Genomic DNA, 72,089 nt, shown 5'->3' with positions numbered 1-72,089 from the left:
AAGATCACCCCAAGATCATGCCGAATCCGGTGGATACGCTCTTGTTGTGGACCCAATCATGAAAGGGCCACAAACTCGAGTAAAGTTCAGCAAGGTGTTGATAGATAACGGCAGCAGCATAAACATCATGTACAAGCATACCATGCATACGCTGGGCATAACAGAAAACATGCTTCAGCCAACACGTACAACGTTCCACGGAATCGTTCCGGGCTTGTCCTGTGCCCCGATAGGAAAAGTTCGGGTGGACGTAGCATTCGGAGGACGTGATAATTGCCGGGTTGAAAATGTTGAGTTTGAGGTGGTGGATCTAGACAGTCCTTACCATGCGTTGTTGGGAAGACCAGCATTGGCGGCTTTCATGGCTACCACTCATATGGCTTACCTCAAGATGAAGATGCCGGCACCTCGTGGACCCTTAACTGTGGTGGGGAACTATAAAGTCTCACTGGAAACTGCATCTGCCGGATCAAACTTAGCGGAATCGCTGGTGATCGCGGAGGAAAACAAAAGGATGCAAACAGCAGGTTGCGCTAGCTCAGTCCTCACAGTTGAGCTTAGCGGCAATGAGTGGAAACTTGGGCTCACCGGCATTCAAGCCGACAAATGAAACAAAGGACATTGTGCTGGATCCGGCTTACCCAGAGCGCACCGTTCGCATCGGTGCCGGACTCGATCAAGCATAGGAAAGCGCGCTCGTCAGCTTCCTCCGTGAGAATCGGAATATCTTTGCCTGGTCAACTGATGATTTGGTAGGTGTTCCGAGGGAGCTGGCTGAGCACTCTTTAAACGTCCGGAAGGATGCCAAGCCGGTGCGACAACCCTTGCGCCGGTTCGCTGAAGATAGAAGGAAAATCATAGGAGAAGAGGTAACCAAACTGCTTGTTGCCGGATTCATTGTGGAGGTCACGCACACAGAGTGGCTGGCCAATCCGGTAATGGTCGAGAAGAAAAAAGATGAGAACCTGGAGGCAAAAGCTCCGAAGGTATGGCGCATGTGCATCGACTACACCAACCTAAACAAGGCTTGCCCAAGAGACCCTTTTCCTTTGCCACGGATCGATCAAGTGATTGATTCAACTGCTGGGTGTGAGTTGTTGTCCTTCCTGGACGCCTATTCCGGTTTCCACCAAATTTCCTTGAAAAAGTAAGATCAAATAAAAACTGCGTTCATTACCCCGCAAGGGGCTTATTGCTATGTCACTATGCCTTTTGGTTTGCGCAACGCTGGTGCAACGTACCAGCGCTGTATGCAAAAATGCTTGTTCGATCAAATTGGAAAGAATGTGCAAGTCTATGTAGACGACATTGTGATAAAAACTAAGGTAAAGAACACCTTAATCGATGACATCCGGCAAACATTCGATAACCTAAGACGGTTCCGGATGAAACTTAATCCGGCAAAATGCACCTTCGGTGTCCCTGCCGGCAAGCTGCTCGGTTTCCTGGTGTCAAGCCGGGGCATAGAAGTCAATCCGGTAAAAATCCGGGCAATAGAAAGAATGACTATCCCACGAGAGCTAAAAGATGTGCAAAAATTTACCGGAAGCTTGGCATCGCTAAGCCGGTTCGTAAGCAGGTTGGGAGAAAAAGCTCTGCCACTCTATGCTCTGATGAAAAAATCCGACAAGTTCGTCTGGACCCCTCAGGCGGACGCAGCGTTTAAAGAACTGAAAACAATGCTGGCCACAGCACCTATACTGGCTTCACCTCTAGAGAGAGAGCCTATGCTATTATACATAGCGGCAACAAACCGGGTTGTGAGCGTAGTGGTTGTGGTCGAAAGAGAAGAGGAAGGAAAAACCGTCCAGAGGCCGGTATACTACCTGAGCGAAGTGCTCTCCCTCTCAAAACAAAACTACCCTCATTTCCAGAAGATGACTTATGGCGTGTACATGGCCGCCACAAAACTCAAGCATTACTTTGAAGAACATCCTATGAAGGTGGTGAGTGAAGCACCAATCTCCGATATCATGTACAACAAGGACGCTAGCGGAAGGATTGCAAAATGGGCAATCCAGATATCACCATATGTACCAGCATACGAAAGAAGGGATGCCATAAAGTCACAGGCTTTGGCTGACTTCCTCGTCGATTGGGCGGAGATGCAATACAAACCGCCAGATCAGAGGATAGAGTACTGGAAAATGCACTTTGATTGGTCCAAACTCAAAGAGGGCCTAGGTGCTGGTGTGGTGCTTACCTCGCCAAAAGGGGATCACCTCCGGTATGTTTTGCAAGTGCATTTCAGGGCATCGAATAATGTCGCTGAATATGAGGCCCTGATCCATGGATTAAAGGTCGCAAAAGAAATCGGTGCACACCGGATCATTTGCTATGGAGATTCAGATCTTGTGGTACAACAGTGTTCCGGGGATTGGGATGCAAAAGATGCCAACATGGCCTCGTACCGGTTTCACGTGCAAAAGATTGCCGGTTTCTTCGAAGGGTGTGAGTTTCACCATGTGCCGCACGCAGAAAATGAAGCCGCGGATGCTTTGTCCAAGATGGGCTCATCCAGGCAAGAAATTCCTCCCGGAATAGCTTTAGCTCACTTAAGAGCACCATCGATCAAACCAAGCCCGGAATCAGAATCAATTTTTGTACCGGAATCGCATGTAGTACCCATGGATATTGATGAAGGAAACCCGGGGACTGCTCCGGCAAACTCGGGGACTGCTCCGGTAAGCTCGGGGACTGCTGTACCCATACCGGAAGAAATGATGCTGGTAGATAGCATGGAGATAGATGCACCGGTGTTTTTGGTTCGAGAGACACCATCGTGGGTTAAACCTATTAAGGAATTCCTGATCAACGGCACCTTGCCGAATGACGAAAATGAATCAAGGAGGATACAAAGAAGGTCCAAAGCATATACATTCATCAATGGCGAGGTGTACAAGAGAAGCGTTACCAGTGTCCTTCAAAGATGTGTGGAACCGGAAGAAGGGAAAGAAATGCTTGAGGAGATTCACCAAGGAGAATGTGGGCATCATGCTTCATCAAGGGCACTGGTAGCAAAAGTATTCCGGCATGGGTTTTATTGGCCCACTGCTTTGGAAAACGCTGAGGATTTGGTAAGAAAATGCAACGGGTGCCAGAGGTACGCCAAGCAAAATCATACCCCAGCGTCTGGTTTGAAGACAATACCATTAACATTGCCGTTTGCCGTTTGGTGCCTCGATATGGTCGGCCCATTCAAAACTGCAAGAAGCAGCATGACTCACATCTTGGTCATGGTGGATAAATTCACCAAATGGTTAGAAGTGAAACCTATCGCGAAGTGTGATGGGTATACAGCGGTAAAGTTCTTAAAAGATGTCATTTTGCGATATGGATACCCGCACAACATCATCACTGACAATGGAACCAACTTTGCTCAAGGTGAGTTCAAAAGGTTCTGTGAGGACAACAACATCCGGTTGGATTTGTGCTCAGTGGCACACCCACAAGGCAAGGGCCAAGTGGAAAGGATGAATGCTTTGGTACTTTCCGGTATCAAACCAAGACTCATTGATGCTGTGGAAAAATCACCGGGATGTTGGCTCGATGAGCTACCATCAGTACTGTGGAGTATAAGAACCACTCCAAACCGGTCTACCGGATACACTCCGTTCTTCATGGTTTATGGAGCAGAAGCAGTCATACCAACTGACATCATTCATGATTCACCAAGGGTACAGCTCTATACTGAGCAAGAGGTCAAAGAGGCCAGAGAGAATGATGTCGACTTGCTAGAAGAAGCAAGAGAGCTAGCTTTGGCAAGAACAGCCATTTACCAGCAAAACCTCAGACGTTATCATAGCCGGAAGGTTAACCCGAGAGTTTTCCGGGAAGGAGATCTCGTGCTACGCCTAGTGCAGCGCACTGAAGGCCGGCATAAGCTTTTGCCACCATGGGAAGGTCCCTTCATTGTAAGCAAGGTGCTTCACAATGATGCATACTACTTGATTGATGCACAAGAGTGGAAAAAAGGAAAGGCGGACAGGTCCGGAGAGGAGAGCAAGCGTCCATGGAACGTAGCTCTGTTGCGTCCTTTCTACTCTTGAAGTTGTGGTGTAAGAAGTTCCTTTTTGTACCTTACATGCTATGAATAAAAGATGTCGGAACCTTGAATGAATCTCGGGGACTACCCCAACTTAAGTTGCATGTAACTTGTTTATTTTTTCAGTTTACCGGTTGCTTATTGAATGTTTTTTCTTTCCGGTTTAGTAGTGTGCTAAATCCTACCGGAGTCTTCGACTTTGCTGCTGTCCGCAACCCGGCTTCATGGCAAGCAAGATAAACCGGTAGGAGATAAGCACATGAATTGCGAAGAGGGAGAGCAGGAAAGAACAATCCGGAAAATTTGACTAACCCCGGTTGAACCGGTTTTTTGCAAAATTTCGAAGTTGTTTCTAAGTTCGAGAAAATGCTTGTTTGGTGAAAGAACCTTGTGCTCATACGCCAAAGAATGCCCAGAGAAGGCAGGCAGAGCCAAGGCAAAAGAACCAAGTGTGCATCGAATTGGATGCGGAAGCAATTTGGAAATCTTTGCAGTGCAGGATAAAAGCAAACCCAGAAGCAAATATGCTAAGACAAACTTAAGATAATTAGCAACCGGTATAACTTACCGGCATAAAATGTTGTACGGCAACCACAAGCGGACTTAAGGTTTTACATCATAAGCCCCGGCATACCGGGGCAGAATTTAACAGGACATTGTTTTAAAGCACGCAGGACTAGACAGCATGACAAGGGTAAATCTTAAGGCAGGTAATCAGGCAGCGGGGGCTTCAGGAGGGGCGTCGCCAGCACCAGCGTCGTCCAGAGGCTCCTCCTCGGCTTCATCCTCCTCCTCATCAAGATAATCTTTGACGTCAGGAGGGGGAGGGATGAAGGTGCGCATGTCGGCGTACTCCGCGATGTGGTACGCACAATCCTGCCGCTTAGCGGTGAGAATCGGGTCCAGATCGGTTTCCGCGCCTTCGCGCACTCCGGTAAGGGCGTCCAGGTTCAGCTCCGGGTACCAGGAGCAAGCGACGCGGAGGGCAGAGTCTGCTCCAGCACGGGCAGCAGAGCACTGCCACTCGCGGATCCTCTTGCCGGCGCCCTTGAGACGATCGCTGATGAGGGAGAAAGTGTCCGGCACCTCCTCGCCAGGCCATAGAGTCCTGAAGAGCTGGGTAGCTACATCAGGAATGTCAGATAAGTTGCGATCTATCGCGCGCATGTGAGACACCCGCGCGTTCAGCGCGACCAGATGGTCATAGGGCGTCCATGGCACGGCAAGATTCGCTTGGCCCTGGGCGGTGCGGCGCTCATCAACCTTCTTGACGACATATTTCTGAGAGTCCGGAAAGAGGCCTGTGTAAAGAAAGAAAAAGGATAAGGAAAAGAATCCGGAAGAGAAGGAGACCGGAAGGAAACATAACGAAAAGAAAATGGGGTTGGAAGAAAAAAGGCTCGTATGCAGTAATCAAAGAATGCAAAAGGAAAGGACTTACGGTAGGCAAGTGTATCAGTTTGCAGGATCAGCTGGTTGCACTCCTTATGCTCCCCCTCCAGCCGCGCAGCTTTCTCCTCGGCACCCTTCCGGGCCTTGGCCAGCTCCTCCAGCTCAGCTCGCAATACCACGGTGGCATTGCTGGCATCTTCCAGAGCCTCATCCATCTTGGCCGCTGCATCAGCTTCAGCGGCTTTGAGGGCCTTGGCATGGTCAAGCCCCAGCTGGATGAGCTGGGACTTGAGGTCCTGGTAGCTGGTTTTCTGGGCGCTCAGCTCTTCCTGATGCCGCCGGATGAGCTGGTCCTTCTCCCCTGCAACCCGGAAAAGAAGATGTTAACAAGATTGTGCTGGTAAAGATGCAAAGAAAACCAAGTTAACAAAAGAAGGGAAAGAGTTGTACGTTGGGCGGCAGCGAGCTGCTCCTTGAGAGCCTCGATGGAAGCTTCCGGGATCACTGTTAAGCAAAGATTATAAGTGTTAGAAGGAAAAAAGGTTTCCGGTAAAAAGATGCCGGTGGTACAAAATTACCTTGGCACTTGTCGTGTGCCTCAGCGAGGTCCCGGTGTTCCCATAGGAGCTCCTCAAAGAGGGCCTTCCGAGCGTCAGCCGTGAGCTGCTCAAGAAAAAGAGCTAAGTTAAGTTTTGCGGTAAGAACAGAGTTCTTAACCCGAAACTCGGGGACTGGCAGTGCCGGTTTCGCGCGTTTCTAAGTTAAGTTTTGCACTAAGAACAAGATTTCTTAACCTGAAACTCGGGGACTGGCAGTGCCGGTTTCGCGCTAAGTTTTTAAGTTAAAGTTTTGTGCTAAAAGCTGCGCTCTCACCACAAAACTCGGGGACTGGGAAGATAGACAAGAGAGAAACCGGCATGAAACTAAAGAAAAAATCCGGAAGCAAGGAAACCGGTAAAAGTTGAAAAGAGTCAGTAAAGCGTACCATCAAGTTGTTCGTGGCATCGTACCACGCGCTGTCGAGCTCCTTCACGGCGCTGCGAAGCCGCATGAAGTGCTCCTCGGAAGACCGATCCCCAACAGGGTCAGGCGCCGGCAGCCTATCCTTGCCCAAACCGCGGGTCGCCGGAGTCATGTCCGCGGCGTTCCACTTTTGGGCGTAGGGCAGAAGATGCCCCAGGTCCCGGTCTTTGCGCTGGAACTCAGTAATACGGCCAAGGAGGCCGGTGGCCTTCGCGGCGGTGTCCTTGGCGGCCTTGGCGACGTGCAGCACCAGGGGCTGCTGGCCGCCGGAAGGGGCGCTGGAGGCCGTCGCCTTCCCCTTGATCAGCTTGGAGGTCTTGGGCGGCGGCGCAGTTGGAGCAGCCCTGGAGGGCTTGGTGCGAGGAGCATCTGGAGGTGGCATGAGAATGGTTCGTGGAGAAGGGGAGCGCTAGGCGCGTCACCCAGGTTGGAGCCTTCCGGCGCGGAAGATTCCGGCGCGGAAGTTGTCGTCTTTTCAAGGACGGGAGGAGCCGAAGGCGGAGGCTCCGCCCGCCCGGCAGCTTCTTCTTCTTCGGCGCCGATGTTGCTGGCACCGGTGTCTTGGTTCTCGGGGAGAAAGGAAAGATCCTCCTCCGTGCGGTGATCTGATGATGAAGGGGCCACACGCCCCGAATTTGTTGTGCCCCCCGAAAGGGAGGCAGAGGTGTTGCCGGCACCAGATGGTGCCGGGCTTGAGCGAGGAGGAGGGGTTGAGGTCCTTGCGGAACCTTCAGAGCCCGATGGCCTTGGGCCAAGCTTGAGCGCAGGGCTGAGAAAAAGAAAGAAAGATAGTTGGAGAAAAGCAACCGGAAAAAGAACTTGGCAAAAAGAGGTAAGCAAGAAAATGAAAAACTTACCCGGGAGCAGTCGGCATCTGCTTGCGCCCGTAGCGGCGCACGCCCACTTGCTTCTCCCCCAAGGGCTCAGTCCGGAAGCGCTTGGAGGGAGGGGCCTGGCTGGGACCGGCATCAGACGCCGGTAGCTTGTTCTTTTGGCCTTGGGCCATGAGTTTGTCCACAAACTCATGGCCGGCCTCAGCGCGCAGGGGCGGCGCGTGCTCGTGGATCTGCAAGTTGAACATAGCTAAGAGAAAATTCGCAAGAAAACAATAACGGTAAAGCACAAGAAACCGGAAAAGAAAATACCTCAAGCATGGTCAGGTCATCGGAGGACCCGGTTGGCTCCGGCGGAGACCGGCCAAGGCGCGCAGCCGGAGTCTTGCCCATCTTCAGATCCTTCCAAAAGATGTAAGGATCTGGGTCGAAGGAATCAAGGGCGCGCTTCACGCAGATCCCGCGTCGCTCTGCTTGGATGAGGGGGAAGCGGTCCTTGGCCTGAAACACGAAAAAAGAGGGTTAACAAGAGCAGAAAGTTACCGGCAAAAACAACCCCAATTGCGTAATCTCTTACTTCTTGGGTCGGAGGATTAGTAGTGCTGAGGGGAAGCAGGCCCCATTCCCATTCAAACGGCATAGCAGTTTGGCAAATCTGCTTAGCCTTGCGAACAACGTCCTTCTTGCTAAGGGGACGGCCTGTGATCTTGGTAGGATCGCCAGCGCCGTACATCTCGCTCATCCTATGCACACGGCGCTTCAGAGGAAGCACCCGGCGCGAAATAAAGGTGCGGATGATATCATCCGAGCAGATGTTGGTCTCCTTCTTCAAAGAGGCCAAGAAGCGTACCACCCGGTTGGTTTCGGCATGATCCGTCTTCGGGTTGTAGCTCCAATTGGTTCTACTAGGAGGCCCATCTTGGAACGGAGGAAGATCAATAAGATTGGCGCGGCCGTCGTTCTTCACATAGAAAAAGGTTCCTTGCCAAGCGCGGCAGGACTCGAGGCCAAAGAAACTTAAGGAAAGTGCTCCCTTGGCGGGAGCCAACGATGCAAGATCCGCACTCCACAGGCGGCTTGGGCTTGGGGATTTCCTTGCCCTGGACAGAATTAATCCGCAGACAAAAGAAGCGGGCAAACATCTCACGAGTGGGACGAATGCCGATGTAGGCCTCCATGAAGGTGGCATAGCAAGAAAGGTAGAAAATGGCATTGCCAGGAAGGTGGTGAGGTTGGAGTTTGTAAAAATCTAAGAACTCCCGGAAAAAAGGAGAGGCAGGAAGGCCGAAGCCACGCTCAAAATGAGCAAGAAAAACAACATGTTCACCGGGCTCGGGGTCCGGTTCGATTTCGTCACCGGGAATCCGGCAGATTACTCCTTCCGGAATCCTGCGGGACCGGTATAACCAATCGATCTCATATTCAGTGACATTGGAGCCCATCCAGGCTCCGCGGGTGATTGGGGAAGGCTCCGCGCCGGATGATTGGCTGGAGCTACTAGATGCTTCGCCAGAGCTACTCGCTTCAAGGTGGCTACCGGATGCTTGGCTAAAGCTACCGGATTCTAAGTGGCCACCGGACTCTTGGCGGCTACCGGATTCCTGCTGGTTGCCGGAATCGGTGTCCATCGGATCTGAAGCCGTGGATTCGCCGGGAGATTGTCTACGACGCTTAACGGAAAGGGAAGAAGAAGATGCGGAGGAAGATTCCTCGTCAGACATTGGATGGGTAGGCGAAAAAACAGAAATCCCACACTTGAACCCCGCGTGAAGATCTACGAGTAAGAAGAAAACCAAAGAAAAAGAGGAAATAAGAACACCGTAGACCCAAGATCTGAAAAGCAAGCAGATGGCGAGCAAAGTAAGATTGCTACCAACCTTGAGCGGCGCAGTCGCTGAGGAAGACGTTCGCCGGCGAAGGAGCGGACCTGCGGTCGCCGACGAGCACCGTCGACGGCGAGGCGAAGAAGGTCACGAAGAAGCAAGAATGCAGCGCGCTCAAAGAAGATGCTGCAGAAGATTCCCGCACGACGAGGTCCGGCGGAAGCACGGCGTAAGTTCGCCGGGCGACGGAGCTCGAGCGAGCGACGGCGGACGGAGAGCGGCGAAGGCGCAGAGGCGAGGAGCACTGTGCGCGAAGGTTGGGGAATGCGAGAAGAGGAAGAAGAAGAGGCAGTTGTCCTTATAAAGGAGAGAGGAGGTGGGCCGAAAACCGCTGGGCCGCGGCGGTTCGCCTCGCAGCCCGCGACGGTTCGCACCATGGGCCGCCATGTGGCGAAGATGTACACGCGAGAAAATGGGAGGCCATACGGGAGCGCACACAGGATCCCAAGTGGCTAGTGGGATCCGCAGTGGTGCATTTAATGACAGCGCGGGAGTCGAAGCGAAGTGACAACTGACACTGGCGCGACAGTTAACAGTGCGCATGTCACTGACAGGCGCGGGGCCCAAAATATTCTCGACTTCGCCGAGGAAAGAGTAAATGCGAATGATGCCGGAAAAAAGAGATGCCGGAAAAGGCCTTGCAAAGAGAGAAAAGACAAAAAAGGGCAAAGATGCCGGATCCAAGCTCAGGCCGGAGAGATTAAACCGGTATCCTAAAAAGATGAAAACCTGGCATGGTCTGTAGGATAGAATCCGCCAGACTATACCAGCTTCGGGGACTAATGTTGGGGGGATAACCCCCAGTATGCCAAAGGCATGCCAAACCGGATGGTTTGAGCCATCGAGATACCGGTTTAGTATTCTTACCGGTAACAAAGGTAGGAGTTTGGGCTAAGTGAAGCCAAGCCGGCATCCCCAAGGGGGTATGCCAGAACCCGGTAAAGAAGATACCGGAGTGAAGGGCCTGTCGGCAGGACTGGTCAAAGATTCTCTTCAGAGCAAGAAGACAAGGATGAGCTAAGCAAAGTGGCTTTAATCAGAGCCCTGGCGCCAAAGAGAGAGGTGACGCTGAAAGAAGCCGGAGGACGTCAGCGTTCCTGATTAAAGAGGACCCCAGCGTCATCTACGATTAAAGTAGCTTTGTAAAGTAGTTTGTCCAGTCAAAGATGCCATTAGGGTTTCTTGCACTGTAAGCCGCCCTCTCCCCTATATAAGGAGAGGGGGCAGCCCTCCTTACGGGCACGCACGAAGTAGCGACGCACGAAGTAGCAAGGCACGAAGCACAAACCTGTAACCTGTGAGAATCAATGAAGAATGTGATCTAGAAGCGAGTTCTTCCTTGTGTCTTTCTTCTTCAACCTCTGGCCTTGGCCAAGTTCTTGAGGAAACCATCCGGAAGTTCGTCCCATCTGATCGCAAACCCTCCCCCGAATCCTCTAGCGTCCATTCGGCCCCAATCTAAGCCATCCTATGGCATCTGTCTGTTCACCATGACGACACCTCAGGAGCTTCCGGGGGAGCACCACCTTCTTCCGGATTAGCCGCATCCTCCTCGGCATCCTCATCCTCCTCGTCCTCGAGGACTTCTCCTTCGTCGTCGGAAATTGCATTGGCGAACTCGGCAATGCGGTAGGTGCGGTCCTGATGCTTGGAGACGCGAACCAGATCCTTGTCGGCAGGAGAGTCGCCACGGAGGGCGTGGAAGGCGTCCAGGTCCAGTTTGTCGTACCAGGAGCAGGCGATGCGCAACGCTGCATCCGCTCCGGCACAAGCCGCTGAACAACTCCACTCGCGGATCCTCCGGCCCGCGTCCTACAGGCGGTCGGCGACAAGCGAGACGTTGTCAGGCACCGGCTCCCCAGGCCACAGCACCTTGAGGACTTGGATGGCAGCATCCGGAAGGTCGGCAAGATGTCGGTCCACGGAGCGCATGTGCTGGATCCGGGCGGAGAGCGCGACCAGATAGTCGTAGCCGTCCCAGGGCGCATCCGAACTTGGCAAACTTTGCTTGGCCCTGTGCTCCGTGACCTTGGCAACCACGTGCGTCTGGGAGTCCGGGAAGATCCCTACAAAGAAAAGAGAATAAAGAGCAACCGGTGTAAGAACATACCGGTATCAACTAAAAGCTTCTAAGCAAGAGAAAAAAGGAAGAATCGTTTACTGCAGGCGAGGGCGTCGATCTGCATCACCATCCGATCATATTCGGTTTGATCGGCGGTGAGTTGGGCGATCCGGTCCTGCGCAGCCTTCCGCGCGGCCGTCTCCTCCTCCAGCTCCTTCCGCAGCACAGCAGTGGAGTCCGTGTACTCCTTCAGAGTTTCGTCCAGTTTAGCCTCTGTTGTGGCTTTGGCCTCCTTGAGCTCCCGCGCGTGCCGGAGTTCAGCCTGCATGGCCTGCTCCTTCACATCGCGGTGCGCGGTGGTGAGCTGCTCCTTTTCAGCTGAAATCCGGAAGGGTTTTGTTAACAAAGAGATGTCCAGTATGATAAAAAATGCAAAACAAATGAAAAGAAGAGATGGTACCTTTAAGAGCGGCGAGCTCGGCGGAGAGATCCTCGAAGGAGACTTCCAGAAGAGCGGAAATGCAAAAAGTTAGGAGCTAAAAAAGAAAAGCAACGGTAAAAAGAAGCCGGAGGAGCAAGGACTAACCTTGGCACTTGCTGTGGGCCTCGGACAGCTCCCGATGCTCCCACAGCAGCTCCTCAAAGAGCTGCTTCCGGGTGTCCAGCGTGCTCTGTTCAAGTTAAGAAAGATTTCGGTAAAAAAAAAAAGATGCCGGCAAGAAGGAAAAAAGTTTCACGCTAAGTGCTGCGCCCTAAACCCGAAACTCGGGGACTGGCCATTCCGGTTTTTTATGTTTCTACCAAAGTTTCGCGCTAAGTGCTGCACCCTCAACCCAAAACTCGGGGACAGGCTATGCCGGTTTTTTGGTGTTTCTAACAAAGTTTCGCGCTAAGAACTCCGTTCTCAACCCGAAACTCGGGGACTGGGAGGATATACATAATCTTCAAATTTTGGAAAGAAAACCGGCAAGGATGTAAAAGAGTTTGAGGTTGTGCGGCTTACCGTCACGTTGGTGCTGGCGTCGTGCCAAGCGTTGTCGAACTCTTTGGCCCCGCGCTGACAAGGGATTAACTTGTCAATGCCTACGGGTTGTAGACTAGGGTTTAATTGGAAGTAGAGGGCAAGTAGATCTCGAAGGTTTCAGCCGAAAAGTACTCGACGATTATGAAAACTAGGGTTTGAGAGATAATGATTCGATGCTTTCTTTGTCCCTCGACTCCCCCTTATATAGGAGGTGGAGTCGAGGGACTCGTATTGTACAAGTTACAGAGTCCGGGAGGGTTTACAATTCATCCCGCAAGATTACAAACATCATCTCTATTACAATTCTGACTTTCCTTAATATCAACTTGGGCTTCCGAATCTTCATATTCTTCGGGTCGTGGGCCTTCAGTAAACCCAGGGTACTATCTTCGGCAGGCCCATTGGGGATGCCTATGTCAGTAGCCCCCAAGATTTTGCTTGAATCGTAGAGTCAGGGAAAATCTCCACTGTTTATTTTTACTCGACAACTTTAAAACTTCTCTATATTTCTTCTTATGAATTTCTATATTGTACAGGGATAATGGTAATTGGGGCTAGTTCATCTGACGGATCAGGTACTAGTTAACTGCTCTAGTGGCAATCCGCAAAAACCTACTTCAAGATCACTTCCCTGGACATGATCTCGGGATACTGGTGTAAACTTCGACAGGTGCCGCTTAAGGTCTTACCATTCTGTCGAGTCCCAGTCATATTTATCGGGTACCTAACGCGTCCGTTAGGATTTTTCTTCATATCTGTTGATACGGATAAAAGTAGCAAACCGACGTCAGAGACGACGCCACGCCACACAGAACGGATCTGGGGTCTTACCTTCGCAAAGTTTTGCGGCATTCAGAAATTGTTCGGAACTTTGGCGTTCTGAGAATATATTGTCGAGTACTTATTCGGCTGTTGGAATGGCACATTTTATTGAGTCAACGGATGACTTATATTGCTCTCCCGATGGGAGTATATATAGAGTTATGTATATAACTCGAAATATGCTCACTTTTTCTTCTTCTTTTTCTCCATCTCTCTTTCTTCTCTTTCTTCTCTCTTTTTTTTATAATTTCATCGGGCACGCGAACAACATTCTCGATGGGAGTAGCCCCCGAGGCTACAACCAAGGACTTGTACTTGGGTGTAGACTCCACGCCTTATGTCGCTATATTTTCTCCTGTCACATATTTTGTCAAAATCTCTCGGGTGCGCGAACAGTGCTCCCGATGGGAGTAGCCCCCGAGGCTATGAGCAAATACTTGTATTTGATCATAGGCTCTCGCCACTTCTATTTTGTCTTTCTCAAATTTTTCATTTTTCCAAAGTAGCCCCCGAGCATTTGATCAAAAACTTGTATTTGATCGAAGGCTCTCGAATATCTTTTGCCATCGCCATCTTTATAAAGCTATCGAATTTTTCTCTTGCTAAAATGATGTTATTGCTGACGATAGCCACGATTGCAATTTCCTGAAATCGCGAGAAATCCTCTCCCACTGCCTTGCGGGCCCAAATTACGCATCAGATTGACACGTCGTGCAAGTGGGGGACACACGTCCTCCGCTTTTCCTGGCGCACGCACTGTAACTTCTCCAGGATTAAATTACTTTTTTACCCCCGTTCCATGTGGTCATCATCTGCCGCACACTTTTTCCATCCAACGGTACGCCGTTTGGCCGCACCTCTATATAAGATCTCCTTCTTCTTCCTCGAACACTTCCGCTCGCATCGTTCTCCTGCTCTCCTCTGCAAAATCTCCTCCTGTGCCCCACAAATCCCTGAGCTCATCTTCTCCCAAGCTGCATTCCTGCGCCATTGTTAATGCCACCGCGTAGATTGACCAGACACAGCACGCCGGAATCGACGATGGCCTCTGTGGATCTGGGAAGCGCCGAGTGGGAGAGATCTAAAATCTCCACCCAAGACATCAACCTCCTGAAGAAACTGGGGATCAGCAAGAAGCCCAAAGCGCTGTGCTTCCCTAGTGAAGAAAGCTACCCAACCCCTCCAATGGAGTATCGGGTTAGTTTCGTCGACCATCTCATCCGCGGCCTTTCTGCCCCCATTCACCCTTTCCTTCGAGGGTTGATTTTTGTTTATAGTCTGCAACTTCATCACCTCACGCCCAATTCTATCCTCCACATGTCCATTTTTATCACCCTCTGCGAAGCCTTCCTTGGTGTCCAGCCCAACTGGGCGCTATGGAAGCGCATTTTCTTTTGTCGCCGCAATGGCTCTCCCAATGTCGCCTATAACATAGGCGGCATTGTTATCTGCGTTCGCCCCGATGTCGAGTATTTCGACGTCAAATTCCCTGACTCAGTTCAAGGGTGGCGCAAGAAGTGGCTGTACATCCATGAGGAGAACAATGGATGTGTTGAAGACAATATTCCTCCTTTTGACGGTGCCGAGAAAATCTATCGCCGCCGCTCCTGGGACGCAAAGGCTACCGAAGAGGAAAAAACGGCGACAGAGGCATTGATGACTCGCATCCACGAGTTGCAAAACACTCGCGGCAAAGAGCTATCAGGTATCCAAATCACAGCCTATTTCCTTAGAATCCGAGTGCAGCCTCTTCAGGCTCGCAAATATCCTCTCTGGAAGTATGCTGGCGACAAGGATGCGGATCGGTTGTCGGTGAATTTAGAGGTCAAGGACTTAGAGAAACTTGTCCGAAAAATCTCCTCCCTCAGCAAAAAAGATCCTGTCCCTTCTTCTTGTCGCGTAAAACCATATAGCGCCACCAATGCGCTCCCCAAGGTAACCTTTGTCGACTCTGCTCATTTTGATTTACCATCCTTTGCATAACTCTTTTGCTAACATTCCCCCTTGTTTTCATATAGAACCATCCAGATCTTGTCTCGCTTCCTCCCCTTCCTGAAGGTGGAGAAGTCGAAGAACGAGCTGTTGTCCTTGAAGACAACCAAGATGCTCCTGCCCCTGAGAGTGAACCCGCAGGTTCTCGAAAATCTGCGGGATCTTCTGAAAAGGAAGCTGAATCTGAGGGTACCACCTCGCACGCCTCCTCCTCCTGCTGTTTCTCCAAAGAACAAAAGGAAGAGGACTGAAGTAGAAGATTCCGGCACCTCCAAAGCCGAAGAAGCTGCTCCTTCACGCCAGAAGGCAGCTTTTGATCCATACCTTGAAGCCCCCATATCCTCGTAAGTTATCTCTTGTTTCTCCTTGTTTTTCTACTCGAAGATTTTTCTCTATCTTGCTTTTTATACTGCCGTCATTTAATTGTAGTGGTGACGAGGAAGAAATGCCAGCTACTGATGCGACTGCTCGAACGAGTACGTCGCATACTCTAGTTGTTTCTGAGGTGCACGTTGAAGGAGAAGAATATTTGCCTCCTCAACAAAACACCGACGAACCTGCTGCTCCTGCAAGCCCCCTTGTCCCTTCACCAAAAAGGGCAAGGGTAGAAACAGTCATGGAGCCTACCCTACAATTGGGTAGCTCCTCAACTCCTCTTTTGGATGATGTAAGTCCTCAATTTCTTTCTGACATTGTCTATATTTTCTCTGTTTGCTTCATCGAGCCATCATGTTTTTTCCCATACCGACGCTTTCTTTCTTTATCCTTCTTTGACAGCCCATGATCAAAGAACTTATTCGCATCGGTGCCCAATTCATTGGGTACCGCGAGTATGCCAGCAAGACCGAAGGTAATGACTCCCTGCTTGCCTTTGTTCACGACTTCTTGCTCCTGTTTTACCGCAATTTTGAATATTTTTGACTATTTTGGCAGAAAAACTTGCGGAGGCCAACAAACTTGCCAACACGCTTGCTCAGAAATTAGAGCAAAGTGAGGCGGCTCGCAAGAAGGCCGAATTTGATGCTGGCAAAGCTAAAGCGGAGGCTGATAAGGCCAAGGCAGAAGCTGCTGGTGTCGAAGATCTGCAGAAAAGGCTTCATGATGCCGAAACTTCTTTGAACGAGCATAAAGCCGCGCAGGCTGCTCGTGAAAAAGCGATCCTCAAGTGCTTGAACTCGCAGAATCAACGCTTTGTCAGTAAGTTTTTCGATCTATTCTGTCTTCTTTAGACTTGCTTTTCTTTACTTGCTTGTTGACCAATATATATTTTCTTCGACAGTAAAACAAACCAAGAATTTGAGCTTGAAGATCCCGACAACGATCCTCTTCTCGACGCACTCTCTGTCCTTGAGTTTCATGGAACAGAAACTCGTGAAGGCATTGAACAGGCTGAAGCAGGATTGTCACGGCTGTTCCCTTACTTCTTCCAGAAGAACACGGAACCCAAGACTTTCCTTGCTCTTGCCAAGGACTTCAATCCACCGTAAGATCTTTGACCGAAGATGCGCCTTAAAATATGAAGATTGTCTGCCGAAAGCACTGTCGCCTTGGTTGCTGACAGCCAGCAAACTATCGACTGGACGAAAGTGGGCGACACAGACGAGATGGAGACCACAAAGTGGCGAGCACTGATCAGGGCGGCAAAGCCCAACACAAAGAAGATCCTGGCCTATCTCGGAATCAAGCCAACTTCAACTCCTAGCTCGTCGAAGCCGGAGGTCTAGTTGAATGCCCCTTCTTTTTATTTTTTTTATTTTTCCTGTTTCTTTTGCCGTTGTCGCCACAATAGCTTTGGCGATAATTGTCCTAGTAATCCTTTTGAAGAACTCCTTCTGTAATGTCTGTGTAAATTTCCTGAAGATCAATGGAATTCTATCTTGCGCGATCATTTGATATTGAGATTTTCTTTTCCAGTTGATATTTGATAACTACTCTGCAAATCCTCATCCTGTCGATACTTCTCCTGCTTCCTCCTTCTTGAAGAAAACACTCGTCGATGATAGCCTCATCGAAGGATCTTCGAGTAAACATTTGTCGCAAGATTTGCAAGAACTTCGCCAGCAACTTCAATCCATGAAAAAACAAATGCTTGGGCTAATGGAACAGTCTCGAAGATCTTTGGAGAGAGAAAAAATTGCGCTTCAACAGGCTCAAGATGCGCTGCAAAGGATGCCGCGGTTGCTGAGGCTACCGAAGCTTCTTCTCGAGAAAATTATATGCTTCAACTAATGAGTGACGCCAGTCTGGACATGACAGGTATGCTTCCCATGCGTAACCATACTTGATGTAATTCCTGCTATTTTCCCTTAATATTTTCTCCGCTGGACCAGGCTCTTTTTTGGATACTGCTGCCGAAGATCAACGCGTTGAAGCTCGAGCCAGTGTTCTACTCAGAATTGCTGCACAACACGGTTCTAACTTTTGGGTTACCCCTGAGCGTACCCGCCAAATTGTCAGATTCCAAGATCGCGCGGCTCAGGTCCGTGATTTCCTCGACTTCTGTACAAAGACCTTGTTTTTAGTGTATGGAACCATGTTCCCGCGCAACAAGATGCCGTAAACTCTTCCTGCTTTGATGGAGAAATTTCGAGATGCTCCTCGAATCCATGGCTTCGTGCGAGCTCAACTCTCTGCTGGCACAAGATTTGCTATGATGATGATAAAGATTTTCTATCCAAAATTGCCCATGAATCAAATTGTTTCCAAGTGCCTGGCTAAGATGTCAAAAAAGAAGAGAAACATGGGCAAAATTGATGATCTTGTGACTCCTGTAGCCGAAGATATGATGGATGAACTTCTTCGGATGGATGCTGAGTTCTTTGTGAAGGGTAGCTATGCCGAGCATAGTACTCGTGCTTCCAATGAGCGAATAACCGTAGACCATGTGCTAGGTATCCGCTGAAGGTCTCTTCCTTTTTCTTGCTGTATTTTCTCCATTGATGCGTCTTTGTGTATTTGTAAACATGATCTATATTGTAAAGCTGCCAACTATATATATTTATATTTTTCTCGTTTTTGATCGTCAAACCCCGAGTGTCTTGGTGGCGACGTTCTATATTTTTGTTGCGAGGTTTCCAGACCAAAGCAATAGAATTTTGATGAGTATACTATATTTATGGGTGTTAGCCCCTGATTGTCTATTTGGCGAGGTATTTTGTACCAAGGCGAAATATTTTTGTAAGTCTAGTTCATCTATATTGTGTATATTTTGTAATCTTGAAGGCATTTAGCCCCGAGCATGTCGAAAAACAAGAAGTATATCTCCACTATCTTTATTATATTGCAGCATCGCAAGCCCGCCTCATTAAAAACCTTTCCAGCCCCACTGTGCCCCGAAAAGGAAAAGAGTGCGTCTGAAAACTCGCGGGTGTTTCAAAGACATTGTATTTTTACGTAGTAGGACTATATTTCGACTCTAGGCGTAGAACCGCCTGAGCTGCGCCACGTGCTAGGGGTTTTTCTCGGGAACCCCTGTCTTCGTGTCCTTTATCCTGTCTGCGCCGCCGTCGATTACTTCCGTGACGACGGAAGGGCCTAGCCATGGCGACTCGAGCTTTTCAAGATTTTTTGATTTAGCCGTAGGACCAAATCTCCGACTCCGGAAAGATCTTGGCCTTAACCGTCGATCGTGGTAGTTTTTGAGGTCCCGCGGTACTTGGTGACTCGTGAAAGTACTTCATCTCGAGCTTCATCGAGTGCATCTACGTCGTCCTCCAAAGACTTTCTTGAAGTTTCCTCGTCATACTCTGTCACTTTTGGAGAATCATGCTCTATCTCAATTGGCAGTACTGCCTCAGCTCCGTGGACGGTGAAGAACGGAGTTTCTTGTGTCGCCGTATTTGGTGTTGTTCGGATACTCCACAAAACACTTGGCAATTCTTCTGGCCAAGTATGTCGAGCCATTTCAAGTGGTCCCAGCAGACGCTTTTTGATACCGTTGCAGATGATACCATTGGCTTTCTCGACTTGGCCATTGGTTTGCGGGTGCCCAACTGACGCGAAGTGCAATTTGATGCCCACTTCCGCGCAATATTCCTTGAACTCCTTGGACGTAAAGTTACTACCATTGTCTGTGACGATGCTGTGAGGTACTCCAAATCGAAAAACGACGCCCTTTACGAATTTGACTGCTGATTCTCCATCTGGTGAATTTATCAGCTTTGCTTCTATCCACTTGGTGAATTTATCGACAGCAACCAACATGTACTCGTATCCTCCTGGCGAAGCTTTGTGCAACTTTCCCACCATATCGAGTCCCCATTGGGCAAATGGCCAAGACAATGGTATTGGCATCAGCTCTACCGCCGGAGAGTGGGGTTTTGCGGCAAATCTTTGGCACGCGTCGCAGGTTCGTACTATCTCTTTTGCATCCTCTATTGTTGACAACCAGTAAAATCCAGCCCGAAAGACCTTGGCTGCAATAGCTCGACTGCTTGCGTGGTGACCACATATTCCTTCGTGCACGTCCTTTAGGATGATTCTTCCTTCTTCGGGTGTGACGCACCTCTGCAGCACGCCCGAAATACTTCGTTTGTATAACTCACCTTTGACTACTGTGAAGGCTTTGGATCGTCGAATAACTCGCCTTGCTTCAACTGGATCTTCGGGTATTTCTTTCCTTAGGATATACGATATGTACGCTTGCATCCATGGAACTTCTACCATCATCACCAGCTCTTGTTCCTCTTCTTCGTCTAGAGCTTCTTTGAGAGGCGCCGAAGTTTTCTCCTCCTTCGTTTTCTTCTGCGCCTTCTTTGGCTTTGTGGATCTCTCAGCTATTTCTTCCCAAAACACTCCTGGCGGTATTGCAAGGCACTGCGACCCGATGTTTGCAAGAACATCGGCTTCGTCGTTGCTCAGCCTGCTGATGTGATTTACTTCGCATCCATCAAACAGCTTCTCGAGTTCATTGTATACCTCCTTGTATGCCACCATACTGTCATTGACTGCATCACATTGGTTCATAACCTGCTGAGCTACCAATTGTGAGTCGCCGAAGATCTTTAGTCGAGTTGCGCCGCAAGCTTTCACCATCTTCATCCCGTGTATAAGGGCTTCATATTCTGCTTCATTGTTAGATGCGTTTGGGAACGTCATCCGTAGGACGTACTTTAATTTGTCGCCTTCAGGTGATATGAGTATCACCCCTGCACCAGCTCCTTCTACTCTCTTGGAGCCATCGAAGTTCATGGTCCAGGTTCTCGACAAATCTGGGGGTCCTGTATTTTGTAGTTCCATCCACTCTGCAATGAAATCCGGCAGAATTTGCGACTTGATTGCTTTTCTTTTTTCATACGTGATGTCCCGAGGGGAGAGTTCTATTCCCCAAAGGGAGACACGTCCTGTGGCTTCTGGATTGTTCAGTATATGTGATAGAGGTGCTTCATTGACCACTATGATCAGGTGTGCCGAAAAATAGTGGCGCAATTTTCTTGCTGTCGTGAATACTCCATATGCTAATTTCTGGTACTGCGGGTACCGATGTTTTGAAGGAGATAAAACTTCACTAATAAAATAGACCGGCCTTTGCACTCCATGGAGTTTTCCTTCTTCTTCTCTTTCAACGACTAGCACCGTGCTAACCACCTGGGGTGTGGCTGCGATGTATAGCAGAGAGGTTCCTTCTCTTTCGGCGCCACCAGATTGGTGGTGTCGAAATTGTACGCTTCAAATCCTCGAAGGCTCTATCAGCCTCTTCGTTCCACCGGAATTTCTAACCTTGCTTGATTAAAGCATAGAACAGTAATGCTTTTTCTCCCAGCCTGGTGACAAATCTGCTTAAAGCTGCGACTCGCCCAGTTAGCTGTTGTATTTCCTTTAACTTTGTTGGCTTCCTCATGGTTACGATCGCTTGGATTTTTTCGGTATTTGCCTCGATCCCTCTCGCTGAAACTAGAAAACCAAGAAGTTCTCCTGCAGGAACGCCAAAGGAACACTTCGTCGGGTTCAACTTGAGGCAGAATTTGTCAAGGTTGTCGAAAGTTTCCTTCAGATCCTCAATTAGCGTCGTTCCCTTCTTTGATGTTATGACGACATCGTCGATGTACACTTGTACGTTTTTCCCAATTTGTGTCGCCAAGCACTTTTGCATCATCCTCTGATATGTTGCTCCCACATTTTTCAGACCAAAAGGCATTGTTCTGTAGCAAAACACGCCATAAGGTGTGATGAACGCTGTTTTGACCTCATCATCTTCTTTCAATCTGATCTGGTTATAACCAGAGTATGCATCCAAGAAGGAAAGACGTTCACATCCTGCCGTGGAGGCGATGATTTGATCGATCCTCAGGAGGGGAAAGTAATCCTTTGGACAATGTTTATTGAGACACGTAAAATCGACGCACATGCGAAGGACTTTAGTGTTTTTCTTCGGCACCAACACTAGATTTGCTACCCATGTGGCCTCTGTATGCAGCTCTTTTATAAAACCAGCTTCTCGTAGTCGATCTATTTCTGACAGCATAGCTTTGCGGTGTGGCTCGGAAAAACGCCGCAAAGGTTGTTTGATTGGTCTCGCTAGTGGATCCAAGTTTAGGTGATGCTCGGCAAGTTCCCCTGGTACTCCGGCATGTCACTGGACACCATTCGAAGATTTTCCAGTTCCCACGGAGGAACTTGACGAGCGAGCTTTCCTATGCGAGGTCCATATCTTTTGCGATGGACGTCGTTTTCTTCAGGTCTGTTGGGTGAATCTGCACCTCCTTTGAATTTTTCTCAGTGTTGAAAGTTGATTCTTTGTTTGGCCTCCCTACATCTGGCAGCACATCATAGTCAGTCGTGAGTCTTGACGCCATATATTCTGCTTGCATCCCGAAAGTTTCTGATAGTCGATGAAAATCCTTATCGCACTTATCGGCTAGCGCAAAACTTCCTTTGACTGTGATTGGTCCCTTGGACCCAGGCATCCTCCACAACAAGTACGTGTAATGTGGTACCGCCATAAACCTAGCATATGCTGGTCGTCCCAACAAAGCGTGGTATTGTGATGGGAAATCCACGATTTCAAATTCCAGCTTCTCTATTCTGTAATTTTCTCGGGTGCCAAACTGAACATCGAGGTTAATCTTCCCGAGCGGATAACTTGGCTTCTCTGGTGTAATACCGTGGAATCGTGTATCAGTTGGCTTTAGATTTGCCAGGGATATATTCATCTTCCTTAATGTATCTGCATACATAAGGTTTAAACTGCTGCCGCCGTCTATGAACACTCGAGATACGTCAAATCCTGCAATTACTGCTGGTAAGATGAGTGCTGATTGCCCTGGTCGAAGAACTTGCTGTGGATGATCCGCTATTGTGAAGCCAATATCTTGCCCTGACCAATTAAGATACTCGACTGTTGGTGGAGGCATCTTCTCTGCCATGAACACCTATCGCAAGATTACTTTCTGAGCTCTATTGGATGGCCTACCTTTCTGAATCATCGAGACCGCTCCATTGGAATTGGGATCAACATAAGGCGGTGGTGCAGGTGTTGCCTCAATTCTGAGCTGGTGTCGATTATCGTCCGTAATTGCGGGAGGGGGTGGTAGGTGAATTTCACTTCTGCGCCCCTGAGGATTTCTGGGTGCTGCCTGAGCATTGGCATGCCCGGCCCACCTTAACATTGCCTGAAAATTTCGGCAATCCTTCTGCAAGTGTCCTGACTGTCTTTTTCCGTTGTTGTCAAGATAAAAATGCATTTGACACGGCCCGTTCATCATCTCCTCGGGAGACACGAAAGGCCTCTGAAACCTCGACCCGGTGTTCTGCCTGTTGTTTCGAGAGTCATCTCTATTGTCGCCTCACTGCTCGTTGCTCCTCTGGTAATCATCTCTATTGTTTCCCCCAGCGCTTGCTCGGAAGCCAGCCGAAATTTGCCCAGGTGCATCATAACCCGAGTATTGCCGAGGAAATCGTCGCCTATTTTCATAATTTCGGCCGCGGTCCTCCTCTGGTGACCTATGCCGTTTGTTGTGAACAGTATCTTCTCCATCTGCCCATCTGTTTGCTATCTCCATCAATGCTGATACTGTCTTTGGATTGGTTCTCCCCAAATCTTCGACAAAATCCCCTCGCTTCGATTCCTGCGACAAACGCATCTATCGCTCTCTCGTCAGATATATTTTCTGCCGAGTTTTTTATGATATTCTACCTCTGGATATATTTTCTCATTGATTCGTCTGGCTTCTGTCGACATGCCCGCAATTCCTCTAGCGATGCGGGTTTTTTGCAGGTGGACCGGAAATTCTTGATGAATATGTCCTCGAAGCTATCCTGCACTGTCGATAGATCCTGGAGGAAGCTTCTTGATCCAAGATCACGCAGCTCCACTTAGATGCACCTAGATGCTTTGCATAGCTGTTGCTCTGGTTCCTCCAGTGAGCTTCACCGTCTCGAGGTAATCAACTAGCCAATCCTCTGGATCTTGCAGGCCGTCGAATTTTTTGAAGTTATCAGGCAACTTAAATCCCGAAGGGACTCGAGTTTTTCGTACTCTTCTCGTGAAGCATGGCAAGCCGCACATATCCTCGTCGTTTAGTTCTGGGGAGTGCCGATGTTCCCTTCTGCTTTGCCGTGCTCTATCCACCCTTGCTTGTGCTGCCGTGTCTCTTGCTCCACTTGTTCCTTTGGGAGTCGCTGCAGCCGCCGCCGCAGGTCGTGGACTATTCTCGCCTTGCTGTTCCTTCGGAGGTGTTGATGCAAACGCCGTTCCCATGGCTCCAACTCCTGCCATTGCCATGTTGTACAGCTGCCTCCCTTGGATCTCCCGGAGGTGGCCTCGGACGCAAGGATAAAGGCTTGTGTCGCCATATACCCAGCTTCTGGTGTCTTGGGGATAATATTCCCTCTTGTGTCTATCGACATAAAAGACATGTCGAGGTTTTGAACCAAGTGCTCTCTTTCTCCTTCGGGTATATGTAGCAACCTTGACCTTGCTCTGTTTCGAGCTTCCCGTGGCTATCTCCCGAGGTTCCGTATTGTCGACTCAGCTCGCCTTCGCCCGCTTGACGCAGAGGCTGCCTCTTTTCTTCTCGTTCAGTGGCAGCCGTCTGCTTTTCCAACTCCCTCGCGGCCCGTGCGAGCCTATCTTGATATGCTTGCAATTCTTCTGGCGTGGCTGTTGTAGCCATTGGTTCTGAGCCATCCATAGCTCTTGCGGCTCTGTCCCATGCTGCTTGCGGGAGTTGAACTCTATCACGAGGCTCAGACCCGATATATTTGTTGCCTAGACCTCGTCAGAATCAGAGGGATCGACATATGGATTTCCCAAATCGTCGAAAGCCTCAGATGTTTCCTCCTGATCGCGGCTTGGCTCTCCGATGGCATAAATCTGATGGTATTTTGTATTCAGATCTGTGCTGGGTTTGGTGAGACCATCATAAAGATTGGTGAAGACCTTGCCCACTGTAGTGGATTTGTCGATGAAATTGAAGCTATCGACACCGCCGAGCCATCGCTTATATAGGAGTCCGCAGATGACTCGAAGGACATGTCGCTGAAGATCTTGGCGAGCTTTTCGCTTGCCCCGGTGCTGATGAAGCGTGGCGATGAAGTCTCCTCTTCGCCTGACTCAGTCGACGATGTTGAGTTCGAAAAATCGGAATCGACCGCCGAAAATCCAGACGAGATCGGAACTTGGAGACGATACGTTCCCTCTTTCTCGACGCGAAAGTAGAATCTTCCGAACGTCATCTCCATAGGCTCCTCCGTATACGCATATGCATCCAAACGGGAGGGCGGGTGAGGAACAAAATCGACAAGACCAGCTTGCGATCTGTTTACCTCGATCCATTGCGTTGCTTGCAGTTGATGAAGTCGACGATCTTGAACGTGCCAAAATGCTGTCCGATGCTGCGAGGGCTAGAGGGGTTGATCACCGGAAGCTTATCCTTGCCGAGGCCATGCGTCACCGGCGTTAGATCTGCCCGATTCCACTTTTCAGCGTAATCGAGAAGAAGGCCTGTGTCAGCTCCTTGGCGTTGGAACACTGTGATCCGGCCTACCTGGGCAGAGGCTGTCTCAGAGGCAACCACAGCGGCGCGGCCGGCATGCAGAACTAGCGTCTGCGAGCCGGAGGAAGGAGCCATGGCCGCAGTCACCACCGCAGCGAGTTGCTGGGCGGTGAACTTGTCGCCCTCTGGTGGCGTGGGCTTGGCTGAGGTCTCCGGCTTCCCGGTGGAGGTTGCCGGAGGAGGAGTTGGCGTGGTCTTTGTTGGCGCAAGAGCTTCGGGAGCATCCTTTGCCGGAGTAGAGTTTGCCGGCTCGGAAGAATCCGGCACGGCCTTGGAGGGGGACGAAGGAGCCTTCTTTTTCTTCTTCTTCTGGACAGGAGGAACCAGAGGTTCCGCCTGCCCGGCATCTTCGGTGCCGGTTCCGGTTTTGCTGGCGCCGGTGTCCTGGGTTTCAGGAGGGGAGACAAAGTCCCCCTCCGCGCCGTGATCTGAAGGTTTTGGGGTCGCGCGCCCCGAACTTGTGTTGCCCCCAGAGGGGAGGCAGAAGGGTTGCCGGCACCAGAAGGTACCGGACTTGGCTGAGGAAGAGGAGAGGCCCTGGCGGCATCCTCTGAGGTCTCCGACTTCATGCCGTAGGCGCTCTTGGTGATCTTCAGAGGAGGCCTGGAAAGATGAAAAAGGAAGAAAGTTCAGAAAGGCAACCGGAAAAAGAGAATCAGGAAACAAGAGTCAAGAAGTAAAAAGAAAGTAAAAACGCAAACTCACTCGGTAGCCACCGGCATCTCCCGTTTCCGGTAGCGCTTGGTGGTGACCGTCTTGCCACCGATCTCCATCCGGGATTGCTTGGCCGGAGGGGCCTCAGTGGAACCGGCCTCAGGTGTAGGCGCCTTCTTCTTGTGGCCTTGGCAGGCGAGCTTCTCCAGAAACTCTGCCCCAACCTCGGCCTGAAGTGGGGTGGTGTGCTCCACGACCAGTGGGTTGCCGCTGGCTGAGGGGGCGTCTACAGGAAGATAATGCATAAGAAAGCGGAAAGAGCAAAATATACCTCAAGTATGGTAACCTCATCATCCGAATCAGAGCCCTTGCCAGAAAAGTTACCAGGGCGTGGAGCGGGGGTGCGGCCCGTCTTCTTCTTGGTCCAGACCACGTACGGATCCGGGTCCACTTCGTCCAAGTCGCGCTTCCGGCTAGGACCTCGAGCCTCCGCGGTGATGCGAGGGAAGCGTTCGCAGGCCTGAAAAAGAGAAGAACCTGTTAGTCATGCGCTGAAAAGCTACCGGAAAAAACAATTCGGATTACTCAAGTTCTTACAGCAGCGGTTGGAGGGTTCGTGGCGCTAAGGGGAAGATGGCCCCATTCCCAATCCGGGGCATGTCCGTGTTGCAAATTTGCCTGGCCTTGAGCGCTACATCCTTTTTGCTCAGGGCCAAGCCGGTAATTTTCGTGGGATCACGGGGGGCGCTCATCTTATGAGCACGGTGCTGAAGAGGAAGCACCCGACGTGAGATAAACGGACGAATGATATTGTCGGAGCAGATCTTTGTCTCCTTCTTGAGGCTCTCCAGAAACCGAACTATCCGGTTGGTCTCGATATGGTTGGTCCCCGGATAGTAGCCCCAGTTGGCCTTCGTGGGCGTCGTCGGGTTGTAGGCCGGCAGGTTGATGAAATCTGAGGAACCCTTGTTCCTCACATAGAAGAAAGTCTCCTGCCAGGCACGACAGGAGTCCAGGCCGGAAAACTTGAAGAAGGGGCTCCCTTGGCGGGAACCCACGATGCAGGATCCGCACTGCACCGGAGGTTTAGGCTTGGGAATATCTCTGCCTTGGACCGAGTTGATCCGAAGGAAAAAGAAGCGAGCGAAAGCTTCTTTGGTGGGAAGGAGGCCAACGTAAGCCTCCATGAAGGAAACGTAGCAAGAAAGGTAGAAGATGGCATTGCCAGGAAGGTGATGGGGTTGGAGTTTATAGAAATCAAGGAACTGGCGAAAGAAATCGGAGGCAGGAAGGCCGAAGCCGCGCTCAAAGTGAGCAACAAAAACAACAAACTCTGCGGCTTCAGGCTTGGGTTCCACCTCATCACGTGGAATCCGGCAAGATACCTGTGCCGGTATCCTCCGGGAGCGATACAGCCAGTCAATGTCCTGTTGTGTCACGTCGGAGCCTTTCCAAGCTCCCCGGGTGATGTTGGCCAGATCCACACCGGAACCTTGGCGGGAGCTACTGGCTTCCTGGTCTTTTCTGGAACCGGTGTCCGGAACGGATGAGGAAGCTCCCATCCGGTCCAGCTCGGCTTCGAGCCCGTCGGAAGACTGGCTATGGTGGCTGTTGGAGGCCGATTCGGAAAGATATTCGTCGGTAGACATACGAGTCAAGAGATGCCGGAATCTATATAGAAACAAGTTTCCCAAAGTCTAGCCTTGCGTGAAGATCTACGAGTAAGAGGAAAAGCAAAAGAAAAGAGAAAGTAAATACACTACCGGCCCAAGAACAGAAAAGCGAAAAAGAAGGGGGAAAATAGGCATTGGAGCTCACCTGAGGTGGCAGAAGATGTGAAGAAGAAGGTCGCCGGAGACGCAGCAGGCTCGCAGTCGTTGACGAAGGCCGGCGGCGAAGAGGAGCAGAGGTAGCCGTCGAGAGCCCGATGCAGCGACGTCGGAGGTGCTTTGGAGGCTCTCTGCGCGGCGGAAAGTCTCGGCGCAGCGCGAGAAGCGGCTGGAGTTTGTCGGAGCAGCACTCTGGCGGAGACCGGCGGCGACGGGAGCGCGAGGGGGCGAGAAGCTCTGTGCGCAGGAAAGGGAGCAAATGCGGAGAAGAAGATGAAGTGGAACCGCACCCCAGTTATATAGGAAGAAGGAGAAGTGGGCCGGCAACCGCTGGGCCACGGCGGTTCGGTTCGTGGGCCACCACGTGGCATGCGGATACACGCGCCAAAAATACGAGGACACAGGGAGGCCACACGGATCCGGAACGGCAGCGCGGGTCCGGTGCGGTGCCATAAATGCTGGCACAGAAGACGAACCGAAGTGACCACTGACACTGACGCGCGTCAGTGCACAAAGGCGCATGTCATCGATGTGCGCGGTACTCCGAGATATTCTCGACTTCGTCGAGGAGAGGTTTAATGACAGAGATACCGGAGAAAATCGGTACAAAGACATAAGTTCGGCAAAAACGCCGAAGAGTTTGATTCGGATTCCGGAAGGGTTAAACCGGTACCTTGAGAAAAGAGAACCTGGCATGGTCCGTTGGATAGGATCCACCGGACTATACCAGCTTCGGGGACTAATGTTGGGGGGATGACCCAAGGTATGCCAAAGGCATGCCAAACCGATGGTTTGAGCCATCAAAGTACCGGTTTAAAGGTTGTTCCGGATAACGAAGGTTGATTCAGAGAATCATACCGGTATCCCAGGAAGGGGGATGCCGGAACTGGCTAAGAACGTACCGGAATACCGGAACAGGCTACACTGTAGCACGTCGGCAAGACTGGTCAAAGATGCTCTCCAGAGCTAGAAGACAAAGATGAGCGAAGCACTTCAGCTTTAATCGAAGCCCTGACGCCAAAGGCGAACGATGACGTAAAAGGTGCCGGAGGATTGCACAACTCCTGATTAAAGGCATACCGGCATCACCGGTAGCTAAAGTAGCTTTGTAAAGTAGTTTGTCTAGTCAAAGATCCCATTAGGGTTTCTTCCCCTGTAAGCCACCCTCTCCCCTATATAAGGAGAGGGGGCACAACCCTTCGCGGGCATGCTCGATAGGCTCACTTGTAACCAGAAACTTGAAAGCACTTGTGATCAAGAAATAGAGAGATCTTGTGCAGTCTTTGTTCTTGAGTTCATCATCTTCTACCTTCGGCCAAGGCCAAGTTCTTGAGGAATCCATCCGGAAACCTCTCCATCTATACCAAAAACCCTCCCCCGAATCCTCTAGCGTCCATTCGGCCCCAAGATAAGCCATCCCATGGCATCTGTCTGTTCACCACGACATCAACTTTGCACTTGCAAGAATATTAGCTTGCCTTGAGTGGGGTAGTGATCAAAGTTTTCTTCCTCCTCTTCTTGGTAGAAGCTTTCCTCCTCTTGGTATTCTCTGGTACTAGCGTCTAGAAACGAATACGAGGATACAATCACCAAACAACACTTAGTAGACTTAATTAGCCTTAATGGCTCACTCAAAATGATCTAGCATCATCACTTAACATTGCTACCTGAAATTTATACTAGGGTTTTCTTACTTAGGGTTAGAGAAATAATTTCCTCTCATTGAAATGTGGATTAGGGTTTCTCTTTAAGTCTTTGGGGGAAATAATTGCCTCTCATTGAATCTTGTTAGAGCATCCCCACTCGTTGGCGCTCCCCACGCCCAAATCCGGCGAAATTTTCGTCCGGATTGGAGGAAGATTTGGCGTGGGGAGTAGTAGTTTCCCAGCCGCGTGCCCAGGCGAAGTCGACGATGCGAATTTAAAAAACGGAAACTTGACAAACTACGGCTAAAAACGGGTGAATATAGACTAAATTTAATGATATTTATTACATTACGGGAGGAGTTCATACATAGAGGCCGAATTCGACTATATTTCGAATTCGGCTAGGGGAATTCAAACGCTAATTTTAAAACACGGCGCTCTACATGCCGAAATGGCGGTAGAACACCGTGTAGTCGCCGCCATCGTCGTCGGAGCCGTCGTCGTTGGCCTTCGGCTGCGCGGCCTGGCTGCTGCTGCCCTGGCCGGCGTCTCCCCACCCCGGGGATGGCTTGTACCAGTCGTCGTCGGAGGACTCGAGGTCGACGACGGGGACAGCGACGCCGGATGGAGGTGTCGCAGGACGGCGGTACCGCACGACATCGTCGTTGGCGGTTGGAGCGGCGCGGGCGGCGAGTTGGCGTGCGGCGGCCAGGTCCAGCAGCCGCCGCTGCTGCTCCGCCTCCTGGCGCTCCCGGGGCCGCGCTCGGCCGGGGCCCAAAGGCGGCGTCGTCCGCGCGCTTCTCCTCCTCCATGTCGTGCAGCGACCTGGCGATCGCCTCCGCCATCGCGGCGTCCTCCGCGCGCTTCGCCTCCTCCTCGGCGAGCTGGCTTGCGGCGGCCTCTTTCTTCGTCTTCTTCCGGCCGCTCTGCGGCGCGGAAGGCTGTTCTCGGATGACGAGGGCGCCGCTGCTGCGCCTTCGGTCGCCGGCGGAGACGCCGGCTCCTTCTTGACGCGCACCGGCGTCGAAGGCGACGTCGCCTCCTCCCTCTTCACCGGCGCCAAGGATGACCTTGACGCCGATCCGGAAGACGACGAGCTGGCAGCCATGCGCCGTGGCTGCCAGACGCTTCCCCGACGGCGGCTCGCCGATGCCCTCGATGCCGATAGAGGGGGCATCGTGAGCACCGGGGAGTTGCCGCCCTCGATGTGCGCGATGACGTTCGCCAACGTCCTTTCCGGCGCGCTCCACCACCGTCGGCGGCCCGCGGCGTTGTTGCGCGCAGGCGGAGGCGGCGGGCCGTCGTAGGCCGCCAGCTCCCGCTCCCACCGCTGGAGGAAGTAGGAGTTCCACCGCGTGTAGTTCTCGGGGTGGTGGCGCGGGTCGGCGCGCTCCTCGTCGGTCATCGTCATCCTCGCCTCCTCGATGGCGACGTCGAGGGCATGGCCCCGCGGCGGCGGCGGGATTGGAACGCCGCCAGCACTTAGCCGCCAGCCGCCTCCGGGAGGCCTCGTGTCCGGCGGGCAGGGGTACCCCGCCTGGTGGAGGAGGTGCCCCTCCCACGCGTGGAGCGACCGGCGGGGGAAGCCGTTGTTGGCTGCGCCGTCGTCGTCGTAGAACGCCATCTTGAGAGTAGAGGGAGAGTGGAGGGAGAGTGGAGCACGGGGGTACGCTTCGCGGCGAGTGGACCGGCGTATATAGGCGTGGCTGGCGCGGGGATTAAATGCCGCGTGGATTGCGACGCGTCCGCGGCGAGCTGACCGGCGGCAGCCTTTAGTGCGCGCGGAAGACGATGCATGCGCGGAAGACGACGACATTAACTCGCCGCGTGGCCGGCGAATGCAGACCGGCGGCAGGCCTTTACAGCGCGCGGAAGACGATGCGATGAGGACGACGATCGGTTTCTCTCGCCGACAAGTTGGGGCCACCAGACGCGCGGGAAGTTTCCTCGCCGTTTCGCGTGCTTGCTTTCGTCCGGAGTCCCCGAGAGCTCCCGGGGGCCGGGGATGTGGAGGTATCGCCGGTTGAGTTTCGGCCCAAATCCGACGAACGAGGAACCGGGGGCGCGACTGGGCCGAATTACGCCGTCCGGATGGAAAAAACGCTCGCCGGGGGCCTGTTCGGGGGGACGAGTGGAGATGCTCTTAAGATTTAATCTCCTCAAATGAATAACCTATGAATCCATGTTGACCAAGGTCAACCCTTCCTAATCATCATTTGAGAAAATGATTTAAATGAGGTAGAGCACCTCATGCAATTTCACACTACCATCATTATGATTTAATATCACCAATTAACCCAATATGAGATTATGTAAACCATGGTTACTACCTCATATAAAGTTACTTGGGACAAGATTTAAATGAGGGCAAACACCTCATGGGATTTATTATATAGTTTTGGACAATATCACTTGACTAGAAATAGCCCTATAGTCCTTTATTTACTTTAGGCCATGATCACTCAAAGTAACCCTACCATATTTTTGCATAATCAATTAAATCATGTGAAATGTGATCTATGACAGTTGAAATCAACTCAATAGCATTTTTGGTTGATTTTTAATAATTGTTTGAAGTTGTAAAAGTCTCTGACTTGTTGTTTTTGTCACATTTATTCTACAAAGAGATTAAATGTGAGACCAGTGGGGTTGTTTAGATAATTTCATAGACTTTCCAAAGATATAAAATTTGTTGAATTTGGTGCAGTAGATTTGAAACCATTTGAATTTGAATTAGACACCAGTTTGCATTTTAAAAGATTTGATTTAAACCAATTTTGAATTAACAGGCCACGCGGGAAAATTAATGGGCCAGCGAGGGAGAGAGAAGTGGGCCGGCCCAGCAGTGCGTCTCGCACACACGGGCCTCCTGATAGGTGTGGCACGCCTGTCAGTGGGTTTTAAAACCCGAAGAGGTACGGGATGATGTGGGCCGTTGGATTAAAAGGCGATCGGACGAGCGAGGCGCGTCGTCTTCTCCGGCGAGAGGGACTTACGGGCGCGGCGAGGCTAGGGGGTTGACGGCGATCAGGGGCTCCGGCGATCAACACCGTCGATGCTGCTGGTCGTTGTCGACGACGGCGAGCTCAACGGTGGTCGTGGGAGCTCCGGGGATGGACTAAATCGTTGGCTTGATCTGCAACAGCGCACGGGCGGCGATGGTGCAATTAGGCGGCGGTGGTGAGTAATGTGGAGCGGAGAGGGTGCGAGGAGAGGCAGAAGAGAGAGGGGAGTGGAATGGCGTGCTCAATTTGTCCAGGGGCGTGCGCCTTTTATAGTTGCGCGAGGTGGCCGTGGGGTGCGGCAAGGTCGACGGTGGCGATGGCGTTCCAGGGCGCCAAAGGGCAAGGCGACGTGCGCAGCAGCTTCCTGGTCTCCAGGCGGTTATGGGGAGCATGCTGGCGAATCTAGGCGGCGTCTACCCGTGTCGGGTGCTTGTGAGGCTGTGGCGGAAGGGCGGCGATGTTGTCGTCGGCGACAGTACACGCGCGTGCAGGGGAGCTTGTCTGGCGGGCGGCGGTCGTCCAGTGGAGCTCGCTGGAGAAGGGAGAGGGCGAGAGGGGGCCCGGGTCGACGGCACTCGTCGTCGCTCTGTGGCGTCAAGGGCATCTCGTTCCCGGCGGTGGCGGGTTCCTCTTTGATCATGGAGGGCACAGGCGTGTTTAGGGGAGCCAGGGGGAGCAGAATGGCAGGGTTGGCCGAGCTAGAGAGGGGAGGAGCTAGGGTTGGCTAGGGCTAGATGCTCCATGGCCGGCATGGCATGGCTATGCCATGTTTGGCCTCCATCTAGGGTTGCTATGCCAGGGTTGGGTGTAGAGGGGACCAGGGAACATGTAGAGGCAAGGTGGTGCACTAGGTTGGCAAGAACACTATTGCAAATAGTGTTTTGGGATTTGTGCCTATTTGCAATTTCAAGTTTTTGCCAATTTTGTTCTATGTAATGTAGTTCGAAAATTTGAAAATAGGTTGGTTGGATTGGTTGCAAATGACCAGAGACTCACAATGGTGGTGGTGGAATTTCAAAAATAAAAGAAATGCAAAATTTGCAAAGTGGGGTGATGTTGATGTTGTTAAAAAGTCTCAACTTTGCTTGAGCATAGTTTTTGAATAGTTTTTGATCCAAGCTGAATTTGATATGGTGGTCTTTACAAAAGTTGTTCACCTCTATGTGTACTTGGATGAGGTGCAAAGAATTGGATTTGTTTGGTTTGAAAATCTCAAAATACAGGGGCTCAAAGTAGTGACCAAACTGAAATTGGCAGATTTGACCATCATTTCATGTGATCATAATTTGAGTTCAAATTTGATTTGATTTGAGTTTCTTTGATTTCAAAAGTGTTAATAAGTGTTTAGTAACATAATCTATACCTAATACTCCCTCCGTTCCTTTCTATAGTGCCTATTGTTTTTTGGCACAGAAATTAGCGAGCCATTTTTTTACACAAAACCCCCTAGCGATATCACACACAAAATAGGAAACTGAAAATAGATCTCAGAAATACATGGCCAGATCAGTTTCCAGATTTTCTGGACTTGACCTGATCGGTGGAAGGAGTTCTTTGCAAAAAAAACATAGCTTTACTCTTATATTCTGGAACAAATGTGAAAAAACAATAAGCATTATAGAAAGGAACGAAGGGAGTAATAAAGAGCCTAACATTTCCATAGTTTGGTCCGTTGCTTTGCGCTTTAGTCCGTCGCAAAGTACGTTTTCGTCCGTTCAGTTTCCCTCCTATACACGTACACGTACAAACTACAGACTCCTATCCGAACTACAAACTGCCTAGCTAGCCAGGTCTTGCCCTCCATCAAGTTTCTATTTAGTTGCCCCGCGTACTGTCCCTAATCTGCTCGATTAATTAGGTTTTCGGCCCAAATAGCTATTTGGCGGAATCGATTAATTAGGTTTTGAGCACAAGACCAACTCTCGATGCGTCAAACAATGGCGGTACCGGCGGGAGCCGACATGGCCGAGGCCGGCACGGACGTGCGCAGGTTCGCGGAGAGGGTAAACTGCGTGGACGTGATCCTCACTGTGCACGGCGCCGGGATGACGAAGAACCAGATCTTCCTGCCGACGGGGCCATGCTGGTGCAGATCTGAGTTCGTGACGCGCAACCGGTGCCGGACATGCAGATCCGGTATGTCGAGTACTACGTGGTTGAGGAGGAGACGATTGATCTAGGAATCTAGCCAGCAGTGTGGATTACGTTCCGGCCATAAATTAAGCCTCCCGAATATTTCTCCAATTGATTCATGTTACAGGCGTGTGGTGACTGGTGAGGACTAGCATGGCCGGGTGCGAGGTCGCTGCCTTGCGCTTTCTTCCTCCGGCGCCGCCTCTCACACCCCACAGCCGGCCGCGCCACGTCGAAGCTTCTCGCGTTGGTCGCCCAGCGGCGGCGGCTCTCGCCCGCATGTTAGGCCCAGCGAGCTCCCTCTCCGCCAGTAGACTGAAGCCCCCTCGCCGCCACAGTCTATGCACCGACCTCCAGGACTTGTACCTGTCCATCGGGCGAGACATAAATTTTGTTATGAGCTATATAAAAGGTCTAGCTGAAAGTTGCAATGAGATGTGTTAGCTTAACTAAGTACCCCTGCTCAGAATTTAAGTATCTTCTACAATGAAGAATTTGGGCCTCTGTTCCGGAGTAAAACATGTGATGGCAACGAGAAAATCGTTGAAATTTATCCTGCAAACTTCAGTTGCTAAGCTTAATCTGAAGCACCGATGGGTGGAGTATGGTATGTGCAGAAGATCTATTGCTGACAATACGAATTGGAGTATCTACGAGAAAGAATTGTCACCAATAGATTATTTAAATCTGCAGATGAAGTCGTTGACGCGCACCATGTTGTGAAGTATACAAGTAGATTGTCTAGCCCTTTCCATCAGTTCGGACTTTTGGTTCAAGTGGCTAGTGCATGAAGCTTAACATGGTATCAGAGCCCTAGGTCTCGAGTTCAAATCCTGGTTTTTACATGGTTTTCGCAATTAAGCCTAAAAATTGTTGTTGCCCCCCTCTTTAGCCACCGCTGTTTCGGTGTGATCTTCTTCTTTCACGTGTTGACTTTCTCTTCTCTCGTCACACGCGTGTGGGGGTATTGTGAAGTGTATATGTGGATTGCCTAGCCCTTTCCATCAGTTCGGACTTTTGGTTCAAGTGGCTAGTGCATGAAGCTTAACATGGTATCAGAGCCCCAGGTCTCGAGTTCAAATCCTGGTTTTTACATGGTTTTCGCAATGAAGCCTAAAAATTGATGTTGCTCCCCTCTTTAGCCACCGCTGATGCCCTGTTTTCACGTGTTGACTCTCTTCTCCCGTCACACGCGAGTGGGGGTGTTGTCAGACCAAATTGACGCGCTATATGGATGTATTCTCATCTTTATTTTGATCAATCCCTGCATCAAACATTATGCATATGTGCAATATGTATACTTTTCGACCGTCTAAGGGTGGTCTATGGAAAGAGACGCATCAGCAGGATGATGCAGTAGTATGGTCGCTTCCTTGACATGGTGCAATTTAAGATGTTAATTAGGCTTATTCATGCATCATCAAATTGTAGTTTGCCATGGAAGACCGTACATATGTAGCTCAATTTGGATAAAGAAGTTGGGGTGCGCTAGAGATAGAACAAGAGATCAAATATAAATCGCCAATACCGCTTATCTCAGATGGACACGGGCATTAGGACTGCACGGTAGAATAAGGATGTATTTTAACAGAGGATGTCACTACTGCAAAAAGATAGTTTTAATGCTATATCACTCAAACGGTTGTAGGATGAAGCTGTTGACCACCAAAACCCACCGGCGAGCAGCGACGGGCAACACGTAGAGCCGGGAGGCTCCCAGAACTGCGGTAGGCCCTGGTCCCTCGAGCGACGGCCCGCAATGCTCCGGCACGCACGTCCGATGCTGATGCAAGGGCGTGCCACCTGACCTATACCTGGTCAGGAAGGTGATAGATTGCTTCGCTTAGTTTCCTGCATGGCGTACACGTAAACATTAAATACGAGCCTCGATCGGCTCTCAGGTTGTCCTGTGAATCGGCTCAAGGAGCCGATCCACCCATGATTCGTATGAGATCTACGATAACATGGTGGTCATGCTTGATCAATACTAAGTTAAAACGATCTACGATGATTTAGGGTTTTCACCACATAATCGGAACGTCCTACACGTGATTGAGCCTGGCAGCCACGCAAGATGACAATAAACCAGCCCTAGATAAGGCCTAAAAACCAACATGGAGTTGATTCCCGGAACATCTTCTCTAGGGCTAGCAAACTACACCCTACGTACTACTGGATCCTTCAACCCGTTTGCAAGGCCTAACTATGTAGATATTAAACTAATCCTTGAAGAACAAGGAGCAATCACAACAGATCGGATCTACTAAACAAGGATCAAGCAAGCTGCTGCCCTTACACCTAAGATAGGTGTAAAGGCAGCTAGACGTCTAGGGATAGCATAGATAAAAGCATGTATAAAGGTAAAACAATGCTAACCCTAACACATCTACGATAATTACGTTGCTCGCCATCAACAAGGCTTCAGCACGAGCAACGCATGAACAACGAATAAACTCGATACTGCCTAGATCACGAGATGCGATCTAGGCAGCATGGTGCTTACCCGGAAGAAACCCTCGAAACAAGGGGTGGCGATGCGCCTAGATTGGTTTGTTGTGAACGTGATCGTCCTCTTTCTCAATAACCCTAGATACATATTTATAGTCCGTAGACTTTCTAACGTGGGAATAATCCCAACCGTGCACGAGCTAAACTCCTTTAATCCTAACCGACACGTATCCTACTATATTTACAGATACACGGGCAACTTAGCCCAAACTCTTGTACAAGGCCGATTCATGCATATTTTCCGTGTATATTATCCAAGCCCATCTTAATCACGGCCCACCTCTGATCCGTTTAAATTCTGGTGATAACACATGCCCCCCTGGTTTTGGTAATGATAATTCCAAAACCACTCTGCCTTTTCTTCGTCGGGTCACGTCGTGGCAGAGCAAAACCGTCGCAGTATCCTTCATCATGATGCCTTGCCTTCTCAACTTCTCCGCGTGATTTGACAGTTTTTTTCTTTTCTCTTTTGGCACCACTTCCTCGGAAACTGCTGTGGCATTAAATCCACTATATCCCCTTTTATTTAACCGCGCCTAACAGTTCGCCTCTTCATCCCCTTGCTCTGTTCTAGCCATCGGCACCAGAAATCCCCCTTCTCCTGTAGCAATGTCGTCCTCTTCCTCCTCCTCCGCCTCGTCGGATCTTTCCTCCCAATCCTTCTCTTCCTCATCTTCCTCCTCCCGCGAGCCCACGCCGGAGTGGGATCTGACGGCGGCGCACAACCAGCGCGCCCCAGAAGAATGGGACCAGGAGGACCACAACTCCTCCGTCTGGTCTGAGGACGATAAGTCCTTGACCAGCGGAGACGATGACCTCCAGTTCCTTGCCGATGGGGAACTCGGAGGCGGGGAGCGAGGACGACTCGTTCTCCGGGGACGACTACACCTCCTCCGAGGAGGAGGAAGAAGAGGAGGACGACGACTCCCTCGAAGATTACCCGCCGGCGAAGCGCTTCCGCGCCGGGTCAGATGACGATGACGACAACGACGACGAGGAGGAGGGGGCTCCCAATGAGGGCTATGGGAGCAGCGACGAGGAGCCCGCCGGCAGCAGCGCCGACGGCAGCTTCAACGACGACGACGAGGGCAGCGACGGCCCGTAGAGTAGCATCTACTAGTATAGGTCTAGTAGTAGTATCAGATTGGTCAATAGACCTTTCTTTTGTTCTTCCTCCCTTGAGCAATCGGCTCTTCTTTGTAAGAAATCTCCTTTATTATTAATGAAGAAAATATTCCTCTGCCGATCTTGCTTTCTCACCAACTTTGCCGATTGCCAAAGTAAGTCAACGCGCAAAGAGCCGATGGCAGGGCATCGGCCTTCACCAATGAAACGCGATTAAGGCCAAATTAGTTGCCTATTTACACGGTCATCTGCAAACTTCATTTGAGAGAATAAGATCAAATCTCCAAATTGCCGTCCAAATAGGTCCATTCTGTGTCCGCATCAATCTTAAGTCTCAAACGCACAGATTCAACTCCTCAGCGAATCCAATGGGAGAATCATCCCAAATACCACGGTCTCTCCTGAACTGATCCGTTAACTGCTCAATTGAGCTTGTTCCTCTAGAGTCGATGACCATGCATCGGCTTTTTTTATTATTCTGAAGTCGATGTCCGTGCATCGGCTGTTCTGATATCCATATTTCTAAAGTCGATGTCTGTGCATCGGCTGTGAGTTGTACATAAATTTTTTTTTACTTGCCGATTTTATGCATCGGCCCCCATATTTCACGGTTCGTCATCCCACATGCTTGGGAAATATTTCTTGAGATGTTGACCATTGACAGCTACTGGGAATTTAACACCGTTCAGCTGCACAAGCATGTATGCATTACCCTTCAAAACCTGGTCGACTCTGTACGGACCGTGCCAATTAGGAGACCATTTGCCATATGCTTTATCCTTAGTTCCTAACGGCAACACAGCTTCCCATACCAGATCACCAACCTGAAACTCCTTTGGTCTCACCTTCTTATTGTATGCGCGAGCTACCTTGGCTTTGTTCTCTTTAATCTTTTCCAACGACCAAAGTCTGAGTTCCATTGCATCCTCAATAGTATCACTCATCAGGGCTGCATATTCTTCAGCTGTTAGATCATTCTGAAACGTAACACGTCTCGATCCAGCCGTAATTTCCCAAGGCAATACGGCTTCCTGCACATAGACCAACTGGTATGGCGAAGTTTTTATAGCTCCATGGCATGACATGCGATAGACCCACAAAGCTTCCGACAATACCTCATGCCAACCTCTAGGGTTCTCGTCAATTTTCCTCTTAATCAGCTTTATAAGGCTCTGGTTGGACGCTTCAGCTTGCCCGTTGGCTTCAGCATAGTATGGAGATGATCGGATCAGCTTAATTCCCATATCGTCGCAGAACTTTCTGAATTCTTTAGAAGTGAAGACCGAACCTCCATCGGTCGTGATGGTTTGGGGAATCCCGAACCTATGAATGACGTGTTCCTTCACAAATTTGATAACATCTTCCGATTTTACTTTCTTCATAGGGACGGCCTCCACCCACTTAGTGAAGTAATCGGTAATGGCCAAAATCCACTCGTGGCCTTTGCTCGATGCAGGATGGATTTTACCGATCATATCCATGCCCCAACCTCGAAATGGCCAAGGCTTGATGATGGGATTCATTGCTGATGCGGGTACCATCTGAAACGTCCCGAACATCTGACACGCTTGGCATCCTTTGTAGTAATTGAAGCAGTCCTCAAGCATGGTGGGCCAGTAAAACCCTGATCGCCTGATCAGCCACTTCATCTTATGAGCCGATTGGTGAGTTCCACAGGCGCCTTCATGCACCTCGTGTAAGAGCCGATTAGACTCGGTTGGTCCCGTGCACTTGAGCAGTAACCCTTCCAACGTCCTGTAGAACATGTCATCTCCTATGAGGACATACTTCATGGCCTTGTACCTTATCCGTTTAGGTGCCCCCCGAGCCGGATCCTTCAAGTAATTGAAGATATCGGCTCTCCAATCATCCTGTTCCAAGAACTGCACCTGAACTTCTGACCCGTCTGGTATGTCCTTGTAGCCCGACGCCATTTGTGCGAGATCGTTGGCCTCGGTATTTTGAGATCTTGGGACCCAATTGAAGTTGATGTACCAAAATTTTGCCATCAGCTCGCGGCATTCCATCCAATATGGGAAGAGTGACTCACTCTCGCACTTGTATTCGTCCGTGAGCTGGGAGATCACTAACTTCGAGTCCCCAAAAAGTTCCACCGCTTCTGCCCCGGCTTCCAAAAGCAACTCCATTCCCTTGCGTATCGCCTCATACTCAGCGACATTGTTGGTGCAAGGGGTAGATAGCCTGATGGAGAAGGAATATGTTGCCCCCCGAGGCGACACGAGCAGAATGCCGATGCCACAACCATCATCACAAGCCGATCTGTTGAAGAACATAGCCCATGCACGTACAGATAGTGCTGCTATATTAGTATTGATCCGTGCAGCTATCAGATCGGCCAACGCTTGTCCCTTTACTGCTTTCGCAGGCTGATACCGGAGATCAAATTCCGATAACGCAAACATCCACTTACCAAGTCGGCCTTTCAAAACAGGAGCCGACAGCATGTGCTTGACAACATCTGACTTGCATATGATGATAATTTCTGCCGTCAAAAAGATGTGACGAAGCTTGGTGCAGGTGAAGAATAGGCAGAGGCATAACTTCTCGATCTCAGGATACCTTGTCTCTGCATCCAACATCCTTCTGCTGAGGTAGAATGCGACCCTTTCTACACCCTCATAAAGTTGCACCACTACTGAAGCAATGGACGTGTCAGCTACTGATAAGTAGATATAGAACGGTCTGTCTTGCTGAGGTGGAACTAACACAGGCGGCGTCATGAGGTACTGTTTAATTTCGTCAAACGCTCGCTGCTGCTCTGCCCCCCAGTGAAACTCGTCATCAGATTTAATCTTCACTAATGCCATAAACAACTCAATTCGTCCTGACAGATTAGAGATGAACCGTCGGACGAAGTTGATCTTGCCGATAAGACATTGGAGTTCCTTCTTCATGGTAGGTGGCTGCATGGTACGTACTGCCTCCTGACTTTTCAGGCCGATCTCAATTCCACGTTCATGAACCAAAAAACCTAGGAACTGACTGGCCGTCACGCCAAAGGCACACTTCTTTGGATTCATTCTTAGCCCGAATTTCCTAGTCCGGTCTAGGATGCGTCGCAAATCATCCAAGTGTCCTTCTATGGAGACAGACTTGACCACCACGTCATCGATGTAGATTTCCACCAGCTTGCCAATCAGATCATGAAAAATGTAATTCATGGCTCTTTGGTATGTTGCACCGGCATTCTTCAGCCCAAAAGTCATGACCACATATTCAAACAAGCCTACTGATCCTGGTACTCTGAATGCAGTCTTGTGTATATCTTCTGGAGCCATGAAAATTTGGTTGTAGCCGGCATTGCCATCCATGAAACTTAACACCTTGTGGCCGACAACTGCATTGATCAATGTTTCTCGCCATGTGCATTGGATATTAATCCTTTGGAGTGGCTCTGTTGAGATCTCGGAAATCTATGGCGACACGCCATCGGCCGTCCTTTTTCTCTACAGGCACGATATTGGAAATCCATTCAGCATACCTGCATGGCCTGATGAACCCGGCGGCCAACATTTTCTCGATCTCTTTCTTGACTTCTTCGAGAATTTCGGCCTTCATCTGACGTGCTCGTTGTTGGAATGGCCGAAATCCTTTCTTGAGAGGGAGCCGATGCTCAATGATGCTCCTGTCTAACCCAGGCATCTCTGTGTAATCCCATGCAAAGCAATCTGGGTATTCTTTTAACAGAGCTATCATCTGGCTCCTGAGATGTGGATCTAACTTTTTGCTGATAAAAGTTGGTCGTGGCTTATCCCCAGGACCAATGTCAACCTCTTCTAGCTCATCAGCCAATGTAAACCCATACCCTAGCTTTCCGTCTTCTGTTAGATCGATGCTCAATGCAGGCAAAACGTATGGCGAGGATAATATGGGCCGATTGCTAGAATCGGCCCCCATTTTGATTGCACTGCTCAATGAAGGTTTACATCTTGTTCGTGCTTTACTACTACTACGTGACATGCTTGAGACAAGATCATCACTTTTTATTTTTTGGGGCCGATCGCAGGGATCGGCCTTGCCACGTACGTCCATAGTCTTTGCTCTTGTTACACAGTCAGGCCGGTGGATAAGACCAGCCTCACCCCGTTTTTTGTCACGTCGATACGCTCACAGTCGTCCAAAGTGACTCCGGAGAGTGGCTCTTGGCCTGCCGCCTCCCAAACGTTCATGCCAGCCGTTGAGATCTCGGCCGAGTCATCTGCATGGACGATCTCTACTTCATCTCCATCCCACTGTATTAAGCATTGGTGCATCGTGGATGGAATGCAGCAGTTGGCGTGAATCCAACCTCTCCCTAGCAGGACAGTGTAGGTGCTCTTGCTATCGACAATGAAGAATGTCGTAGGGATGGTTTTCCTTCCTACGGTCAAATCCACGTTCAGAACACCTTGTGCCTCTGATGCTTGGCCGTTGAAATCGCTCAGTGTGACGTTGGTCTTGATCAGATCCGAGCTAGAGCGTCCCAGACGACGTAGCATGGAGTAGGGCATGATGTTGACTGCCGCTCCAGTATCAACCAGCATCTTGTTGACCGGCTGCCCATTGATATAACCTCGTAAGTACAGGGCCTTCAGGTGTCTGTAACTTCTTTCTCGTGGCTTGATACGTCTCCGACGTATCGATAATTTCTTATGTTCCATGCCACATTATTGATGTTATCTACATGTTTTATGCACACTTTATGTCATATTCGTGCATTTTCTGGAACTAACCTATTAACAAGATGCCGAAGTGCCGCTGTCTGTTTTCTGCTGTTTTTGGTTTCAGAAATCCTAGTAAGGAAATATTCTCGGAATTGGACGAAATCAAAGCCCAGGGGCCTATTTTCTCACGAAGCTTCCAGAAGTCCGAAGGAGAGACGAAGAGGGGCCACGGAGGGGCCACACTATAGGGCGGCGCGGCCCCCCCCTTGGCCGCGCCGGCCTGTAGTGTGGGGCCCCCGTGCCGCCTCTTGACCTGCCCTTCCGCCTACAAATAGCCTCCGTGACGAAACCCCCCAGTACCGAGAACCACGATACGGAAAACCTTCCAGAGACGCCGCCGCCGCCGATCCCATCTCGGGGGATCCAGGAGATCGCCTCCGGCACCCTGCCGGAGAGGGGAATCATCTCCCGGAGGACTCTACGCCGCCACGGTCGCCTCCGGTGTGATGTGTGAGTAGTCTACCCCTGGACTATGGGTCCATAGCAGTAGCTAGATGGTTGTCTTCTCCCCATTGTGCTATCATTGTCGGATCTTGTGAGCTGCCTAACATGATCAAGATCATCTATCTGTAATTCTATATGTTGCGTTTGTTGGGATCCGATGAATAGAGAATACTTGTTATGTTGATTATCAAAGTTATGCTTATGTGTTGTTTATGATCTTGCATGCTCTCCGTTACTAGTAGATGCTCTGGCCAAGTAGATGCTTGTAACTCCAAGAGGGAGTACTTATGCTCGATAGTGGGTTCATGCCTGCATTGACACCGGGACAAGGATGTGAAAGTTCTAAGGTTGTGTTGTGCTGTTGCCACTAGGGATAAAACATTAGTGCTATGTTCAAGGATGTAGTCACTAGTTACATTACGCACCATACTTAATGCAATTGTCTCGTTGTTAGCAACTTAATACCGGAGGGGTTCGGATGATAACCTGAAGGTGGACTTTTTAGGCATAGATGCAGTTGGATGACGGTCTATGTACTTTGTCGTAATGCCCAATTAAATCTCACTATACTCATCATGATATGTATGTGCATGGTCATGCTCTCTTTATTTGTCAATTGCCCAACTGTAATTTGTTCACCCAACATGCTGTTCGTCTTATGGGAGAGACACCTCTAGTGAACTGTGGACCCCGGTCCAATTCTCTTTACTGAAATACAATCTACTGCAATACTTGTTCTATTGTTTTCTGCAAACAATCATCTTCCACACAATATGGTTAACTCTTTGTTACAGCAAGCCGGTGAGATTGACAACCTCACTGTTTCGTTGGGGCAAAGTACTTTGGTTGTGTTGTGCAGGTTCCACGTTGGCGCCGGAATCACTGGTGTTGCGCCGCACTACATCCCGCCGCCATCAACCTTCAACGTGCTTCTTGGCTCCTCCTGGTTCGATAAACCTTGGTTTCTTTCTGAGGGAAAACTTGCTGCTGTGCGCATCATACCTTCCTCTTGGGGTTGCCCAACGAACGTGTGAAATACACGCCATCATGGCTTCTCAAAGATAACTGGCCATGGGCCGCAGTCAAGTTGTGCCACAGGTGCCTCCTCTGTTCCAGGAGCACAAAACTCCGCCGGAAGGACGAACACCATTTTTGTGCCAGCCGATGTCTCATCATCAGCTTTCTTTTGTTTGGGGCGCCACTCTTTCTTCTGTAGTCGACCCTCTTCGTCCAGAGTTCGCTGAATTTTCGCGGCTAGATCAGGCCGCGCTTTCCTCAACGTGTGCAGGTATAACCTTTCGGCTTCCTCCAAGCAACGTAGTCGCTGAACCCTACGTTTTTGGGAGTGGCTGAGTCCATCAGGGCACCACCTTGGACGGTGGTACTTATCTTCTTCTTCTTCTTCGTCTTCCAACTCCTCGAGATCTTCCACCCGAGAGGACTCAGCTTGCTTGTTCCGAGATGGGAGAGGCCCTAGACGCTTGAACACTGACACGTCTCCTGCGTCCCTCTTTTTCTGTCTACATTCTGGGCAGTTGCCGATCGTGGGCAATCGGCTCATTCCTGAATCCCAGCAGTGTTTGAAGAAGGGACAATCCCAGTGCCTATCCACGTCGTCCTGCTCTCTTGACTTTTCCTTGGCATGGCGCTCATATCTTTCATCGTCTCGATCATGCCGACGATATTTCATGTTGTCCCTGCTAGCCCGACGATCTCTTTCGTCATCGTCGTTGTATCGCCGGCGTTGGTCGTACTGACGCTCATATTTGTTGAGGAGATGCTCAGAGAGAGGTCACTGATATCGCACATTCTTCACTTTTCCCTCTGTGATGTAGCGCTTGCCATCGTGTCGGGGCCGGTCGCGCGGAACGGCCTCCTCCTTGTCCTTGCCACGAGAGCGGCTGCCCTCGTCTCTGTCCTTACCAGGGTGGTGCACAGGCCCGACCATGTTAATGCTGAACGAGAAACCTGGCTGGCACCTCCCGGGGTAAGTGTACTCCACCATGTTAACGGCGGGGAAGGGGTGCGTGTCGACTTTCATGGCGTACTGGCTGAAAATTAGACGCCCTTGTTCTATCGCCATTTGGATCTGCTGACGCCACACCCTGCAGTCGTTGGTAGTATGGGTGAACGTGTTATGCCACTTGCAATATGGCTTTCCGTTCATCTCTTGCGCCGTAGGGATTTTGTGGCCTTCGGGTAACTTTAGCTGCTTCTCCTTGAGTAAGAGGTCGAAAATCTGCTCAGCTTTGCTTACGTCGAAGTCAAACCCTCTTGGAGGACCTTGTGGCTTAACCCACTTGCAGGACACGGGGCTTGCCCCCCGAGCCCATTCAGCCACCGCTACCTCTTGATCTCCTGCAGAGTCTTCATCTTCCTCTGTCTCAACCAGGACTACCGCGCGCTTGAACTTGTCCTGGTACAACTCTGGGTGGCGCTGTTCATATAATGACAGTTTCTGAACCATATGCGCCAGTGAAGCGTACTCTGCTTGGGAAGCCATATCCTTGATCGGCGATGCGAGACCCACCACCGCCAGCTCGACTGCTTCTTTTTCAGTCAAACGAGCCGAATAGCATCGGTTCCTGATGGTCCTGAAGCGCTGGATGTATTCTGACACTGTTTCTCCGCGCTTCTGTCGTACTTGTGCTAGATCGGCAATGCCAGCCTCGGAAGCCTCTGAGTGATACTGCATGTGGAACTGCTCTTCCATCTGCTTCCAAGTCCGGATTGAATCTGGTGGCAGCGAGGTGTACCACCCGAAAGCCGATCCTGTGAGGGACTGTGCGAAGAACCTCACACGTAATGGGTCTGATGCTGAGATCGTGCCCAACTGCGCCGAATATCGGCTCACATGCTCGATTGAACTGGAGCGCTCTGACCCACTAAACTTGGAGAATTCAGGGAGCCGATATTTGGGTGGTAGTGGGATCAGATCGTACTTGTTGGGGTACGGCTTGAAATAGCCGATTGTCCTCCTTTTCGGCACCATGCCGAACTGGTCTCTCAAGATTGCACTGATCTGATCCACGGTGCTAGCTGCAGGAGTCGGGCTTTGAAGATTCGCTGGAGTGGCATACTTAGCTAGCCACGCCTGCTTCTCAAGATCTGAGCTAGCTGCAGGAGTCGAGCTTTGAAGGTTTGTTGGAGTGGCATACTTAGCTAGCCACGCCTGCTTCTGAAGATCTGATCCAGAAGCCCCTCCTGCTGTTCCAGAAATCCCTGCTGTTGCAGTCTGGTTCGTGCGTGCCCAGTTACTGCAGTCTGGCACATATGTGCACATGTATCCATGCGGGATCTCCTTAGGCGCTTCATACAAGAACTGGTAATCACTAGGATCGCCACCGATCTTGTAGACGACGTATGCCGGTGAACTCGGCACTTCTGGTGCTGCCAGCGCGAATGGCAGCTGTGGTCGGGTCTGGGGTGGTATCTCTCCTTGGTGAGTCCCTAGAGCAGGTCCTGACGGAGAGTACTGATGCTTCATGATTTCCTGGACCACGCGAAGCGCGACACGCTCCAAAGTGTTCACCAGGCTCTCAGAATGGCGGTGTAGCGAATGAGCTACCATGTGATTCACCTCCTGACGCAGAGACCTGGTGCGTTCTTCTGAAGGAGTAGACAGATCCACTCCATCTAGAGCGCCTTCGGGTGAGAACCCTTTCCACCTGATGCCGTGTGAGCGGGTCCTCTGAAAAGAGCCGATGAGGTCGGCTTCGAAGAGAGCTTTGACGTCATCATACTTCTTCTTGAGCTCCTCAGTCAGATCTTCATACGTGACTGGATCTTCCGCCATCTCTGATGCGGATGATGATGCAGTTGACGTCGAAGACGGTCCCACCGGGCGTGCTAGAATGTGTTGACCACCAAAACCCACCGACGAGCAGCGACGGGCAACACGTAGAGCCGGGAGGCTCCCAGAACTGCGGTAGGCCCTGGTCCCTCGAGCGACGGCGCGCAATGCTCCGGCACGCACGTCCGATGCTGGTGCAAGGGCGTGCCACCTGACCTATACCTGGTCAGGAAGGTGATGGATTGCTTCGCTTAGTTTCCTGCATGGCGTACACGTAAACATTAAATACGAGCCTCGATCGGCTCTCAGGTTGTCCTGTGAATCGGCTCAAGGAGCCGATCCACCCATGATTCGTATGAGATCTACGATAACATGGTGGTCCTGCTTGATCAATACTAAGTTAAAACGATCTACGACGATTTAGGGTTTCACCACATAATCGGAACGTCCTACACGTGATTGAGCCTGGCAGCCACGCAAGATGACAATAAACCAGCCCTAGATAAGGCCTAAAAACCAACATGGAGTTGATTCCCGGAACATCTTCTCTAGGGCTAGCAAACTACACCCTACGTACTACTGGATCCTTCAACCCGTTTGCAAGGCCTAACTATGTAGATATTAAACTAATCCTTGAAGAACAAGGAGCAATCACAACAAATCGGATCTACTAAACAAGGATCAAGCAAGGTGCTGCCCTTACACCTAAGATAGGTGTAAAGGCAGCTAGACGTCTATGGATAGCATAGATAAAAGCATGTATAAAGGTAAAACAATGCTAACCCTAACACATCTACGATAATTACGTTGCTCGCCATCAACAAGGCTTCAGCACGAGCAACGCATGAACAACGAATAAACTTGATACTGCCTAGATCGCGAGATGCGATCTAGGCAGCATGGTGCTTACCCGGAAGAAACCCTCGAAACAAGGGGTGGCGATGCGCCTAGATTGGTTTGTTGTGAACGTGATCGTCCTCTTTCTCAATAACCCTAGATACATATTTATAGTCCGTAGACTTTCTAACGTGGGAATAATCCCAACCGTGCACGAGCTAAACTCCTTTAATCCTAACCGACACGTATCCTACTATATTTACAGATACACGGGCAACTTAGCCCAAACTCTTGTACAAGGCCGATTCATGCATATTTTCCGTGTATATTCTCCAAGCCCATCTTAATCACGGCCCACCTCTGATCCGGTTAAATTCTGGTGATAACAGAAGCAGAACATATTTCTTGGGGTCTCAGTTAGATCTGGTCACTGTGCTAGATGTTTGTCACGTTGAAGAGGAAGTTGAACAACTTCTTATACATCATGTGTATCGTTGGTAAACAAATAAGGTGTGTCTCTTATGATGTAAAATATAATGTCTCTATTTTTGCTTTTCTATGCAATTTTTTATTATATATGTTTCCTCGTAGCAAGTACACCATAGAATGGTTTGCTGGAGCATTTCAGTGTTTGTTTCTTCGAAACTGTGTACACAACGTTTTCTTCGTATACGAAACTCATCCGACAATCTGATCCCACCGTCTTTGCTTGTACCAATTTAATCAAGGGTGATTTTTCACTGTTGAACAAACATCGGATGAAATTTTATCGTACGTGTATCTCTATTCTTGTATATCCCGCTGCAACGCACGGGCAGTTTTACTAGTACAACTAATGGTGAAAGCTAAATTGGTCTAGGTCAAAAATTTGCACAATGTCCATAAGCACATGTGTGTGTTGAATTGGATTTTTCTAAATTTTCCATTTATGTTCTCTTGATCCAATTGGGCATGTGTGAGGATCTATTTAGGGTTAGATTGAGTTTGATAAGAGTTTCAAACCATTTGGGGAAAGTGTGGGTGCATAGGTCAAGAATTGAGTATGATGGCTAAGTGCCACATATGCCTCTATGCATATGTTTAACTTATTTTTGTTTCTCACTTGGATTAGTTGGGGAGTACTAGGTTAGGTTGTTGAGGTATTTCAAATCATCTACACAAGGTAGACATGGCCAAATTGATTATTCACAATTATAGCCATAGGCGTACATAGGCATTTTTCTTATTTAATAACACCTCTTTTTATTTTGTAAATAATGGATGGTGATAAGAGGGGTGAGGTTTAGGGTTTAGTGGGGTTTACAATGGTTCACCACCATTTAGAAAAGTAAGAAGGGTATTGGTCAAGATTTGCATATTAGGGCTATATGCCCACATGTCTTTTTATTTTATTTTAGTTCCTTCATATTTGAATCCACTTTTGTTTTGTTTTGAGATGGTTAGGGTTTTAGGGTTTTGGAAGAATGTTCAAAGTAACAAACAAACAATCATGGGAAAACACAAGCATTAGGTATGAGCAAAAGATGCATAGCACTTTATTTAATAAAAGTTTTTGTTGGTTTTCATTTTTGGAAACAGGAAAAATCATTTTCTCTTTGTTTTAAAATTTGGGATGTTACAAATTCTACACTACAAATAGTTTTGATGATTTAGTCTGCTCATTTAAGTCTGAAAATTTCAATCCGTGGGAGCTATTGGGTGCTTCAGATAACGAGAGCACGAGTTCAAATTTGCATTTCTGATATTCTAAAATTTTGTAATAGGTAGTAGTAAACTTTCATTTTTGTTGGGATGCCATGGCCCAGGTTGGCCCAGCCGAAGGTCCGCCAGTGCATGATGCGTTCATCGGCCACTTGATCAATGTTGTCCATCATGCGATAATTTTTTTAGTAAATCCATCTTGCGATAATGGCATCCTTTAAAGATAATTTTTAATCCTTTTTTGGCAAGTAAAACAAGAACTTTATTACTCACAACGGGTTACACAACGGCCAGACTCAAACATCTGAATAATAGCTTCAGGCCCTGAACCGCCTCAAACACTAGATCCATCCATACTCGCTGAGTTAGTCCTTCATTTCATCGAGAATTCCCTTTAAAGCATACTTATGTTCTCCGTATCATTATAATCCAATGCATGGATAGATCTTTCACCCATCTGACTAGTGGCTCCAACATAGGTAAATATATATATATCCTTATATTTTGGCATGGCACATCTTACAGTACAAGTAAACATACTCATGTTATCTTTGGAGTACAGTTGTCAGGATCAAGACTCTTTTTAGGTGTTTTAACACTTTTTATATAAATTTTAATGATATTTAGCATGTTAAATAATGTTTCAACTATGTGCAACAAAATAATGTACATTTTCTCAAAGTTCAATGGCCCGTGGAATCTTGATCAGATCTCATTGCTTTTTTTTTGAACAAAGATCTCATTGTCAGATTAACACTTTTCAACTTTGAAAGAGTGACAAGAAAATTATCATATGGATGAGAATCAATAGAAACTGTTTTTTTATCAAAGAAACTTAGAATTCAATTTCACTGACAAACTCATGAATTTGCATAGTCAAGCCAGAATCGACTTGTCTAGTTTATTGAGATTCACCCAATCTTACGGGTACAAACTTTTGATACATGATAATACATAGTATCAACCACTTCCTTGGCATTGTCAATAAATTGCACAACAACAATCATTATCTGAACAAAAGCTCATACCGCCATTGTAACCCTTCTTCTGACAATCCATCTGGCATAGAAAAGTTGAGTATTTTGGTATTGGTCTAATGCTGGTAAAACATTCAAAATCAGGTGCACAAACATAGTTCATGGTAACGTGACCTACAAAAAATGAAATCCCCGTTAGTATTAGCATATGTAGTACAAACTGCATGAGTCACTCAATATTTCTTATTAATAACCAATGTGCTCATATATTTTATAAAATTGGACCAATATAAAAACCAGGCGTACCTTTGTTTCTCCCTGTCGCACCACACAAAAATAATGTGGTAGACATCGTAAAAAGAACTACCAAGCATACAACCCTTGGGTTGTTCTTCATAAGTTCCATGGGTAGTGATTTTCAGTTTCCTTTTGCTTCAATGGCTCTCTTTATGCTTCAATATTTCTGACCTTATGGTCGTATATAAATAGATGCACTCTAAAATCTTCCAAGATCTTTGCTTTAAAAAAAATTATCATAGGATCCTGATTTTATTTCCATGTTAATGTTCATCCTTTATTACTGTGTATTTATGTGATGTATACCATATCACCATTAATATTTAGAGATATAGCAGAATATATTTTGTTGACTTCATATGTAAAATAATATTTTAGAGACAACTTGTTCTTAAATGGCATCTAGATTTCCATATTTGAAATATTAAGTACTCATAAATACCACATGTATATCTTATTAAATTGTGTATGGAATATAAGGTTATTATTGGCTTCATGTATTTGGTACACATAAAATTAATGGTTGTAATTGAAAAATATACTTACCTCTTGAAACGTATCTTTTAGGATTTACTTATTAATAATTTTCTCTTGAGCTATGATATCTTCAAAATAACAATACATGTATTGTGGAATGCAAGTACAAATATTGTGCATACTGTATATCCATCTTCACTGCTCTTTTAAAGGACTAATAGAAACAAGGGATGGCAAACACGTCCTTTTTTTTAGATAAAAGGCTATAAGCCCCACGTTCAATCAATAACATCTTCAACGGCGAAATAGATACAAGATGCTGAGCCTAGCTTACATGATAGCACAACACACAAGACAAGGTTCAACCTAGGCCACAACCGCCAACAACGCGAGCATCCGGCATAATTACTACAGTCTACGAAGAGGAAGAGAAAACACAAGACAAGATACGTTATAGGACCAGTGCCCAGACTAGCATGGGCTAACCGAGAACCGCCACGCCGACGAGACAACACCACCGTCGCAGACACCACCAGAGGCCGACCGCCACTAGGAACCGACCAGCACAACTCACACACCGACGAGGACACCAGGAGAGAACGCTTCGATAAACACCGCGGGTGCAGAGCACAAAGGAAGCTTTGCCGAACAGGGCAGACCGAGGATGACCTCCGCCATCCAAACAACGGAGATCTACACGGCCTGAGATATCCAAGATGGTATCTTCAAGAAGAGCACGGCCAAAGGCGTCACTGCCACCCGATCCGGGGATCTTGGGTTTTCACCCGGAGAACGTGAGGAGGACTAAGAACCGCCACAACGACCCCTTCAAGAAGGGAGCAACATCCGCGGACGCCACCTTCGTGGCTCGGAGGGCAAGGGTTTCCCCCGGAAGGTGAAGTTAACTATCCACACAAGATAGCAGTCGCCGCCCTCAGAACAACCGTACCACCGTCACACCGCGTGGCTCGCCGGCACCACGCCTTCCACACGGCCGAGGGAGCCGGCTAGAATTAGAGTCTGTGGCACGCCCACCAACCACCAAGACTCCCACCGTCCAGGGCTGCTGCCCCGGGATCCCAGCTCTTCGCACTGTCGCACCAAGGCAAACGAGAGACACCACTGCGAGGACACCAAACTCGACCAAGGGCACCGACATGCCACTGCTTCCCTACCATCATAGCAATGCGGGGAAGAATCCACTAGCCGGAACAACCACCAGCAGCCCCTACGGCTGCTGGCACCCCCGTACTCATGCGCCAGACGAAGGACATGGCATGGTACCTAACTAAATTTTGTACGTACTCAAATACCAATTATTTTGTCCACAATCTTACATCTATGGTAATGCAGCCTTAGCATTGAACCGTGGACTACACTGGTACGTATACGTAGCAGTCATAATTCCTGAGGACAGAGATATCTAAATTCTCAACTCAATTCCATCTATGGAACTAGGCGATAAACTCCAACACACGGTCAGTTTACACTCTATCATCCGGATGCCACCCTACCAGGAGGAACCTACTATGAAGTGGCCACCCTACCAGGAGGAACCTACTATGAAAAATTATGTTCTGAACCTCCGGTGGATGTACTTCCCGAGTTTCCGATCAAAAAAAAATTGGTACTCTAGGTCCTGGTCGTGGAGTACAGGTGGGCCTTAGTCGCCCGATCAGCTAAATTGGATGGCCTCTGTTTACTTGGGGCACTGTAAAAGTCTTGTATAACAAAGGTCATAATTGTCTGTAGATCGGGAATATGGATCCTAGAGGGCCATCCACGTCGTGCAGGAGCTCGGCCCCAAGGTCCACCGCGACGACCTTGAAGTTGACGCACACCCATCCAAAGGCCATATTGGACATGGCATTTTGGCTCTCGAGCTCAGATGCTCCGTACCATTCAATAGAGCTTCGTGATCTGAGCATAATTCAAATTTGAGGACATACCAGAGTCTATACGCAACACAATACACGTATGTATTGATATGTACCATCTGCCAAAGGCCAACGTGTGTCAGTCTGCTCAGCACCATCAATATCCGCATTAATTGGCGAGCTAGTTGTCTCCGGATTCAACCTCTCCCACCAGCCGGTGCACGTTGGGGTCTTCGTTGGCGAAGCGCATGAGGTGGCTCAACTCGCCGCTCTAACACAGATGAGGAGGATGAATGTTGTATCCGTCGGCATGGCAACCAGGAAGCTCATCTCTTTCTTTGTATGGCTATCCCTCGCACAAACCCGATGACTCTGTATCTGATCAACACCATTGATGCTCTTATTAATTGGTCCTGCAACGATTAGCTTCAACCGCCACCTTGTGCTGTTCCAAATCAGATGAAGCTCCGGCTTGAAAATTCGTGATGTGGTCATATTCTCTGTCGGCTCCGGCTAGCTGACTAAAAATAGTGTTCCTTCTCACATGTCTCCGCCTGTCAATGCCTTCCACTAGATGCAGCCGCAACTTAGAGAACGGGACACCTAACACAAGCGAACATCAGCTAGTGCTCGCCGCCGCAAGCCAAATGAGATCGTGCGTATTCTTATCTAGCTCCAAGCGTCATGCCGGTCCATGCAAAGGAAAAGGATGCAGATGGTGCTAGTGTCTTGTGAAAAGATTCTTGGACCCCGTACGAGGTCAATCCGTCAATGGATTTGGTTGGAGCATGTCAGGACACGGACACTGCCCCATGCAATCAAGGCCACCAACCGTAGAGCGACTCGTCAAGGGATCCGGGAGGCGCACTTGCAAGCGAAGCAGGGCCACCTGTCAGCGTCGCCATCGTCCCAAGTCGACTAGTTAAGCCGCGGATGCGCCCGATCAAAGGCATCAATTGTAGGTGAGTGCTCCGGTGCTTTCTGACTCCTTTTTGCATGCTTCCCAAAGTAGCCTGATGGTTGTGATTAAGGGAGCTAATACACCTGAGTTAAAATATCCACGCCATAGCGCATCCGAAACTGCTGCGTGCAACTGCCCACGTTCCACGACTTAGCAGCACTTCTCATCTAGTACTCGTCCCCATGGCTGCCAAATCAAGTCAAAGCCGATGCCGGTGGCCGGACCTATAGGAGATGAACTCAGTTGGCTGATTAGAATTCATTCGTTGGTCCTCATGCAAACGGATACTGCAGGGGAGAAGCTGTGTCGATGACGGTCTGAGACGGTGGCCAGGCTTCTCATCTGGACGTCACGGCCGGCGAGGGGTGGAACGGGTCTAGACTCTAGTCATCTCCAGAGGATCCGGCCGCTAGCAATGGCCGTACAACTTTGTTCGGCAGTGCGTGGATCGTGGGTACTGGGTAGTTGCACAGATTGCCCATTCGTTAATCAAAGCATGTGGATAAATTCCTCTAATCATAGCCTTTGCTTTTTTGCTTTAAAAATCGTGTAAAAAAACTTTTAGAAAGCACCTGAGCATACCTCTCGATTGTATTGCTATTCCAAACCTGACTCGACCGAGTCTCTTTCTCCTTCCTCTCCGGGGCTTCGGCTTGTCTGGATTCCCGACTCTGCATGATGCAGATGCGTATCGGATCTTGTTGCTCAAATCCTAAACTATAATCGTGAGTAATCCTTTGTGTGAGAGAGCTTGGGAGTTACAGAGTACAGAGCACTTGCCTGGTCATGGAGGAAAATATGTGTCTTTAATCTGATACTTGAGCTGGTCGCGAAACTCATGATTAGTGCGAATGATGATTCTCCAATTGTGCTAAAAACATGCTAAAATCAGGATATTGTTGTACTCTTCTTAATTATTCGCATTTGTTCACATAAACGTCCACCTGCTAGTATTGCTTTTTAACATTCTGCATATCTACTCCTGATGATGTTCTTTGCTTATGCATATGCAATTCTACACTAAAATAGTTTTGATGATTTAGTCTGCTCATTTAAGTCTGAAAATTTCAATCCGTGGGAGCTATTGGGTGCTTCAGATAACGAGAGCACGAGTTCAATTTCGCATTTCTGATATTCTAAAATTTTGTAATAGGTAGCAGTAAACTTTCATTTTTGTTGGGAGGCCATGGCCCATGTTGGCCCAGCCGAAGGTCCGCCAGTGCATGATGCGTTCATCGGCCACTTGATCAATGTTGTCCATCATGCGATAATTTTTTTTAGTAAATCCATCATGCGATAATGGCATCCTTTAGCGATAATTTTTTATCCTTTTTTTGCAAGTAAAACAAGAACTTTATTACTCACAACGGGTTACACAACGGCCAGACTAAAACATCTGAATAATAGCTTCAGGCCCTAAACCGCCTCAAACACTAGATCCATCCATACTCGCTGAGTTAGTCCTTCATTTCATCGAGAACTCCCTTTAAAGAATACTTATGTTCTCCGTATCAATATAATCCAATGCATGGATAGATCTTTCACCCATCTGAATAGTGGCTCCAACATAGGCAAATTTATATATATCCTTATATTTTGGTCTGGCCCATCTTACGGTACAAGTAAACATCTTTGGAGTACAGCTTATCAGGATCAAGAATCTTTTTAGGTGTTTTAACACTTTTTATATAAATTTTAATGATATTTAGCATGTTAAATAATGTTTCAACTATGTGCAACAAAATAATGTACATTTTCTCAAAGTTCAATGGCCCGTGGAATCTGGCTCAGATCTCATTGCTTTTTTTTGAACAAAGATCTCATTGTCAGATTAACACTTTTCAACTTTGAAAGAGTGACAAGAAAATTATCATATGGCTGAGAATCAACGGAAACTGTTTTTTTAATCAAAGAAACTTAGAATTCAATTTCACTAACAAACTCATGAATTTGCATAGTCAAGCCAGAATCGATTTGTCTAGTTTATTGAGATTCACCCAATCTTACAGCACAAACTTTTGATACATGATAATACATAGTATGAACCACTTCCTTGGCATTGTCAAAAAATTGCACAACAGCAATAAATATCTGAACAAAGAGCTCCTACCGCCATTGTAACCCTTCTTCTGGCAATCCATCTAGCATAGAAAAGTTGAGTATTTCGGTAATGGTTTAATGGTGGTAAAACATGCGTCATAAGGTGTATAAATATCGTTCATGGTAACGTGACCTACAAAAAATAAAGTATAGCATCCCCGTTAGTATTAGCATATGTAGTACAAACTGCATGAGTCACTCAATATTTCTTATTAATAGCCAATGTGCTCATATATTTTATAAAATTGGACCAATATAAAAACCAGGCATACCTTTGTTTCTCCCTGTCGCACCACACAAAAATAATGTGGTTGTCAACACCCGGATTTTTAAGTCCAGATGCCTATTATTCCATACATCGCAATCCCAGGAAGATTGTTGTTGCGAGACATAACAGTCGATATCATAAGTCATCATTCATTACAAACTATACTTGTCTTACAAATTCAGATCACATGATCCATATTACACAACTAGTTGATCTAATGATCAACGAACACAATACATAGCGGAAGCGTAATAGAAGGGGACTATCTAGTCCACAGGCCAATGCTTGACGTTAGAAGAATCCTAGTTGTCGTAGACGTCCTATTGGTTGTCATCTTGATAGTTCTGCTCCTCTTCATAGTCTGGCCATTTGAATAACCAGGGACACAAACTCGTGAGTACTTTAAGTACTCGCGAACTAATACTAGTGTAAGTACCATTAATTCTAGTAAGGGGGTGCTAAGCTCTAGTTTAATTTGCATAAAGCCAGTTTTATTTCACAAATATTTGATAAAGACACTTCATGTGCTAACTAACTCAAGTGGGAACATTATTGTCATTCCCACAACTCAGTTGGTTTTCAAGTCAAGTCACCCTTCAATTCATCAACCATTTTCAAGAAATATCTGACCCCGGAAACAGTATGGCCTTTCCAACCGTCCGTAACCGTGGACACGTCTATTCGAATAGATTTACACTCTGCAGAGGTTGCACACTTGTGCCACAACATTTGATTTCGTCCGTCAGGGGCAACCCTGAATCATCGTAACTCAGTACGCGGATCATCAACCATAACCTTTCACTTACATACCCTAGTATAGGTACCTTTCCCCATGAGCTTGGCCTCCCAGTGAAGACCAACTGTCAACCTGGGAACTGCATAGGGCTTGGGCCGTACATTCACCTCATTTCACATCATTCCTCTTACAATGGAGGCAGCCTCGGCATAACCCCTATGATGCTTGTTCAGAGGGAACCCATACTAAGATGTATAAACTTCCGCTAAGCCCTACCCATAATCAGGTATTGTGGGGGTACTCAAATTTGGAAAGGTATCGCATCCAAACCAACATCAGTTTTGATCAAAATCCACCATATTATTCAGGTCATATTCACCTTCAAAGACCTTTCAATAGAATAACTCATCATTCCAAAGTTTTCCAATTCATTTCAAATCACAAGTTCCCATCTAGAGTAGTCAATTTTAGTTGTTAGCACTAGCATTAAGCATGAGGGGTGCTATCTTGCTTAGCCATCTTTGAGGCTAACTTTACTACTATTGCAACACTCTAAACTTAGACCAAAGTTCACTATAAAAGCAATCTTTGAGAAAGCAAGTGAAAACTTATAAGGTAAAAACTTGGGATGGGATGGTGGCACATAAAGTAAAAGTAATGTTGCCTTTCTCAAATAGAGCTTTACACTTGCAAGAATATCAGCTTTCCTCGAGTGGTGTACGGGTCAAAGTGGTCTTCCTCCTCTTGATGGTAGACCTCCTCTTCTTGGTACTCCTCGGTACTAGCGTCTAAAAACGAATACGAGATACAATCACCAACCAAGGTTCAAGAGCTACACTAAGCACACCATGGCTTCACACAAACTATTCCAGTATCATGACACACATAACATATTAGTTGAATTTGGTTTCTTTCTTTAAGAAAAATAATTTCCTCTCATTACATATGTAGATTAGAGTTTCCATTTAGTTCTTTGAGGAAATAATTTCCTCTCATTGAATCTGGTTAAGATTTAATTTCCTCAAGTGAGTAATGTATGAACTCATGTTGACCAAGGTCAACCATTCATAATCCTCATTTGGGAAATGATTTAAATGAGGTAGAATACCTCATACCATTTAACAATACCAGTTATGATTTAACATCACCAAGTAATTCAATGTGAGAGTAATTAGACAAGTTCACAACCTCATATGAAGTTACTTGGGACAAGATTTCAATGAGGTAAACCCCTCATAAGATTTAAATAATAGTTTTGGACAATATCATTTGACTAGAATAGCCATAAAGTCCTTTCTTTAAACTAGGCCATGATCAAACAAAGTAACCATGTCATATTTTTCAAATAACAATTAGAGTAAGTGAAATGTGAGCTATGAGAGTTGAAATCAACTCAAAAGCACTTTTTGTTGATTTTTAATAATTGTTTGAATGTGCAAAAGTCCCTGCATGGTTCTTTTTGTCACATTAATTCTACAATGTATCTCAAGATGAGACCAGTGTAGTTAGTTAGGAAATTTCATAAGCTTTCCAACGGTATGTAATCCATTAAATTTGGTTGAGCCAATTTGAATCTATTTAAATTTGAAAAAGCATATGTGAGCTAAATTTAAATTAATCTAAAATATGAATTTGAATCAGTGGGTGATACGTCCAAAACGTATCTACTTTCCCGAACACTTTTGCTATTGTTTTGCCTCTAAAATCTCCACCCAAGACATCAACCTCCTGAAGAAACTGGGGATCAGCAAGAAGCCCAAAGCGCTGTGCTTCCCTAGTGAAGAAAGCTACCCAACCCCTCCAATGGAGTATCGGGTTAGTTTCGTCGACCATCTCATCCGCGGCCTTTCTGCCCCCATTCACCCTTTCCTTCGAGGGTTGATTTTTGTTTATAGTCTGCAACTTCATCACCTCACGCCCAATTCTATCCTCCACATGTCCATTTTTATCACCCTCTGCGAAGCCTTCCTTGGTGTCCAGCCCAACTGGGCGCTATGGAAGCGCATTTTCTTTTGTCGCCGCAATGGCTCTCCCAATGTCGCCTATAACATAGGCGGCATTGTTATCTGCGTTCGCCCCGATGTCGAGTATTTCGACGTCAAATTCCCTGACTCAGTTCAAGGGTGGCGCAAGAAGTGGCTGTACATCCATGAGGAGAACAATGGATGTGTTGAAGACAATATTCCTCCTTTTGACGGTGCCGAGAAAATCTATCGCCGCCGCTCCTGGGACGCAAAGGCTACCGAAGAGGAAAAAACGGCGACAGAGGCATTGATGACTCGCATCCACGAGTTGCAAAACACTCGCGGCAAAGAGCTATCAGGTATCCAAATCACAGCCTATTTCCTTAGAATCCGAGTGCAGCCTCTTCAGGCTCGCAAATATCCTCTCTGGAAGTATGCTGGCGACAAGGATGCGGATCGGTTGTCGGTGAATTTAGAGGTCAAGGACTTAGAGAAACTTGTCCGAAAAATCTCCTCCCTCAGCAAAAAAGATCCTGTCCCTTCTTCTTGTCGCGTAAAACCATATAGCGCCACCAATGCGCTCCCCAAGGTAACCTTTGTCGACTCTGCTCATTTTGATTTACCATCCTTTGCATAACTCTTTTGCTAACATTCCCCCTTGTTTTCATATAGAACCATCCAGATCTTGTCTCGCTTCCTCCCCTTCCTGAAGGTGGAGAAGTCGAAGAACGAGCTGTTGTCCTTGAAGACAACCAAGATGCTCCTGCCCCTGAGAGTGAACCCGCAGGTTCTCGAAAATCTGCGGGATCTTCTGAAAAGGAAGCTGAATCTGAGGGTACCACCTCGGCACAGTCTCCTCCTCCTGCTGTTTCTCCAAAGAACAAAAGGAAGAGGACTGAAGTAGAAGATTCCGGCACCTCCAAAGCCGAAGAAGCTGCTCCTTCACGCCAGAAGGCAGCTTTTGATCCATACCTTGAAGCCCCCATATCCTCGTAAGTTATCTCTTGTTTCTCCTTGTTTTTCTACTCGAAGATTTTTCTCTATCTTGCTTTTTATACTGCCGTCATTTAATTGTAGTGGTGACGAGGAAGAAATGCCAGCTACTGATGCGACTGCTCGAACGAGTACGTCGCATACTCTAGTTGTTTCTGAGGTGCACGTTGAAGGAGAAGAATATTTGCCTCCTCAACAAAACACCGACGAACCTGCTGCTCCTGCAAGCCCCCTTGTCCCTTCACCAAAAAGGGCAAGGGTAGAAACAGTCATGGAGCCTACCCTACAATTGGGTAGCTCCTCAACTCCTCTTTTGGATGATGTAAGTCCTCAATTTCTTTCTGACATTGTCTATATTTTCTCTGTTTGCTTCATCGAGCCATCATGTTTTTTCCCATACCGACGCTTTCTTTCTTTATCCTTCTTTGACAGCCCATGATCAAAGAACTTATTCGCATCGGTGCCCAATTCATTGGGTACCGCGAGTATGCCAGCAAGACCGAAGGTAATGACTCCCTGCTTGCCTTTGTTCACGACTTCTTGCTCCTGTTTTACCGCAATTTTGAATATTTTTGACTATTTTGGCAGAAAAACTTGCGGAGGCCAACAAACTTGCCAACACGCTTGCTCAGAAATTAGAGCAAAGTGAGGCGGCTCGCAAGAAGGCCGAATTTGATGCTGGCAAAGCTAAAGCGGAGGCTGATAAGGCCAAGGCAGAAGCTGCTGGTGTCGAAGATCTGCAGAAAAGGCTTCATGATGCCGAAACTTCTTTGAACGAGCATAAAGCCGCGCAGGCTGCTCGTGAAAAAGCGATCCTCAAGTGCTTGAACTCGCAGAATCAACGCTTTGTCAGTAAGTTTTTCGATCTATTCTGTCTTCTTTAGACTTGCTTTTCTTTACTTGCTTGTTGACCAATATATATTTTCTTCGACAGGTAAAACAAACCAAGAATTTGAGCTTGAAGATCCCGACAACGATCCTCTTCTCGACGCACTCTCTGTCCTTGAGTTTCATGGAACAGAAACTCGTGAAGGCATTGAACAGGCTGAAGCAGGATTGTCACGGCTGTTCCCTTACTTCTTCCAGAAGAACACGGAACCCAAGACTTTCCTTGCTCTTGCCAAGGACTTCAATCCACCAGAAGATCTTTGACTGAAGATGCGCCCAGAAAATATGAAGATTGCTGTCGAAAGCACTGTCGCCTTGGTTGCTGACAGCCAGCAAACTATCGACTGGACGAAAGTGGGCGACACAGACGAGATGGAGACCACAAAGTGGCGAGCACTGATCAGGGCGGCAAAGCCCAACACAAAGAAGATCCTGGCCTATCTCGGAATCAAGCCAACTTCAACTCCTAGCTCGTCGAAGCCGGAGGTCTAGTTGAATGCCCCTTCTTTTTATTTTTTTTATTTTTCCTGTTTCTTTTGCCGTTGTCGCCACAATAGCTTTGGCGATAATTGTCCTAGTAATCCTTTTGAAGAACTCCTTCTGTAATGTCTGTGTAAATTTCCTGAAGATCAATGGAATTCTATCTTGCGCGATCATTTGATATTGAGATTTTCTTTTCCAGTTGATATTTGATAACTACTCTGCAAATCCTCATCCTGTCGATACTTCTCCTGCTTCCTCCTTCTTGAAGAAAACACTCGTCGATGATAGCCTCATCGAAGGATCTTCGAGTAAACATTTGTCGCAAGATTTGCAAGAACTTCGCCAGCAACTTCAATCCATGAAAAAACAAATGCTTGGGCTAATGGAACAGTCTCGAAGATCTTTGGAGAGAGAAAAAATTGCGCTTCAACAGGCTCAAGATGCGCTGCAAAGGATGCCGCGGTTGCTGAGGCTACCGAAGCTTCTTCTCGAGAAAATTATATGCTTCAACTAATGAGTGACGCCAGTCTGGACATGACAGGTATGCTTCCCATGCGTAACCATACTTGATGTAATTCCTGCTATTTTCCCTTAATATTTTCTCCGCTGGACCAGGCTCTTTTTTGGATACTGCTGCCGAAGATCAACGCGTTGAAGCTCGAGCCAGTGTTCTACTCAGAATTGCTGCACAACACGGTTCTAACTTTTGGGTTACCCCTGAGCGTACCCGCCAAATTGTCAGATTCCAAGATCGCGCGGCTCAGGTCCGTGATTTCCTCGACTTCTGTACAAAGACCTTGTTTTTAGTGTATGGAACCATGTTCCCGCGCAACAAGATGCCAGAAACTCTTCCTGCTTTGATGGAGAAATTTCGAGATGCTCCTCGAATCCATGGCTTCGTGCGAGCTCAACTCTCTGCTGGCACAAGATTTGCTATGATGATGATAAAGATTTTCTATCCAAAATTGCCCATGAATCAAATTGTTTCCAAGTGCCTGGCTAAGATGTCAAAAAAGAAGAGAAACATGGGCAAAATTGATGATCTTGTGACTCCTGTAGCCGAAGATATGATGGATGAACTTCTTCGGATGGATGCTGAGTTCTTTGTGAAGGGTAGCTATGCCGAGCATAGTACTCGTGCTTCCAATGAGCGAATAACCGTAGACCATGTGCTAGGTATCCGCTGAAGGTCTCTTCCTTTTTCTTGCTGTATTTTCTCCATTGATGCGTCTTTGTGTATTTGTAAACATGATCTATATTGTAAAGCTGCCAACTATATATATTTATATTTTTCTGTTTTTGATCGTCAAACCCCCGAGTGTCTTGGTGGCGACGTTCTATATTTTTGTTGCGAGGTTTCCAGACCAAAGCAATAGAATTTTGATGAGTATACTATATTTATGGGTGTTAGCCCCTGATTGTCTATTTGGCGAGGTATTTTGTACCAAGGCGAAATATTTTTGTAAGTCTAGTTCATCTATATTGTGTATATTTTGTAATCTTGAAGGCATTTAGCCCCCGAGCATGTCGAAAAACAAGAAGTATATCTCCACTATCTTTATTATATTGCAGCATCGCAAGCCCGCCTCATTAAAAACCTTTCCAGCCCCACTCGGTGCCCTGAAAAGGAAAAGAGTGCGTCTGAAAACTCGCGGGTGTTTCAGTACATTGTATTTTTACAGAGTAGGACTATATTTCGACTCTAGGCGTAGAACCGCCTGAGCTGCGCCACGTTCTAGGGGTTTTTCTCGGGAACCCCTGTCTTCTTGTCCTTGATCCTGTATGCGCCTCCTTCGATTACTTCCGTGACGACGTAAGGGCCTAGCCATGGCGACTCGAGCTTTTCAGTACTTTTTTGATTTAGCCGTAGGACCAAATCTCCGACCTGGAAAGATCTTGGCCTTAACCGTCGACTGTGGTAGTTTTTGAGGTCCTGCTGGTACTTGGTGACTCGTGAAAGTACTTCATCTCGAGCTTCATCGAGTGCATCTACGTCGTCCTCCAAAGACTTTCTTGAAGTTTCCTCGTCATACTCTGTCACTTTTGGAGAATCATGCTCTATCTCAATTGGCAGTACTGCCTCAGCTCCGTGGACGGTGAAGAACGGAGTTTCTTGTGTCGCCGTATTTGGTGTTGTTCGGATACTCCACAAAACACTTGGCAATTCTTCTGGCCAAGTATGTCGAGCCATTTCAAGTGGTCCCAGCAGACGCTTTTTGATACCGTTGCAGATGATACCATTGGCTTTCTCGACTTGGCCATTGGTTTGCGGGTGCCCAACTGACGCGAAGTGCAATTTGATGCCCACTTCCGCGCAATATTCCTTGAACTCCTTGGACGTAAAGTTACTACCATTGTCTGTGACGATGCTGTGAGGTACTCCAAATCGAAAAACGATGCCCTTTACGAATTTGACTGCTGATTCTCCATCTGGTGAATTTATCAGCTTTGCTTCTATCCACTTGGTGAATTTATCGACAGCAACCAACATGTACTCGTATCCTCCTGGCGAAGCTTTGTGCAACTTTCCCACCATATCGAGTCCCCATTGGGCAAATGGCCAAGACAATGGTATTGGCATCAGCTCTACCGCCGGAGAGTGGGGTTTTGCGGCAAATCTTTGGCACGCGTCGCAGGTTCGTACTATCTCTTTTGCATCCTCTATTGTTGACAACCAGTAAAATCCAGCCCGAAAGACCTTGGCTGCAATAGCTCGACTGCTTGCGTGGTGACCACATATTCCTTCGTGCACGTCCTTTAGGATGATTCTTCCTTCTTCGGGTGTGACGCACCTCTGCAGCACGCCCGAAATACTTCGTTTGTATAACTCACCTTTGACTACTGTGAAGGCTTTGGATCGTCGAATAACTCGCCTTGCTTCAACTGGATCTTCGGGTATTTCTTTCCTTAGGATATACGATATGTACGCTTGCATCCATGGAACTTCTACCATCATCACCAGCTCTTGTTCCTCTTCTTCGTCTAGAGCTTCTTTGAGAGGCGCCGAAGTTTTCTCCTCCTTCGTTTTCTTCTGCGCCTTCTTTGGCTTTGTGGATCTCTCAGCTATTTCTTCCCAAAACACTCCTGGCGGTATTGCAAGGCACTGCGACCCGATGTTTGCAAGAACATCGGCTTCGTCGTTGCTCAGCCTGCTGATGTGATTTACTTCGCATCCATCAAACAGCTTCTCGAGTTCATTGTATACCTCCTTGTATGCCACCATACTGTCATTGACTGCATCACATTGGTTCATAACCTGCTGAGCTACCAATTGTGAGTCGCCGAAGATCTTTAGTCGAGTTGCGCCGCAAGCTTTCACCATCTTCATCCCGTGTATAAGGGCTTCATATTCTGCTTCATTGTTAGATGCGTTTGGGAACGTCATCCGTAGGACGTACTTTAATTTGTCGCCTTCAGGTGATATGAGTATCACCCCTGCACCAGCTCCTTCTACTCTCTTGGAGCCATCGAAGTTCATGGTCCAGGTTCTCGACAAATCTGGGGGTCCTGTATTTTGTAGTTCCATCCACTCTGCAATGAAATCTGGCAGAATTTGCGACTTGATTGCTTTTCTTTTTTCATACGTGATGTCCCGAGGGGAGAGTTCTATTCCCCAAAGGGAGACACGTCCTGTGGCTTCTGGATTGTTCAGTATATGTGATAGAGGTGCTTCATTGACCACTATGATCAGGTGTGCCGAAAAATAGTGGCGCAATTTTCTTGCTGTCGTGAATACTCCATATGCTAATTTCTGGTACTGCGGGTACCGATGTTTTGAAGGAGATAAAACTTCACTAATAAAATAGACCGGCCTTTGCACTCCATGGAGTTTTCCTTCTTCTTCTCTTTCAACGACTAGCACCGTGCTAACCACCTGGGGTGTGGCTGCGATGTATAGCAGGAGAGGTTCCTTCTCTTTCGGCGCCACCAGGATTGGTGGTGTCGAAATTGTACGCTTCAAATCCTCGAAGGCTCTATCAGCCTCTTCGTTCCACTGGAATTTCTAACCTTGCTTGATTAAAGCATAGAACAGTAATGCTTTTTCTCCCAGCCTGGTGACAAATCTGCTTAAAGCTGCGACTCGCCCAGTTAGCTGTTGTATTTCCTTTAACTTTGTTGGCTTCCTCATGGTTACGATCGCTTGGATTTTTTCGGTATTTGCCTCGATCCCTCTCGCTGAAACTAGAAAACCAAGAAGTTCTCCTGCAGGAACGCCAAAGGAACACTTCGTCGGGTTCAACTTGAGGCAGAATTTGTCAAGGTTGTCGAAAGTTTCCTTCAGATCCTCAATTAGCGTCGTTCCCTTCTTTGATGTTATGACGACATCGTCGATGTACACTTGTACGTTTTTCCCAATTTGTGTCGCCAAGCACTTTTGCATCATCCTCTGATATGTTGCTCCCACATTTTTCAGACCAAAAGGCATTGTTCTGTAGCAAAACACGCCATAAGGTGTGATGAACGCTGTTTTGACCTCATCATCTTCTTTCAATCTGATCTGGTTATAACCAGAGTATGCATCCAAGAAGGAAAGACGTTCACATCCTGCCGTGGAGGCGATGATTTGATCGATCCTCAGGAGGGGAAAGTAATCCTTTGGACAATGTTTATTGAGACACGTAAAATCGACGCACATGCGAAGGACTTTAGTGTTTTTCTTCGGCACCAACACTAGATTTGCTACCCATGTGGCCTCTGTATGCAGCTCTTTTATAAAACCAGCTTCTCGTAGTCGATCTATTTCTGACAGCATAGCTTTGCGGTGTGGCTCGGAAAAACGCCGCAAAGGTTGTTTGATTGGTCTCGCTAGTGGATCCAAGTTTAGGTGATGCTCGGCAAGTTCCCTGGGTACTCCGGGCATGTCAGCTGGACACCATGCGAAGATTTTCCAGTTCCCACGGAGGAACTTGACGAGCGCGCTTTCCTATGCGAGGTCCATATCTTTTGCGATGGACGTCGTTTTCTTCAGGTCTGTTGGGTGAATCTGCACCTCCTTTGAATTTTTCTCAGTGTTGAAAGTTGATTCTTTGTTTGGCCTCCCTACATCTGGCAGCACATCATAGTCAGTCGTGAGTCTTGACGCCATATATTCTGCTTGCATCCCGAAAGTTTCTGATAGTCGATGAAAATCCTTATCGCACTTATCGGCTAGCGCAAAACTTCCTTTGACTGTGATTGGTCCCTTGGACCCAGGCATCCTCCACAACAAGTACGTGTAATGTGGTACCGCCATAAACCTAGCATATGCTGGTCGTCCCAACAAAGCGTGGTATTGTGATGGGAAATCCACGATTTCAAATTCCAGCTTCTCTATTCTGTAATTTTCTCGGGTGCCAAACTGAACATCGAGGTTAATCTTCCCGAGCGGATAACTTGGCTTCTCTGGTGTAATACCGTGGAATCGTGTATCAGTTGGCTTTAGATTTGCCAGGGATATATTCATCTTCCTTAATGTATCTGCATACATAAGGTTTAAACTGCTGCCGCCGTCTATGAACACTCGAGATACGTCAAATCCTGCAATTACTGCTGGTAAGATGAGTGCTGATTGCCCTGGTCGAAGAACTTGCTGTGGATGATCCGCTATTGTGAAGCCAATATCTTGCCCTGACCAATTAAGATACTCGACTGTTGGTGGAGGCATCTTCTCTGCCATGAACACCTATCGCAAGATTACTTTCTGAGCTCTATTGGATGGCCTACCTTTCTGAATCATCGAGACCGCTCCATTGGAATTGGGATCAACATAAGGCGGTGGTGCAGGTGTTGCCTCAATTCTGAGCTGGTGTCGATTATCGTCCGTAATTGCGGGAGGGGGTGGTAGGTGAATTTCACTTCTGCGCCCCTGAGGATTTCTGGGTGCTGCCTGAGCATTGGCATGCCCGGCCCACCTTAACATTGCCTGAAAATTTCGGCAATCCTTCTGCAAGTGTCCTGACTGTCTTTTTCCGTTGTTGTCAAGATAAAAATGCATTTGACACGGCCCGTTCATCATCTCCTCGGGAGACACGAAAGGCCTCTGAAACCTCGACCCGGTGTTCTGCCTGTTGTTTCGAGAGTCATCTCTATTGTCGCCTCACTGCTCGTTGCTCCTCTGGTAATCATCTCTATTGTTTCCCCCAGCGCTTGCTCGGAAGCCAGCCGAAATTTGCCCAGGTGCATCATAACCCGAGTATTGCCGAGGAAATCGTCGCCTATTTTCATAATTTCGGCCGCGGTCCTCCTCTGGTGACCTATGCCGTTTGTTGTGAACAGTATCTTCTCCATCTGCCCATCTGTTTGCTATCTCCATCAATGCTGATACTGTCTTTGGATTGGTTCTCCCCAAATCTTCGACAAAATCCCCTCGCCTGATTCCTGCGACAAACGCATCTATCGCTCTCTCGTCAGATATATTTTCTGCCGAGTTTTTTATGATATTCTACCTCTGGATATATTTTCTCATTGATTCGTCTGGCTTCTGTCGACATGCCCGCAATTCCTCTAGCGATGCGGGTTTTTTGCAGGTGGACCGGAAATTCTTGATGAATATGTCCTCGAAGCTATCCCAGCTGTCGATAGATCCTGGAGGAAGCTTCTTGATCCAAGATCACGCAGCTCCACTTAGATGCACCTAGATGCTTTGCATAGCTGTTGCTCTGGTTCCTCCAGTGAGCTTCACCGTCTCGAGGTAATCAACTAGCCAATCCTCTGGATCTTGCAGGCCGTCGAATTTTTTGAAGTTATCAGGCAACTTAAATCCCGAAGGGACTCGAGTTTTTCGTACTCTTCTCGTGAAGCATGGCAAGCCGCACATATCCTCGTCGTTTAGTTCTGGGGAGTGCCGATGTTCCCTTCTGCTTTGCCGTGCTCTATCCACCCTTGCTTGTGCTGCCGTGTCTCTTGCTCCACTTGTTCCTTTGGGAGTCGCTGTTGCTGCTGCCGCAGGTCGTGGACTATTCTGCCTTGCTGTTCCTTCGGGAGGTGTTGATGCAAACGCCGTTCCCATGGCTCCAACTCCTGCCATTGCCATGTTGTACAGTGCCTCCCTTGGATCTCCTGGAGGTGGCCTGGACGCAAGGATAAAGGCTTGTGTCGCCATATACCCAGCTTCTGGTGTCTTGGGGATAATATTCCCTCTTGTGTCTATCGACATAAAAGACATGTCGAGGTTTTGAACCAAGTGCTCTCTTTCTCCTTCGGGTATATGTAGCAACCTTGACCTTGCTCTGTTTCGAGCTTCCCTGTGGCTATCTCCCGAGGTTCCAGATTGTCGACTCAGCTCTGCCCTTCGCCTGCTTGACGCAGAGGCTGCCTCTTTTCTTCTGTTCAGGGCAGCTGTCTGTTTTTCCAACTCCCTCGCGGCCCGTGCGAGCCTATCTTGATATGCTTGCAATTCTTCTGGCGTGGCTGTTGTAGCCATTGGTTCTGAGCCATCCATAGCTCTTGCGGCTCTGTCCCATGCTGCTTGCGGGAGTTGAACTCTATCACGAGGCTCAGACCCGATATATTTGTTGCCTAGACCTCGTCGTAAATCAGAGGGATCGACATATGGATTTCCCAAATCGTCGAAAGCCTCAGATGTTTCCTCCTGATCGCGGCTTGGCTCTCCGATGGCATAAATCTGATGGTATTTTGTATTCAGATCTGTGCTGGGTTTGGTGAGACCATCATAAAGATTGGTGAAGACCTTGCCCACTGTAGTGGATTTGTCGATGAAATTGAAGCTATCGACACTGCTCGAGCCATCGCTTATATAGGAGTCCGCAGATGACTCGAAGGACATGTCGCTGAAGATCTTGGCGAGCTTTTCGCTTGCCCTGGTGCTGATGAAGCGTGGCGATGAAGTCTCCTCTTCGCCTGACTCAGTCGACGATGTTGAGTTCGAAAAATCGGAATCGACCGCCGAAAATCCAGACGAGATCGGAACTTGGAGACGATACGTTCCCTCTTTCTCGACGCGAAAGTAGAATCTTCCGAACGTCATCTCCATAGGCTCCTCCAGATACGCATATGCATCCAAACGGGAGGGCGGGTGAGGAACAAAATCGACAAGACCAGTTGCGATCTGTTTACCTCGATCCATTGCGTTGCTTGCAGTTGATGAAGTCGACGATCTTGAACGTGCCAAAATGCTGTCCGATGCTGCGAGGGCTAGAGGGGTTGATCACCGGAAGCTTATCCTTGCCGAGGCCATGCGTCACCGGCGTTAGATCTGCCCGATTCCACTTTTCAGCGTAATCGAGAAGAAGGCCCAGGTCAGCTCCTTGGCGTTGGAACACTGTGATCCGGCCTACCTGGGCAGAGGCTGTCTCAGAGGCAACCACAGCGGCGCGGCCGGCATGCAGAACTAGCGTCTGCGAGCCGGAGGAAGGAGCCATGGCCGCAGTCACCACCGCAGCGAGTTGCTGGGCGGTGAACTTGTCGCCCTCTGGTGGCGTGGGCTTGGCTGAGGTCTCCGGCTTCCCGGTGGAGGTTGCCGGAGGAGGAGTTGGCGTGGTCTTTGTTGGCGCAAGAGCTTCGGGAGCATCCTTTGCCGGAGTAGAGTTTGCCGGCTCGGAAGAATCCGGCACGGCCTTGGAGGGGGACGAAGGAGCCTTCTTTTTCTTCTTCTTCTGGACAGGAGGAACCAGAGGTTCCGCCTGCCCGGCATCTTCGGTGCCGGTTCCGGTTTTGCTGGCGCCGGTGTCCTGGGTTTCAGGAGGGGAGACAAAGTCCCCCTCCGCGCCGTGATCTGAAGGTTTTGGGGTCGCGCGCCCCGAACTTGTGTTGCCCCCAGAGGGGAGGCAGAAGGGTTGCCGGCACCAGAAGGTACCGGACTTGGCTGAGGAAGAGGAGAGGCCCTGGCGGCATCCTCTGAGGTCTCCGACTTCATGCCAGAGGCGCTCTTGGTGATCTTCAGAGGAGGCCTGGAAAGATGAAAAAGGAAGAAAGTTCAGAAAGGCAACCGGAAAAAGAGAATCAGGAAACAAGAGTCAAGAAGTAAAAAGAAAGTAAAAACGCAAACTCACCCGGTAGCCACCGGCATCTCCCGTTTCCGGTAGCGCTTGGTGGTGACCGTCTTGCCACCGATCTCCATCCGGGATTGCTTGGCCGGAGGGGCCTCAGTGGAACCGGCCTCAGGTGTAGGCGCCTTCTTCTTGTGGCCTTGGCAGGCGAGCTTCTCCAGAAACTCTGCCCCAACCTCGGCCTGAAGTGGGGTGGTGTGCTCCACGACCAGTGGGTTGCCGCTGGCTGAGGGGGCGTCTACAGGAAGATAATGCATAAGAAAGCGGAAAGAGCAAAATATACCTCAAGTATGGTAACCTCATCATCCGAATCAGAGCCCTTGCCAGAAAAGTTACCAGGGCGTGGAGCGGGGGTGCGGCCCATCTTCTTCTTGGTCCAGACCACGTACGGATCCGGGTCCACTTCGTCCAAGTCGCGCTTCCGGCTAGGACCTCGAGCCTCCGCGGTGATGCGAGGGAAGCGTTCGCAGGCCTGAAAAAGAGAAGAACCTGTTAGTCATGCGCTGAAAAGCTACCGGAAAAAACAATTCGGATTACTCAAGTTCTTACAGCAGCGGTTGGAGGGTTCGTGGCGCTAAGGGGAAGATGGCCCCATTCCCAATCCGGGGCATGTCCGTGTTGCAAATTTGCCTGGCCTTGAGCGCTACATCCTTTTTGCTCAGGGCCAAGCCGGTAATTTTCGTGGGATCACGGGGGGCGCTCATCTTATGAGCACGGTGCTGAAGAGGAAGCACCCGACGTGAGATAAACGGACGAATGATATTGTCGGAGCAGATCTTTGTCTCCTTCTTGAGGCTCTCCAGAAACCGAACTATCCGGTTGGTCTCGATATGGTTGGTCCCCGGATAGTAGCCCCAGTTGGCCTTCGTGGGCGTCGTCGGGTTGTAGGCCGGCAGGTTGATGAAATCTGAGGAACCCTTGTTCCTCACATAGAAGAAAGTCTCCTGCCAGGCACGACAGGAGTCCAGGCCGGAAAACTTGAAGAAGGGGCTCCCTTGGCGGGAACCCACGATGCAGGATCCGCACTGCACCGGAGGTTTAGGCTTGGGAATATCTCTGCCTTGGACCGAGTTGATCCGAAGGAAAAAGAAGCGAGCGAAAGCTTCTTTGGTGGGAAGGAGGCCAACGTAAGCCTCCATGAAGGAAACGTAGCAAGAAAGGTAGAAGATGGCATTGCCAGGAAGGTGATGGGGTTGGAGTTTATAGAAATCAAGGAACTGGCGAAAGAAATCGGAGGCAGGAAGGCCGAAGCCGCGCTCAAAGTGAGCAACAAAAACAACAAACTCTGCGGCTTCAGGCTTGGGTTCCACCTCATCACGTGGAATCCGGCAAGATACCTGTGCCGGTATCCTCCGGGAGCGATACAGCCAGTCAATGTCCTGTTGTGTCACGTCGGAGCCTTTCCAAGCTCCCCGGGTGATGTTGGCCAGATCCACACCGGAACCTTGGCGGGAGCTACTGGCTTCCTGGTCTTTTCTGGAACCGGTGTCCGGAACGGATGAGGAAGCTCCCATCCGGTCCAGCTCGGCTTCGAGCCCGTCGGAAGACTGGCTATGGTGGCTGTTGGAGGCCGATTCGGAAAGATATTCGTCGGTAGACATACGAGTCAAG

Source organism: Lolium perenne, chromosome 4 (genome assembly GCF_019359855.2).
Source record: "Lolium perenne isolate Kyuss_39 chromosome 4, Kyuss_2.0, whole genome shotgun sequence".
Taxonomy (NCBI): Eukaryota; Viridiplantae; Streptophyta; class Magnoliopsida; order Poales; family Poaceae; genus Lolium; species Lolium perenne.
Note: the sequence above shows the minus strand (reverse complement) of the source record.